Here is a 72,089-nt window from a genome sequence, read left to right as displayed (position 1 = left end):
ATAAAACTATGTTACCTTTATTTATTTATTTTCATAACACTTTTGAACTCATTTTTATTATATCTTTTCCATTAAAAAAATTAATTTCTTATTTTTGAGACTCAAACAACTTAATTTCTAAATTAAATTTTAAAATTTTAAAACTAAAAAAAAATGTAAAAATGTTATAATTTTTTTTAGAAACTAGTATTGAACTAATAAAAAAAATTAAATATATCCCATTACGTGTTTGGCTTGTCCAAAATTCAAAATTTCAATATTTTAGACCTATTAGGTACTACATAAATCCAATTTTCTAATATTTTTTTGGCTTGTTAGGCCTTTCTAAATCAAAATTTTTAATTTTTTTGGCCTCTTAGCTCTCCTTAAAATTGGTTCTTGACCATTCAAATTATAACACGCATATATACAAAAAAAAAAATTAAGCAAGTTCGAATTAGCAAAAAAAAAGATTCCCCAACGCACGTGTAAAATCGGCCCCCTCAACCGACTAATCCTATATTCGCCACTGCACGGGTTCCGTTGCACTCTCGGGCCTAAATTTATCCTAAAAAATGTGGTTTTCAGAAGCGCTCTGCCTAGATTTGGTGGTACTGCAATTACACCTCTAGACTTTCCTACCTTGGTTACTAGTAACGAAGATTACATGTCTTAGTTTTTGCTATTATGATATATAAGTCCGTATAAAATTCTATTTAGTTATCAAGATACGATTTGGTTTTTTTTATCAATGAGCGATCCGAGATTCACTGAGACACGGTGCTTATCATAATTTATGGGCGCTAAATTGATATTTTTTAAGTATTTCTAAATCGGGTTTCCTAATGATCAATGGATGCTCAAACCGCTCTAAAACCTCCTGAATCTGTCCTTGGGTTTTATTACATCACTTTAAGTTATTGTATAAAGAAAAGAGACAAAGAAGGGTTCCGCTGCACCCTCGATTGTTGGAGTTCTCCCCGAATGGAGTGATTTTAGACGGTCATTTTATGTACAGGGTTTGTTGCACCCTCAATCGTTAGAGTTCTCTGAAAGGAGTGATTTTAAATGGTCATTTGCTTAATTCCTTGTCTCTCGAGATATTTGTACTTCAAAAAGTCAGGAATAGGCAATTGAAGGCCTGAACAAAGTTTTAATCATTTCTCAACAATGCTGTTTTGTTCTAAACAAGACTAATATACATGCATCATCATCTTATTTCACCGATGTTTCTCAATTCTAGCCTAACACTGTTTGAAGTAAAACAAAAAATAAAAATACGAAAAGGAAAACCAAACGGATCAGAATAAATTGCTCGAGATTTGAATGTAAAGTTTAAAGGAAACTGCATATACATTAACAGTCCCTGAGATGCGATTTTCCACCGTTTTTGTCCACGTTCAACCTGCATACACACATCAAATTCCAAAAAATTATTAGTCCAAAAGCTAAATTGATCCATCAGTCTTCTAATCTGAGTAAGAACTCATTTTCATGTGATTTTTGGTGGATCAATTAGCCAAAATAAATAAGGTGAAGTTCAAATGTGTCTGTTTTGATGATATTTCGCTCAGAAACACTCAGAAACGTCTAAAAACTATAAAACAAGTGTGAAAAGTAAACAACAGTTACAAATGCATAAAAGTGCAAAAAAACACTTGCTTATTTGCCAAAAACTAATTAAAACTACCCTAAAAACCATACCAAAAGATTGGCTCAACAAAGGGTTCCGGTACCTTAATTTGGAATGCACGCTTTGTATAAATAAAGATGAAACTGAAGCCCATCTTTTTACTGTTTGCTGTTTTACTGGAGAAATTGGGCAGGTAGCGAGTTTAGTCGCCCCACAGCCCCGGAACATGCGGTTTGGGAGTTGGTTGCTTCGGGAGCTGGTATCACGTGTGCCTGAAATAGCAATCAGACTGTGTTACAGAATGAAGGCCATTTGGGAGTGTCGAAACCGAGTGGTCTGGCAGACGGACTGGTGGCTAGCAGTTGCCAGTTGGAAAATGGTTTTCGAGGGGTACCTAGATTGGGAGGCGTTTAGATGAGGCCCTTGCAAATCAAGACGTTCACGAGAAGTAGTGTCATCATGGTAGTCGCTTGCCCCGAGGTTCTTAAAGTGTAATATTGATGCTTCAATCTATGCAGCAGGGGAGCAGAGCAGTCTAGGGGCAGTAGTACGGGATGAAATGGGGTCTTTTTTTTTTATTTTCTAGCAACAGTCTGATCCAAGGTTTAAAGGACTCAAAGATAATTAAAGCCCTTGCGGTACGACTAGCATGCTTTGGTTGGTCTCTTAGAACTTTAGTCATATTGAATTCGAAACGGATGCGAAATTAGTAATGGACCACGTCGATAAATTTATCTGAGTTGGACACTTTGAGTCATTGTAGAAATATGCTTTGTCTAAATTCTAATTTAAAAATTTCTTTTATTCCTTGCGTAGCGAATGAGACTGCCGACCTAGTTGTTAGGCAAGCCAATTCCAATGCTAGCGATTTCTTTTATTAATGAGATGCCAATTTCTCTATTGGATTGCTAGGGATGTTAATTCCATGTTCAAAAAAAAATATATTTTCCTATCACTAACTTAAAGTATATAATTTTTATTTCCTACTAAACTTTATATATTATAGGCCTAAACCATACGCAGCCCCCTGAAATTGTCATTTTTAGTCATTTTGCCCCATGAACTTACGGGACAACCCATTTGCCCCTTCAACTATTTAAAAGTGGTATTAGCAACCCCCTGTTTTCATTATAACGGAAACAATTATGACATTTCTCATTGCAAGCACCAAGGTCATAATAAAAAGGTTGTGTACTATTAAAACAAACTGCAAATAAGGTTAGTATAGACAGTACACAAATTCTCTTGTAAAAATTGTATATATGGTTATGCACTATTGAAACATATGGCTGCACAAAACTAACCGAAAAACCGAAAAAACGATTTTCGAAACCGAAACCAAACCGAAAAATAGGTTAACCGTAAATGATGGACTAGTTTACGGTTTTTATTTTAAAAACCGATGGTTAACCGAAACCGAAAAATAAACCGATTATGTATTAGTACACATAAAACTAGTATAAATATATGTAGAAATTTAATTATCAATCTTTTTTTTTTTGGTAGAAAAGGAAAGAAAAACAAGCAAACAAGACAGCTCAACCCGGGATCAGTCTAGGAAAACTGACCCCCACAACATCCTCCAAGATCAAGGAAGAAATGAAGACCGGAGGAGAAGAAAAGGAAGAAAGGCCCAACAAACCAGAGTGCCCTTCCAAGGCAAGGCGGTCCGCGACGCGGTTCTGCTCCCTATAAATATGAGCGAACTTAATAGACTCAAAGGAGGACTCGATCCTTTTAATGCCTCTAATAATGTTTAAGCTAATCCGGCAAACAGACTTGCCCTCAGAAATTATCTTAACCGCTTCTTGGTTATCTGACTCAACCAAAAGCTTTTTCACCCCAAGGTCCTTTGCTAGCTTCAGGCCAGAGAAGACCCCCCAAAGCTCAGCAGAAAAGGAAGAACCAATACCTAAATTCTGATAGAAGCCAGAAACCCACCTGCCTCCATCATCTCTAAGGACCCCTCCTGCGGCGATTCTCCCTTCTCTCAAACAAGATCCATCAGTGTTGAGCTTGACCATACATTCGCTTGGCCTACACCAGCCTAAAAGATTGACTTCCTTCCTCTGAACCATCCTAGCTAAGGGATCTTCACCAAAACTCTCAACCATGGTCCTAATCTTTTTAGAAAAGAAATCAAGGACATTTGGCATAGAAACAATTTTTTCTCCAAAGATCTCCTCATTCCGCCACCTCCAAATCTGATGGCACACCATCACAAAGAGAAGAACACCTTGATTCCCAGGCAAAAGAATCATGTTAATACCATCAACAACCCAATCATTTTCAGGATGGGATAAAAAGGAATGGAGCACATCCCTAGGGAGAATTCTTCTCCAAACCTCTAAACTTTTCTCACAATCCCTGAGAGCATGGCACAACGTCTCCTCAAACCCTCTGCATCTGTCACAGGCTCCGGAGTCCACCAGGTGCCTCATTTTCCTATCCGAGTTGGTAAGCAACCTATTCCTAGCCCCAAGCCACAGGAAGCTCCTAATGCGGTATGGCACTTTTAAACCCCAAATCATCTTCCATACGCCAGGGGACAAAGAATCCAAGCCCTGATAGAACGCCTGATAAGCAGATTTACACGAATAGGCCCCATTGTTTGTCAGCGCCCAACAGTAACTATCCTTATCCTCACTATGATTACTAATGTGAACACCTCTGATAGACATGAGTGATTCCAGACTGAGATAAGAATCAAACTTATCCCAAATCCACTCACCCTCACAATTCACTACATCAGCAATCCTCTAGTCTTGAACATCCACCAGAGGCAAGGAAGTACAAACTTCCAATAAAGGCTTCTCACCAACCCAAATATCCTTCCAGAATCTGATGGACCTGCCATTACCCACATTCCACCCAATCCCAGAACAAAATTCTACAAACACTGCACTAATGCCTTTCTAAAGAAAGGAACAATTAACCACTCTTTCCTTAGGCCCCCCAAAGGAGCTGGACCCACAGGGCTGAAGGACACTGCCACATTCGCCACAGGAGTTTCATTAATAAGACTTTATTATTGTCTTTAACTTTCCTAATACCCAGACCTCCTAAATCTTTAGGCTGACAAACCTAACTCCAGGGCACAAGATGGATCTTTCTCCCCTCCTCAGCTTCCTCCCACAAGAACCTATGGTTAATTTTATCAAGGTCATTAAGCACATGATCCGGAAGATGACAAGCCTGCATAATGTGATTGGGAGTCGCACAATTAACCGATTGAATTAACGTAAGGCGGCCAGCGAGAGAGAGACTCTTGGCTTTCCACGTGGCACACTTCATATTAGCTTTATCCAAAGTATCTTTAAAAGACACTTTAGACACTCTCTCACTGTGGAGGGGAATGCACAGATACTTCCCGAGAGAGCCAGTCAGAGGAATACCCGACAGATCACTTAACCTTTTACAGACTCTCTGATTCATATTTTTAGAGCACATCATTCTAGTTTTAGCCACATTAAGTTTCTGACCAGAGGCCGAACAGAAACAATCAAGAATATCCACAGAATAATACTCAACTGCTCCTCATTACCTTTCAAAAAGATTAGGACATCATCTGCAAAGAATAAGTGAGTCACATGGGGACAGAAACTATTGATAGCCACAGGGTGGAAACTCTCATTATCAATAGCATCTTGAATCAGATGAGACAACCTCTCCATAGCAATAACGAAAAGGAAAGGGCTTATAGGGTCACCCTGACGGATACCCCGGCCTGGAGAAAATTCCTCCGACATATCCCCATTAATCATAACCTGAAAAACAGGAGAAGAGATACAAACCTTAATTAGCCTTCTCCAACTGTCAAGGATCCTAGCTCTTTCCAGACTCTCCATCAGGAAACTCCAGTTGATGCGATCATAAGCCTTCTCCAAATCCAACTTAAGAGCAACAATGTCTTTCTTCCCCTTCCTGATCTTTATAGTGTGGACCATCTCTTGGGCAATCACCATATTACCCATCATATGTCTACCAGGCATAAATCTTCCCTGATTCTGACAAATGATCTCAGGAAGAATGCAACGGATTTAATTATCAATCTATAAATATACATATTTGTATTTAATTTTTAAGTTAAAAATATCAAAATAAGTTAAAACTTATTTGTTTTGACAATTTTGTTAATGAAATTTGAAGTTACATATTTTTATTTAATATTTAAATAATTATATATTTATTTTAAAGTGAATAATTATAGATATAAAGTGATATTTGCTACGAAAACTCACTAATGGTTAACCGACCGAAATATAGATTAACCGACCGAAGTTTATATTAACCAAAATACGGTTAACCGAATTAAATGGACTGGTTAATGGTTTTTTAAGGAACTGGTTAACCGACCATGTGCACCCCTATTGAAACAAGCTGCAAATGAGGTTACATATATACAGGCTGGTTCCAATACTTCCATGAAAACTTGTACTAATGTTGGAATTTCATTTTGTTTCCGTTATAATGGAAATAGGGGGTTGCTAATACCACTTTTAAATAGTTGATGGGGCAAATAGGTCGTCCCGTAAGTTTAGGGAGTAAAATGATCAAAATTAACAAGTTCAGGGGGCTACATATGGTTTAGATCTATATTATAATAAACTAAAAAAGGAAAAAAATAGAAAAACGTGAAAAAGTAGAAAAAAACTACAAAAACGTGAAAACATGAATAGCTAAAAAAATCGAAAAAACTTGTAAAAAACACGAGATGTGAAAAATAGAAAAATGAAAGAAAAAACGCGAAAAAGGTAAAATATGGGAAAATAGAAAAGAAATGGTTAAAATGGAAAAAATTGAAACCAATAAAAAGGCGAAGAATGATAAAAAAAAAAACGTGAAAACGAAACGTTTTTCACTTTTCTTATTGTTTTTCATATTTTTTCGTTTTTTTTTTGTAGTTTTTCATGTCTTTACGATTTTCTGCATTTTCACGGTTTTGAACTGTTCTTTTATTTTAACGTCTTTTTATTTCTTCATTTTCGTGTTTTAACAATTTTTTTATGTATTCCACATTTTTTCAAATTTTCGTGTTTTTCATATTTTTTATTTATTTACTATTTTTCATCTCACTTTTTTAGCATTTTTACCATTCTTTCCGTATTTCATTTTTCCACGTTTTTCCTGCTTTTCACATTTGTAATTTTTTTTTTCCGTTTTTAATGGTTTTGTTATTATTTTTGTTTTCACAAATTATTAAATAAGATAAGAGGATTAACCCGATTAAATTTGTACCCAATCTATATTTATTATATAAGTTATAGTTGAAGAAAATGGTTAAGAAACTGTTTTGCCCATGCACCTCTTGATAGGTGTAAAACTTTTTTTTTTCACCTTCTTTATTTTTTCCTATTGACTAATATGGTATTTTCTATTGAGTTATTTTCTTAAGCAAATAAATATTAGAAAATGAGGACAATATTTTCCGGTAAACAAACGGTGTCTAAAACTATTGAAAAAATCAATTTGTTTCCATTGATAAATATACGGATAAGGTGCAAAAATATATCTAACATTACAGTCAGAAGGAATTTTACCCCAATGTCTAAAATGGTACTTACCCCTAACATTAGCAGCCAAGAGAAATTTTACTTCTGACGTTGGTAAGTTTGGTAAATTTCAGATATCATTATAAAATACAAATATTTTGCTACTTATTCTGTGTTAGTTACAGAACGGTTAGTTCTAAAAAAAACTTTCACATTTTTTTTTGTAATTTAGTAATAGAATTAGAGATGAATATTTTTAAATTCGACGAAATATTTAAAATTTTCTGTTCAATTCGTACAAAAAAAAAGTATAACTTTTTGATTTTTTATTTTATTTTTTCACGACTATTTATGTGTTTGTAATATGTTACTAATAAGTAATAAAATGACGCTTATGTAAATCGTAGATGATAAAAATTTGTGACTGAGATAACAATTTGATGTATTAGTTTTCAAAATTATCCAGTTTGCTAACGTTAAGGGTAAAATTACACTTAGTTGCTAATATTAGGATGACAATGTATGAAATGTATTCGACAATGTTGCCTTTAAATGGCGATTCGAAGCCATTGAAATTGTCTATGAATATTTATTCGACAATGTATGCCTTTAAATGGCAATTCGAAGCCATTGAAATTCACTCTGAGATTCAGGATGACAAGAGTGGATTACACCCCCGAGGGCATCATCGCTGATATACTGTCAAAGCTGCCTCCAAAATCTGTACTGCGGTTCAAAACAGCCAGCAAGACATGGTACTCTTTGATCTCTGATCCTCTATTCATCAATCTTCACTCTAAACAAGCATCTCAAAACCCTAAAATCCTACTCTCTACAACTGACTCTCATGTTCAAATATTAGACTATGAAAGAGAATCCTTTGATAATTCTTGTTTATCAGGTCTTATCAATGTTCAAGAGATATTATCTTTTAATCATGCTGAAATTATAGGTTCAAGCTACGGATTAGTTTGTATAGACACTGATTGTAGGGGGAAAGCTTTTCTATATGGAACCCATCCACCGGAGAGTCTAGAAAAATACCAAATTTGGATATGAACAGCGACACCTATTACTTTGATGGGTTCGGTTATGATTTGGTCACTAGTGATTTTAAGTTAGTTATATCGATAGATACATTCACATACAACATTTTCTCTCTGAAATCAAATTCATGGAAAAAAATTACATGCCCACTTGGTTCTGAATATTACCATTGTTATCTCCTGTCTTGGAATTCCCTTGTTTTAAACGGAATATTCCATTGGGTTGTGGTAACAAGTTCTAGCCATTGTGAAATTCCAGCTTTTGATGTAGCCAATGAGTCATTTGAGAAGCTGCAATTACCAGCAGACGTGTCATTGAGTTCCAAATCAATTGCAAGCCTATTCGAGCACAGGGGATTTCTTTGTGTTTCCTTTTCAAAGCCTGAAGCACGTCGTTTTAAGGAGAAGCAGATATGGATGAAGAAGGAATGTGGTGGCTGGATTCATTTGCTTACCATTAAGAATCCACCGTCGTGTTGGTTTCATCTATTGCCTTTTTTATGTGTTTCTACGAGGAATGAAGTCGCATGTCTTAGTGATCAAGAGTTTATCAGGTCCCGAAGAGAAAATAACAACTTGGATGAAATTCGTATAGAGACGTATGTGTATGGAGCAGTTTTGTATGTAGAGACTTTGGTTTAACCCAAAGCGGAGAATGGGCTGCAATTGCCCATAAAATGTAATAGACAAAGAAGCTGATACGTCTATATCAGATTTTTAAGATAAAGGGAAACTATTATACTTATCTCTTCATATTATATTTAACTATTTATTTTCTTTTATTTATATGAGGATTTGAAATGATCACTTCGAACTCGAAGAGGGTCGTTATATGAATTCCTATATTTTTTGCTCTGTTTACTGTAAGTATTTGATAATATCTTTTTTTTTTCTGTTAAATAAGTGCTTACAAATCTGATACATGCTCATAATTTACTGATTCACATCTTGAAGCTCTCCTGTTTTTCTGATTTTCATGTCGGAGTGGCACTGATGATGTTCCAGCAGTTTGTAGGAATTAATGGCATTCAGTTTTATGTTAGCGAAACCTTTTTATCAGCTAGTAAAACCTGTTTTTTGTCTTCATAACCGACTTCTTAGTCTCATCTTTTGATTTATTCTTGATCCAAGAATGAAACTTAATTGCAGGATGGCACAATTGGGACATACCTTATGCTTGTCTTCAGGTTTTTAACATGTCAACAATCGAAAAACCAGTTTTCGAGTTAACTTTTTCTTCTTTCGGTTGAAAACTGATGCATCTGAAACTGATTCAGGTTCCAATAACCATATTGGGAGAACAATTATTGGACAAATCTAGAAGAAAACCTCTAATATTCAGTATTTTTCATTTTATTATGGCTAGTTTCTTACACTTTCCAACTTTCTTATGGGCTGGAGTGCCTCAGGCAAATGCAACTCTCTCTGTTAACTACTTCCGATTCGCTAATAGATTTTTCCAATGAATAATGTCCTGTTGATTTCTTATGGGCTGGAGAGGCAGATATGGATGAAGAAGGATTATGGTGGTTGGATTCATTTGCTTACGGTCAAGCATCCACCATTGTTTTGGTGGCATTTGCCTTTTTTATGGGTTTCTATGAGGAATGAAGTCATATCTCATAGTGGTCAAGAGTTTATCAGGTCGCAAAGAAAAAATAACAACTTGGATGAAATTCGTATGCAAACATATGTGAATGTGTCAGGTTTGTATGTAGAGACTTTGGTTTCACCCGATGCGGAGAATGGGCTGCAACTGCCCATAAAATGTAAGAGACAAAGAAGTTGATATCAAATTTTTCAGATAAAGCGAGACAGAGAACTTTCAAAGAAAGTAACTATGCTTTTAATTATACTTATCTTTTTATATTATATTTAACTATTTATTTTCTTTTATTTATTTGAGGATTTGAAATTGTCGCTTGGAACTCGAAGGACTTGAAGAGGGTCGTTCTTGATATGAATTCCTCTATTTTTGCTCTGTTTGTTCTGTTTCATGATTAGAGTTTTCTCAATGTTAATTCCTATGATTTTCTGTTTGATGATTTTAATTTCTACTAATTTTTTTTTATTTTTTTTAAGTATTTTTAGAGCTTAACTCTGCAGAAGTTTTGTTGTTTTTAAACCAAATTTTAAAAAACATTTTTTGAACTCTATATAATAAGGTTTGAGATGAGAACAGATCCTAAAAATATTCCAGCAACGGATATGGATACGATTTCCACAATGCAAACATGTATATACAATAAGCTATATTAGATATTTGTAACTTTTGGATCTATTTATTAATATCTTCAAGTAGGGGGTGTGTATTGTTTAATAAAAGAGGTGTTTGTTTGTTTACTCCAATACTATTCATAATGTTGGATTTGGGTTCAGATGGGTATGAAGCAAATTAAGCACAGCTTCATGAAGCAAATTAAGCACAGCTGCATGTTTAAAATTTACTGTAAGTTTTTTTTACAGTGCTTTTTTTTTTTTTTAATTTGCGCAATGCGCTTACATTATAAAAAAGAAAGAAAAATTCCCACCAGACCCGGATGTGATTCGAACCCATGACCTCCCAAGGCATAGGTAAACTCTCAACCACTAGGCTAAAAGCTTCATAACTTACAAATCTGATAAATGCACATAACTTACTCATTCATCTTGAAGCTCTCCTGTTTTTCTGATTTTCATGTCGGTGTTCCAGAAGTTTCTAAGTATAATGGTGTGATAATTGGTGCAGATCTTCCCTATAAATATAAAGGGAGTAGCTGGAGTGCCTCAGGTAAATGCAACTCTCTCTCTTAACTACTTCCACAACAAGTAAAAGTTTCAGCTCCCACTGCTGATTTACAAATAATAAATAACTTTTAATTATCTGTAACTTTTAATAATTATATTTCATCCATTCTTATTTATATGCCCTTTAGTTTCTGATTGGAACCACTATAGAATTCATTAGATTCATAAAAATAATTGAATTATTTACTCTTGACAAAGTTAGAGCAATCTTGACAGCTGATATGTATTAATTGCTTGTTGTTCATAGTTTTGTAAATTATGTATTGGTTCATCTTAAGTCTACTGTTGAATTGCAATAATGTGATTATATTTCATAAACTTTTAATTATCTGATAACTTTTAATAATTAGTTATAGGTTAAACTACTCCATCCATTCTTTTCTATATGTCCTTTAGTTTTTTTTTTTATTGGAACCACTATAAAATTCATTAGATTCATAAAAATAATTAATTACATCCTGACTTTAGATAGAACAACTATGGAATTTTAGCATGGTTTTACATCCTGAATTTTACTCTGTGAAACTGTAGGCTAAAATATCTTTTAGGTCGAATAATCTCATGAATGTGCCACTGCATCTGGAATAGATTTCGCTCCTTGAAAGATGCAATTGTTTAATAGCTGACCATTGAGCTTGTCAATCCATTTCAGATTTTTTTTCTATATGCCTTTTTTTAATTTTTTTAATTTGCCTTATTAATGTTTGACATGGCAATTCTCTTTTTTTCAATGCCTTGTTAATGTTTTTGTGTTAGCTTATGTTTTTAGAGTGCTTATCATGAGTATATTTTATTTATTGAAAATTTTAATTTTATTTTTATAGGTAAGGATTGCAGAAAGGTGGTGTTATGGAGCAGAAAATGTTGAGGAAATACTCGTCATGATCGTGGACATGTTGTTGGTAGGATGGGAACTATTAAGAAAGCGAAAAGGAGTATGGAGTCTGCTGCTATAGCTGGTAGAAAACAACATTTATGATGAGGCACTTGATTCAATCAAAGGTGAAGTTAGGGAGGAAGTTAAAGAAGAAATGTGGATGCAAAGGTTGAGGCTATTGAACCTGTTTCTGTTTGTTGTTGCTGATGGGAAGTAGATATTAGTTGTTTTTTCTACTAAAAGTAGTTGTTTGAAATTTTACCAAACACTTTGTTATCTCCTTCTAGAATTAAAAATGACAAAAAGTAGTTTCGAGAAATAGAAACAAACGGACACTTAATCTAAATGTGGAGGACCTTGATTCTCTCTATACCACACACCCTTGATTCAGATGCACATTGATGAAGCAAGAATGATTTACCAAATTAAAACGTTGCGTATGGATGCTACATTATATTGCTCTGGGTTATCAAATAATTGCTTTTATTGGAACTAATATAACTTTTTCGCTAATTAATCTTGCTGGCTTAATTATTTCAATAAATTGATTAACTCAGTTTTGGTCAGCTTGGCCGAACTTAGCGTAAGACAGCTTTAGTCAGAAACTGACTAAGACTGTTTTACTTGAGAGTTGGGAATTGACACTCGCGTGGTCAGTTTCCAACTCAGCTTCTAACAATTTATATGCTAAGTAAATTTACCAATCAACACAAGTACATAAATATATTTCAGAGAGTTAGAAATTACTTAGTATCACTTATCCTGGTTCGGCCTCCACCCTAAACCATTCCTATGGGTATGAATAAACTGAATTGTATAGAGTGAAATGTATGAAAACATAGAAGAAAATGTGTTATATTGTTATTAGTAAGTCTATTTCTAATAAATGTATTTAAAATCATGAAATCTAATAAATGAGACTTGAATTAACACAGAAAATATCTATATAGACATGATCATCAAACCACGAATGATGAAAATCTTTCAATTCCGTCATTTATAAACAGTATATTTCTAACCCAAATGGAGGTGAATTATTACCGGCCTGCTTTTGGGCAACTAGTTCTTGCTCTTGAATTCCATAATTTTGCAGTCCTGGTAAATCCCAGAAGCGAAAGCAGCAGCTTGTGAATTTAAAGAGATTATTCAGTAACGACAACGATTTTTCACTATAAATACAGGCAACGATGTTATGAACCAAAAGCAAGAATATTTAAGTTCACAAATGCAGTGATTTGTCAGGTAAAGGCAATGCTTCTTTTAATCTAATGTGACAGGTTCTATCATACTGTAAGGCTTTTTAAAAGAACAGGACAACAATTTTTAATTTAAGTAGCACGTGCAAGGTTACAAATGGAACAGCGATGGAAAGTAACGCAACGTGTTATTAGCAAAGGCAACACTTTCTTTCGAATGCAACAAAATTTTCCAATAAAAGCAATGATTTGATAACCCAGAGCAATATAATGTAGCATCCATATGCAACGTTTTAATATGGTAAATCGTTCTTGCTTCATCAATGTGCATCTGAATCAAAGGTCTGTGGTATAGAGAGAATCAAGGTCCTCCACATTTAGATTAAGTGCCCGTATGTTTCTATTTTTCAAAACTACTTTTTGTCATTTTTAATTCTAGAAGGAGATAAAAAGTGTTTGGTAAAATTTCAAACAACTACTTTTAGTAGAAAAAACAACTACTATCTACTATCTATCAGCAACAGCAAACAGTTAAAGCAAACAGACCCTAAATGTTAGGTTCAATAGCCTCAACCTTTGCATCCACATTCCAAGTTTAACATTCATGCTCTTTTCCATTTCTTCTTTAACTTCCTCTCTAACTTCAGCTTTGATTGAATCCATTGCTTGATCATAAATGTTGTTTTGTACCGGCCATAGCAGCAGACTCCGTACTCCCTTTTGCTTTCTTAATAGTTCCCATCCTACCAAAAAACATATCCACGACCATGACGTATAGAAAAGAATGGATGGAGTAGTTTCACCTCTTACTAATTATTAAAAGTTATCAGATAATTAAAAATTTATGGAATATAATCACATTATTGCAATTCAACAATAGACTTAAGATGAACCAATACATAATTTGCAAAATTATGAACAACAAGCAATTAATGCATATCAGCTGTCAAGATTGCTCTAACTTTGTCAAGAGTAAATAATCAATGAACAGATCTTCCTCTCTCAAGACTGCAACTTCAAACAAATTCCTGAGTTACAAATATCACTTGCAACAGAAAACAATGTAAAAATACTGTTAAGCTAGTCCTTTTGTACATAAGAGAGTCCTTCTGTGCTCAAAATATTAAGGTCGATGAAAATGTAGAATTATTTAAAAGAAATCTGATGATCTTCTTCTTTATTCTTCTGTTTTAGTTCTTTAATATATCACCAGATTCAGTGACATCTAATATCAGAGTCAAATGTCAGAACAGTTGTTGCAACTTTTTGAGTTGCAGCAGCATTTGACATTGAACTCTATAATTCAATCAACATGCTTTTTGCTTTTGAACCGGTGTTTTGGACATCGGTTTTATACGAAGTCTGATACTGGAGTGAAGAGCATTAGATCCGGGAAAAAATTTAACAGGACATATATTTGTAAATCAGCAGTGGGGGCTGAAACTTTTACTTATTGTAGTAGTAGTTAAGAGAGTTGCATTTACCTGAGGCACTCCAACTACACCCTTTATATTTATAGAGAAGATCTGCAGCAATTATCACATCATTATACTTAGAAATATCTAATATAGCTTATTGTTTATACTTGTTTGGATTGTGGAAATCGTCCGTTGTCGGAATACTTTTTAATATCTGTTCTCATCCCAAACCTTATTATATAGAGTTCAAAAAATGTTTCTTAAGATTTTGTTTTAAAAACCACAACACTTCTATGATGACAGAACGAAAAAAAAACCTAGTTATACACAAACAAAAAGTTACTAACAGAACAAACAGAGTAAAATAGAAGAATTCATCAAACAGAAATTCATAGGAATTAATATTGAGAAAATTCTAATCATCAAACAGAACAAACAATGCAAAAATAGAGAAATTCATATCAAGAACTGACCCTCTTCCAACTAATAATTTCAAATCCTCATATAAATAAAAGAACATAAATAGTTAAATATAATATAAAAAGATAAGTATAACTAAAAGCATAGTTACTTTCTTTGAAAGTTCTCTGTCTCGCTTTATCTGAAAAATCTGATATCAACTTCTTTATCTCTTACATTTTATGGGCAGTTGCAGCCATTGGGTGAAACCAAAGTCTCTACATACAAAACTGCCATATTCACATGAGTTTGCATACGAATTTCATCCAAGTTGTTATTTTCTCTTCGCGACCTTATAAACTCTTGACCACTACGAGATATGACTTCATTCCTCATAGAAACCCATAAAAAATGCAAATGCCACCAAAACAATGGTGGATGCTTGACCGTAAGCAAATGAATCCAACCACCATAATCCTTCTTTATCCATATCTGCCTCTCCTTAAAAAGTTGTGCTTCAGGCTTTGAAATGGAAACACAAAGACATCCTCTGTGCTCGAATAGGCTTGCAATTGCAAATGATTTGGAATTCAATGACACGTCTACGGGTAATTGCAGCTTCTCAAATGTCTCATTGGCTACATCAAAAGCTAGAATGATAGAGGCAGAATACCGTAGCCAATCCAAAGATAAGATAAAGTCCAAGCTTTCTTAGTTACCTTTGGACTGGAAGCTGGATCATACGAACCAGCAATGGCCTTAAGCTTTCTCTTCTCTCCAGAACTCTCGGACTGATCATATTGCTGCAAGAAAGCAAGCTTAGGAATGAATCGGGTCTATGTCCGCTTGGAAGATTTCGTTTTGCTATTCGGCGAACCATACCCCTAGGAGATCCGGCTGCCTCTAGAACTTGTTTCCACAACCCAATGGAATATTCCATTTAAAACAAGGGAATCCCAAGACAGGAGATTACAACGGTAATATTCAGAACCAATAGGGCATGTAATTGTTTTACATGAATTTGATTTCAGAGAGAAAATGGTGTATATGAATGTATCCAGCGATATAACTAACTTAAAATCACTAGTGACCAAATCATAACCGAACCCATAAAGTTATTAAGTTATTAAGTTATTAAGTGTTAGGTTTATCCAAAATTCAAAATTTTAATATTTTTGTTCATTAGACAGGCCTTAAATCCAAATTTCTATTTTCTTTTCGTTTAGGTCCTTCTTAAATCCAAATTATTAAATTTTTTAACTGGTAGGCCATTTCAAATCAAAATTTTTAATTTTTTTTTACCTGTTCGGCCCTCCCTAAATCCAATTTTTTTACATGTTAAGAATCTTAAACAAAATTTAGCTTAATTTTGAGAAATTGTACATTAATACTTAAAAATTGGTTATTGACAACTGAAATTATAATATGCATATATATAAAAAAAATTGAAAACGTTCGATTTAGCAAAAAAATATTTTTTACGAACGCACGTGTAAAATCAGCCCCTAAATTGCTCCTGGCTGCTAACGTTGGGTATAAAATTATACCATTTCAGATGTTAGGGTTAAAATTTCTTTTTACTGTCAATGTTAGATGCATTTTTGTACCTTATATATATATTTATCAATGGAGGATAGAACAATTTGATTTTTCACTAATTTTAGACACCGTTTATTTACCGGAAAATATTGTCCTCAGTGCAATATTTGTTTGCTTAAGAAAATAAATCAATAGAAAATACTTCATCCGTTTCATATTACATGTCTTTTTAGAGAGTTGTATAGAAATTAAGGATATTAGAAAAAAAAACATTGTTGCCCATTATTTATTGATTCTAATATTTTATTTATTCTATAATAAGTCCATTATTCTAATTAATTTTCGTAAACTCACGTTTTATAACAGCAAAAAAAATGACTTAACGTGTACTAATCATATAAAATGACATGTAATATGAAACAAAAAATAATCTCTAGAAAGACATGTAATATGAATCGGAGGAAGTACCATATTAGTCAATAGGAAAAAATAAAGAAGGTGAAAAAAAAATGTTTTACACCTATCAACATGTATAAGGTAAAATATTTTCCTAAATATTTTCTTCAACTATAACTCATATGACAAATAGGTTGGGTGCCGACTTAATCAAGTTGACTCACTTATCCTATTTAATAATTCGTTAAAAAACACAAAACCAATGGCAAAACCATTAAAAACGAAAAAAAAACAATACAATTGTGAAAAGCTAGAAAAATGTGAAAAAATGAAATATGAAAAGAATGGTAAAAACACTAAAAAACGTGAGATGCAAAATAGTAAAAAACGAAAAAATTTGGAAAAATGTGGAAGGCATAAATAATCGGTAAAACGTGAAAACCGAGAAACAAAAAGACGTTAAGATAGAAAAATTGTTTAAAACTGTGAAGATGATGCATAAAACCATAACAACATGAATAACAAAAACATGAACAAAAAAACATAAAAAACAATAAGAAACATGAAATAGAGAAAAATGAAAAACGTTTTGTTTTCACATTTTTTTATTATTTTTCCTCGCTTTATCAGTTTCATTTTTTGTGGTATTCATTTTTTTTTCATTTTGACCATTTTTCTATTTTCCCCTATTTCACCTTTTTCACTTTTTTCTTTCATTTTTCTATTTTTCACATCTCATCGTTTTTATTGGTTTTCACGAGTTTTTCCGAGTGTTTTAACTATTCATTTTTTCATGTTTTTGTAGTTTTTTCTATTTTTTCACGTTTTTCTTTTTTTTTTCTTTTTTTTATAATATATAAAATTTAGTTGGAAATAAAAATTATAATAGAAAAATATTTTCTATGATATAATCAAATACCATACAATATTTTTTGATTTTGTAGCCAAACACTGAAAATAATTCTAACAAAAAAAATTGTATTAATATTTTCTAAAGGTGGAGCAAAAATACATCTAGTTTCTAAAATATTGCGATTGACTCTTAATGTTGGCAATCAAAAGAATTTTTGCTCCTAATATTGACAAATTAGGGGGGTGTTTGGGTGCTCCTTTTCGTGCTTCTGTTTGTCTTTTCAGTTCGAAATGGAGAGTTTGGTTAGTGACATTCATGTTTGCCTTTTACACTTGAAAAGCAGCATTAGATGTTTGGTTAGTGACCTTTTGTTTGTTTTTTACACCTGAAAAGCAGCCTTTTATAAAAGCAGAGAATCTCTGCTTTTTGGAAAAGCAGTTTTTTCCAACAGCAAATAGAAAACCGTAAGAGCAAACAGCAACTAGCAACAGCAAACTGTAACAGCAAACAGCAACAGAAAACAGTAGATAAAACAAACGGGCCCTATATCAATATTTTGACAAATTAGTTCGGAATTTACAAATATGTGAGATCTTATTTTGAATTTTATTAGTAGGAAAGTTATCAATAACTAATTATTTTGAAGAATATTGAAAGAGGGTGAAAGCTTTTGCTTTTTAAAGAAATTTACGTAGAAATTCATTTTAAAAAAATTATCTAAAATGATATTAAGTAATAATTTGAATTTGATCAAACTAAGTAAATCATTATTTATACCAATGTTATCAGAACCGGACCGGACATCAAACCGGATTGGTGACTGGGTCACAGGTCACTTGGTCGGACCGGATGGCTCGGATTGGTCAAACCGGATGATGTAATAAATAAATAAATAATATTTATATATATAATTAATTTAAAATTATTTTTATAAAGTATATGTATCCAAAACAAATTATAAACAATTTTGGTTTGTTATTCTTTGTCAACTTGAGACTTAAATATATAACGGATAAATAGAATTTAGAATAACTTGAAATATGTAAACGTATTCTATGACATGCGATCTTTTTAATGGTATATTATAAACTCAAAACGGAGAAGTGATGAATGAGAAATTGATGCTTAAAGTGAACCACTTGAAATGCTTTAGAAGAAGATAAAAATAAACTAAGCATTCTTATCCCACATAGGAAAGAAATGAGAATATTAACTAGTTTATAAGTAAATGGTCTTGAAAAGCCTTTAAGTAATTACTAGGAGAAAGGCTCTCTCACGCGCAAGTGGTGCAATCAATTAAATGTCGGGTTAGGTGCGCGCCCGCAAGACGTGGGCGACGCGGATACCGCACTGTAATTAGGGTTCCTTAACTTGACCACTTTTGCTAATTTTCAAAGTCCATTTTTTATTTTTTATTTGGGAAAATTACACAGAAATTCATCTTTTAAAAACTATTTACAATTATATCAAGTCATAATTTTGGATTATGTCAAACTAGTAAAATCAATACTTTTAATATATTTTACAGATTAGAATTTATAAATTAGAAATCTAGAATATATTTTCTAGAGTTTATGATACATGAATTGGAATCTACAATTTTTAAATCATACTGTAAAATCATAATATATAGAGAATAACGACATATTAAGAATTAAGTTTAGTAATATGACTTAGTTGTAATTTTGTACTTAATTATGATATTCATGTATTTGACCCTTTTTATTTCCTAATATAGATTAGTTTGTAAAAGCCCACATTTAAATCCAGCCCGCCCAAAATTCTTTGCTGCCCGCCTAATTTTCAGCACCCCAAAGCCAAAATTAGAATTCTACCCGCCTAAAAAATTTTCCTGCCCGCCTAATTCCACAGACCCGGGGTCACACCGGTTCTCGGGCCGACCGTCGGGTCCCGGTTCATCCCCGGGTCACTCTGTTATTTGAGCTTTCAAATAAACGGATAGGCTCGGACCGGTTTCATGGCCGGTTCCCGGTTCGACCGGTCGGTCCGGTCCGAGCCTGACAACATTGATTTAGACTAATTAAGGTTGGTTTGAGTGGTTAAGGACCGTAAATCGCTTAAACTAGATCTCGAGTTCAAGTCCTAGCGAGACGCATAAAGCTTTAATTAGGAGAGGATCACCTAAAGGGTATCTGGCGAACAAAAAATTGAGCAAGTTCGATTTAGGAAAAAACAAAAATTTATGAACGCACGTGTAAAATCGGCCCCCCCAACCCAGTAATCATGTATTCGTCATTGTCTGTATTTTGTACAATTTTAGATGTTAGGGGTAAAATTACATGTGGTTGTATGTTGGATACATTTTTGTACCTTCTATGTATATTTATCAATGGAGGATAAAACAATTTGATTTTTCAATAATTTTAGAAACCGTTTGTTTACCAAAAAATAGTGTCCTCATTTTCTAATATTTGTTTGTTTAAGAAAATAAATCAATAGAAAATACCATATTAGTCGATAGGAAAAAATAAAGGTGAAAAAAAATGTTTTACACCAATCAACATGTATAAGGTAAAACATTATCCTACATATTTTCTTCAACTATAACTCATATAATAAATAGGTTGGGTGCCGATTTAACCGAGTTAACCCACTTATCCTGTTTAATAATTTGTTAAAAAAATTAAAAAAAAAAACAATGTCAAAACCATTAAAAACAAAAAAAAAAACATTACAAATATGAAAAGCATGAAAAATGAAATACGAAAAGACAGGTAAAAACACTAAAAAAACGTGAGATGCAAAATAGTAAAAAACGAAAAAAATTTGAAAAAATGTGGAAGGCATAAAAAATCGGTAAAACGTGAAAACTGAGAAATAAAAAGACGTTAGGATAGAAAAATTGTTTAAAACTATGAAAATGCATAAAACCATAAAAACGTGAAGAACAATAATAAAAAAATGAACGAAAAAAACGTTAAAAACAATAAGATAGGGAAAAATGAAAAACGGTTTTTTTATTATTAGTCTTCGCCTTTTTATCGATTTCATTTTGCATGGTATTCATTTTTTTTCATTTTAACCATTTTTTCTATTTTCCCATATTTCACCTTTTTCGCTTTTTTCTATTTTTCACATCTCGTCGTTTTTATTGTTTTTCACGAGTTTTTCCGAGTGTTTTAACTATTCATGTTTTCATGGTTTGGTAGTTTTTTTCTATTTTTTCACGTTTTTTTTATTTTTTTCTATAAAATTTAGTTGGAAATTAGTTCTAAATTAAAAGATATGTCAAATTTTATTTTGATTTTTTATTAGTAGGAAAGTTATCAATAACTAATTATTTTGAAAAACGGTGAAAGATGGTCAAAACTAGACAAATTTACATAGAAATTCATTTTAAAAAAATTATCTAAAATTATCTTAAGTAATAATTTGAATTATATCAAACTAAGTAAATCATTATTTAGACCAATTAAGATCGGTTTGAGTGGTTAAAGGCCGCAAATCGCTTAAACTAGATCTCGAGTTCAAGTCCTGGTGAGACGCGGAAAGCTTTAATTGGGAGAGGATCACCTAAAGGGTGTTTGGCGAGCATCGACCCGAGAAATCGGATAAACTATTAAAAAAACTAAATCATTATTTTTAATATATTTTAAGGACCAGTGTATATAAATTAGGAGTCTATGATATATTTGTTAGAATTTAGAATTTATGAATTGAAGTCTAGAATTTTTAAATTAGAATAATATTTGCTATATATATAGAAAATTGTGACATATTAATAATTGATTTTGATATTATAATCTAATTGTAATTTTATAATTTATATAAGGGTTAAGGTGCAAAAATACCTCGAACGTTTTAGGTCAGGAGCAATTTTACCCCTAACGTTGGAAGGCAAGAGCAATTTTATCTCTAACATTGATAAATTGGATCAATTTGAGAAATAATTCATCAAATTGTCTTCTCAGTCATAAATCTTGTCATCGAAACTTCACACGTGCATCATTTTATCAGTAACAAATCACAAACATATGTTGAGATGTGAAAAAAATAAAAAATAAAAAAATATATACTATCTTTTTTGTATGAATTAGACAAAAAAAATTCAAAAAATTCATCGAAATTATAAATATTAATCTCCAATTCTATTATTAAATTATAAAAATATAAAATCTTTTTTTAGAACGAATTGTTGTTCAATTGGTGCAGAATAATGAACAAAAATATATGTGTTTTATAATAGTGTCTAAAATTGATCCAATTTATCAACTTTAGGGGTAAAATTGCTCTTAGCTTCCAACGTTAGAGGTAAAATTGCACCATTTTAAACGTTAAGGGTAAAGTTACTCCTGACCCAAAACGCTAGAGGTATATTTGCACCTTAACCCTTTATATAAAAAGTCCAATTTAATATTTTAATTTCTAAACAAATTTGTAGAAATGGATCCGGCCTGAACCACATGTAAAATGCAAGACCAAACTCAGTATTTTGAGATTGGGCTTGGGCCAAACCGGTATACTAGCTCCCCATTAGCAGGTATATTGAAAACCAGTCTATACCATATGTATCCTCATTTAAGTTACGGTTAAAACTCCTCATCTCTCTAAGACGATACGTGTAATAGCAACCGAATCTGAAATCTCTTCCCACAAATTCAAAATGCATTGTCAATTAAGCTACGACCCCGTAGCTACTATACTAGATGCATTGTCATTATACTACATGATTCTTTTTTCCAAATTTTCACTTAAAAAATTATGAAATATAAACATATTATTATTATATAATTTGCAAAACTATGTACAACAAGTAATTAATACAAGAGTAAAGAATGAATGAACATCTTGCTTTGTCATGACTGCAACTCCAAAAAAAAGTTCCAAGCATTAATTAGCAGTATTTATAACGTCATATAGTCCTGAATTTCTTCCAGGGTTTTTCCTTTGGTTTCTGGCACGAACTTTGCCACAAATAGAATACTCAATAATGAGAATCCCGAGTACAAGAAGAATGTACCTGAAATACTCAAAATATTACAAACGTAATCTAGGTTTTTTTCTTTGAATAATGCTCGTGTTTAGATTGACAGAGTGTGTACGAAAATTGGTGTTCGAAATACGTATCCGTTTCAAAAGCAAAGAACTCGCTGTTTCAAACGCTAGTGTCATAATAATTGCTGCAACTTACTCAGTTGCAGCAACATCTGACACTGAATCCGGTAATTGGATCACCGGGTTCTTTTGCTTCCGAAACTGGTACTTTGGACACTGGTTTTTTAGACACTCTAACAACCAAAAGAATTCGGTGTTGCAGCATCTGACATTGAACCTGGTAATTGAATCATCAGGTTCTTTTGCTTCTGAAACCTTTTATATACACTCTAACAACCAAAAGAATTCGGTGTTGCGGCAAATTTTTCAGTTACAACTGTAATGATCTGGTTCGGAGTGGGTGGCACTGATGTAGAAGACCTGAGCACAGAGTGGCCCTAATGAATGGCTATGCGCACGTGAATGAACTGAATTCCACATTAGAAATGGAGAGAGAGTGATAGAGGCTTAAGGTGTGTATTCAATTCATGTAGATGCGTTCTAAAGTCGTGAGACCCAAAGTGTTAGATTTGAGTTAAATCGGACAATATCTACATGTTATTGGATCACAACATCAGGTTCTTTTGCTTTCAAATCCAGTGTTTTGGACACTGGCCTTATATGCACTCGGACAACCCAGGGAGGAGCTTTAGGTTCGGAATTTTTTTAAACCCGACCTTATGGAAGGAAATTCCTAACAAAAACCATTATTCTGTGGAAAAATCCGATAATGAATTGGAGATATATTTGTAAATCAGCAATGGAAGCTGAAACTTTTACTTCCTACGAAAGTAGTTTTAAAGAAAGTTGCAATTACCTGAGGCGCTCCAGCCCATAAGAAAGTTGAAAGTGTAAGAAACTAGCCATGCACCTACCCAGTTCACAAGTGTCACCAAGCTTCCAGCTACTCCCTTTATATTTATAGGGAAGATCTGCAGCATTTATCACATCATTCTGCTTTGAATCCTGAATGAATTGGATGGTAATTAAGTATTATATCTTGCTAGATTAGTTTATGTTTAATTACCTCAGACATTATTAACCATGGAACTGCTCCCATTCCCATTGAAAATCCTGCTATGTATATCTGATGACAAACAAGCAAATTAAAAATAAAAGAGAGAGAGCGATTTAGTACCCGTTTGGTTCTCCGTGTTGTAGCTTCTTTTTGTTGTTTTACTCCAAACAGTGTTTGTTTAGGATTAATAAACAGTTGCTGATAGCTATTTGGCGGATTAATCAACTAAAATCTACCAGCAACAGTGAAAATATAGATCGAAGTTAATTGTCGAAGATAAATTTACCAGCACTCCTGAAACAGCCATTATAGGTACCAACCCAGGTAACAAACTGTTTGCCTGGTATGTAAAAACATCATAAATGGAAATTAGTACTTAAGGCCTGAAATCCAGATAGAGTGTGCAAAATTATGCACTAATTAATCACCTTGAGAAAGAACGAAACTCCGGTCAAGAAGCTGCCTAGGAATGTCCCAGCTGCAGAAACCTTCACTCGCATAGGCGAAACAATATATTTAGAAATGATTTGAGAACTTAATTTGCAGAATAAGAAGTTATGTGTATGAATACCATTATTAGAGGTTTTCTTCCAGATTTGTCCAATAATAATGCTCCAAATATGGTTATTGGAACCTGAATCAGTTTTAGATGCATCAGTTTTCATCCGAAAGACGAAAAAATTAACTCGAAAAATGTTTTTTTTTTAATAGTTTGACATGTTAAAAACCTGAACTAAAGCATAAGCTATTGTCCCCATTGTGCCAGAAGAAAGTCCTGCAAATAAGTTTCATTGTTGGATCAAGAATAAATCAACAGGCGAGATTAAGAACTCGGGTATGAAGACGTAAAATGGGTTTTACCGGCTGATACAAAGGTTTCACTAACATAAAACTGAATGCCATTGATTCCTACAAACTGCTGGAACACCATCAGTGCCACTCCAACCTGAAAATCAGAAAACAGGAGAGTTTCAAGATGAATGCACATCATCGAATCTCTCGAAATGGTAATGATCTACTTACGAACACAAAGCGAATGTACTGCCTTTGAAACAAATCGAGAAATCTAGTTTCAGGCTCAGAGCCAAGGGTTTCAATGTTGAGCTGTTGAAAACCAGAAAGTAAACAGTCACCAAAATACATGATCTATGTTTAATCAGATGCTTCGTAAGTTAGTTCGAAACAAGTACTTGGATTTCATTGGCTTCACGAGTAACATCAGCATCTTTCCCGCGAAGTTTCTGCAATGAAGCTAGGAATTCCTTTTCTTGGCCAACTTTCATCTGAACAAGAGAATGTTTAATCTCATCTCGTAGTACAACGTGGGATATCTAACAAGTATATTTTCTTACCAGCCATCTGGGAGACTCTGGAACAAAAAACAGACCAGCAAGCAGCAAAATGCACGGACTAATAGCTTTAAAATCAAAACCAGCAGTCAGTGTTTTGGAATTTTAAAGCATTCAACTTGAAATCAACAACAAAACAATGCAGAATCAAAGTTGACCTGTTAGAGCTAGCGCTCGCCATGAAATGATACTTCCTATCAAGAAAGAAGCAGATCCTCCAATTACAATCATGAGCTGCAGAACAAATAGAATACCCGGGATCAAAGAGCAAAACTTTTATGCATAGTAATAGTTCTATTATTTCTTACCTGATTCAATGTGGTAAGCCTTCCGCGCAGATTCTTCGGCGCTATTTCTGCTATGAATACCGGAACCTGTTTTCATTTTCAAATAACTAACATTAAAGTTTACAAGAGTAAGAAAAATTAGAAAAAAAACTAGCATATGGTCATAATGGAATTACCACAAAGGAGAAAACTCCAATACCAAAACCAGTTAAAAACCTTCCCACATCAAGCCACAAATAATTCTGAAACAATGCCATTACTTATTAAGTAAAGATACACATATTTGCAAGGAAATCTCAAGAATCAAATGGCGGATACGAACATACTTTAGAGAAGAAAACAGCTAGCCATCCGGAGATGCAAATTATGGACGAAAATCTCATTGCCTGGTTGTTAAGTGAATCATATGAAGCAAACTGGAGTTTAGTAAAAATTATGGCTTGGAATTGGAAACAGAAGTTACCCCTTTTCGACCGAAATAGTCAGTGATCGGACCACTTGTGATAGCACCGAGCATTGCACCAATTGTTAGTATAGAACCGAACATGGAGTACTGCAATCCGAACAGAAATTTAATCTATCTGCAACTTAAGAAAATGTACCCTGCAGCTGGAAAAAGAAGAGAAGAGATGAAACCTGAGCTGTAGTTAGATTAAGACTTTCCATGATTGCAGCTTGAGTGGGTGCTGAGTAGCCCACCTGTGGAAAAACATGACTTAAACCAGCAAGAGTATGTAATAAAATGAACCTGAAATTGAGAATGAACAACTTACACAAATTCCAAATTGAAAGGATCCACAAATAGCAACTAGTGAACTAAGAAGAACCATCCCAAGTGATCCATTCTCCTCGAGGTCATCACTCACATCCTCCTCCTTTGTTTCTATATTTTCTTGAGCTAAAACAATGAAAGATCAAAAGAGTTGTAATTAAATTAAGCACTGCTTTTTGGATGAAAATAAGACAAATTAAATAGTATGTACATCTAAACAAAACTAAACAAACTCTATAGTAGCAAAGAAATTAGCAAGAATTAATCGGCAAAAGGATTGGAATTCCGGATGGAGCTAAGCTATCATTGACATTGTAATGACCCGATACTGAGGGGGGTGTGCCAGGGCGGAAAGTGTGAACAAAGGTTTGTGCATTGGGATAGGTTTATGTATCCAAGCAATTGACACTAAATTGCAAATTTGAGTGATATTCTCCCCATAGAAAATTGTGAGGTTTTGGTAGTACTTGGGTTTAGGGATTTTGAGTATTATTTTCTTCAATCTTTTGTACCACTTCCAATCTTCACCCCGAGCCACACATAAATCACAGTATTATCGATTTATTTAACCAAATTAAATATTTGATTCCGCCACGGGGTTTTTTCCAAACATAAGGAATGGGACTAGGGAAGTACAAAATATCTACAAAGTATTAAGTCAAACTGTTTCAATTAGTATCAAAGCGAATTTCCACAATCCACCACTGTTTCAATTGGTATTAAAGCAGAGTTTCCACAATCCACCTGTGTTGGTGAGCCTGTAAAACTCAACCTGAGCAACCTTAAACGATGAATATGATCTCATATGAATAAATTGAATCTCATGTAGAAAATGTAAAACAGACTCAGAGTGACATGTATGGAAACATAGATTGAAATGTGTTATAGTAGTAAGTCTATTTCTAATAAATGTAGATGTGTTTAAAATCGTAAAACCTAACCGATGAGACTTGGATCAAAAATATCCACGAGCATTGCATATAACCAAACATTAATGATGAAAATCTTTCAATTCCGCCATTAATAAACAGTACATTTCTAACCCAAATGGAGGTGAACTTAGTACCTGCCTGCTTTTGGGCAACTACTTGTTCTTGCTCTTGAATTCCATAATTTTGCAGCCCTGGTAAATCCGAGAAGGGAAACAGAAGCAGCTTGTGAATTTAAAGAGAGCGGGTTCCTTGTGATTTTGCTAATTTGACCGTTATTTTTGAAATGGAATAGTTGGCGGTTTTGGCGATGATTTGTCAGAGGTTGAGTTTGAAGGAAAGACGAAGAAGTGAGAGAAGCCGCTGCCATATCCGGTGCCGTTTTGCTCCACAAGAAGGGAAAGAAGCAGAGCAGAAGAAAACTTGGAAGAATGGAAGAATAGAAGAACCAAAATGTCAGCTTTTGAAGTTGATGGACCACTTTTTTCTGTGGTAGAGCAGGAACATTTTCTTGCTCTGATTGGATGAAAAAAAGTTAAATTACTTGGCAGAATATCTGTGTAACAAGTTCTAACTCTTAACATGTAGGAGTAATATTTTGGAAAAAGTTCCGCTCCAAGGGGAGAAAAAAGAAACTTCCATCTCTCGGTCTGTAATCTCACCTTTGCTAAATGAGTAAGCTACACTGATTTCATAAATATGTGAGATAATTTTTAATGTTTGAGATATCTCTTAGGATGAGTTAGGCTTTTATTTATATGGTATTAGAATTCTCACCTTTTATTGTACTTTTGGATGAGTTAGACTTTTATTTACATGGTAAATATATATCAGAGACATGGTTTAATGTTGGGACTCCCACTGATATTGGCGTCACGCAATATATGAATGGATGTGAGGGGATTTATTAGATATCTCACGTTGCTAAATGAAAAAGCTATATAACTCCTTAAATATGTAAGACAATTCTTAAAGCTACCCCCTGTTTGTTTATCTATTACATGGAGGATAAAGCTGCTATTCAACTTGGTAAATTTGATTAAACTAACATTATTAGCAACTTCCTTTCTAAATTTGATTATCCTGTTGTTTTTTGAAAGAAATTAAATTATAAGGTTTGGTTATGTGGGACCGGTGGCGAACACATGTAAAGTATTGGAGTTGGGTGAGGTGGCGCATGTAAACAAAAGGTAGCACGTGGCTGACAAGTTGGTTTGTGGCCTAAAGAGCCAACTTTTCTATCCTTTGTGATTGTATTGTATTACCCAACAATACTATTGCTTTCCTAAGAAATGTTTGGCCCAAAACAAAACACTTGCTGCTCTAACTTGGATGATTAAAATCCCAAACAATGAGGAACAACAACACACAAACAAGGTAAAATTAATAAAATAGCAAAATATTACCTTACAAATATATGATAAGAGAATGCATATTTGTATTGTTTTTCTGTAAATGATGGAGAAATTGATTCAAGGTTTCTATATTGGGGGTTGGGAAAATTACACAGAAATTCAGCTTTTCAAAACTATTTACAACTACATTAAATCATAATTTTGTATTATGTCAAACTAGTAAATTTAGTACTTTTAATATATTTTAAGGATTAGGATTTATAAATTAGGTGTCTATAATATATTTTTTAGGGTTTAGAATTTATAAATTGGGTTCAGAATTTTTAAATTAGGATGTAAAATGATACTTTATTTGTAATATATAGAAAATAATGACATATTAAGAATTAAATTTGATAATATGATTTAGTTGTAATTTTGTAGTTAATTATGATATTCATGTAATTGACCCTTTAACAAATACTAAAGAATGCATAATTCTAAATAAACATAAATTAATGAAAAAAAAAATACATGATTTCAGCACTTTTTACACAATTAACAATATTTCAGCACACAATATTAATTCTTTCACAATAAACAATACATCTACAAACTATAAACCAGATAAGCAGTAAATTACATGGAGAAAATTACACATGATTAAACCTTAAAAACTATTCTAATACATCAAGCATTTGACTAATAAATATGCAGTGGAAAGTGCTACTACTAGCTCGCTATCAGGATGATATTGATTATCACATTCTAACGGACCACCACCGTCACCACCAGCTGTGAAACTGTGAGAGTTGCTTTTGTGTGTCTAGTCACTAGTGGGGAACACTTATAAGCACCGGCGAATACAGGATTACTCGGTTGGAGGACCGATTTTACACATCGTGTGTAAAAAAATTTGATAAATCGGTGTCTAATAGAAAAAATTCGGATTTAGTGAGAGCCTAATAAGTGAAAAAATTAGAAATTTAGATTTAAGAAAGGCGTAAAAGGCCAAAAAAAAGTAGAAATTTGGATTTAATGAAGGTCTAACAGGCAAAAAAAAAAATAGAAATTTAGGCCCAAAAAATTAGCAATTTGGATTTAGAGATGACTTAACGGTACCTTGGCCAATTTTGGGTACTAATATAGCACCTGAGCTAAATTTCTTGGAAACAGAGGAACCGTAATCACCATAACCTTAAATTTTGTGGAGACAAATGGGCCGAAACTACTTATGACCATGGTGGTTCCGGCGGCCGGAGGGGCCCGGCCCCCAGGTCCCCCTGTCTCCGCCCCTGCTTGTAAGTAGAATAGTTTCTTTTGCCAATCTTTAATGAACTTTTAATCCGTTTATATTATGTTAGGTTTGTGTAATGTATTCATGTAATTTTACTATCTCTATCATATATAATATGTAAAAATATGAAAGGCAAGAATCATGTTCATCGGTGATAATTGTAATTTGATTAGGTAACATGTAAAAACCTAAGAAAATATAATAATAATCTTAAAATATTCGTATCAGAAAAATTAACACGTCAACCTTAATCCAATCCAAAAAATTTGGATTCCATTTTGTATCATTCCAAAAAAGAACTATTACTCGTTAATAAAACACTGAACCACTAATCCGTGTTAGGTATGTATCCTATTGTCGATTCGTGTACACAATTGCTTTACGAGGCCTTTCAAACGCTCCGTCGAAACAGTGTCAATGTCTTGAAGATGTTAATCTAATTTAGCAGAGCAGTAACAAGAAGATTGAAAAATGCTTCTCCATTGATTGTTTGAATGAAGGTTACAATTCTATAACCCGGCTTTTACATATATAGATATGGATAACGCACAAACTCGTATAGTTTGTTACAAGATGAGGAACCATTTGGCCCTATAACATCAAATTTCTATGGAATGAAGCAAAGCAGCAGATTGATTGCAGCTGCAACTTCTGGCCTTGTGAATCAAAATTTCTTCTCTCTAAACAAAGAATTATATTTTCAGCCATTAACTGAAACATTCTAACTTTCTATGAATTAATAGAATCCTGAATTTCTTCCAGGGTTTTCCCCTTTGTTTCTGGCACATACTTGGCCACAAATACAATACTCAACAATGAAAATCCTGAGTACAAAAAGAATGTTCCTGCAAAACAACATCAATTTCGGGGTTTGTTTGGTTCGGCTGTTAATGTTTGTTGTTACTGATAGTCCGTAGAGTTGAAAAAGAAGTCAATTTACCTGAAGAACTCCAACTAATTAGGAAGTTGAATGTGTAAGAAACTAGCCAAGCACCTATCCAGTTGACAAGCACCACCAGACTTCCAGCAACTCCCTTTATGTTCAAAGGAAGAATCTGACCCAAAAACGACACGAATATTTAGATTACATTTTAGAATCCTACATTTTCCAGTGCTTGATTCTGTAAATTCTTCAGAATGTTTTGTTTACCTCTGACATAATCAACCATGGAACTGCTCCCATTCCAATTGAGAATCCTGATATGAAGATCTGTTTCATAAGGGGGAAAAAACCATTAAGTTCTGCAAAAACATTCATGAAATTGCAGTAGTGATATTAATTTAGCTAAATTTACCAGAACTCCTGAAACAGCCATTATAGGTACCAATCCAAGCAATAAACTTTGTGCCTGCTCCATAAAAAGATCACAGAAAAAATGATTAGCAGACAGAAGATTGCAAAATAAGCATTAAGAAGTAATTAATAGTTTAATTAGTTGAATCACCTTGAGCAAGAAAGAAAGTCCAGTCAGGAAGCAACCAAGGAATGTCCCTGCTGCAGAAATCTTCACTTATGCATAACAAAATTTAGTAATGATCTCAAAATTTCTTTCAAAGAAACAAAGGTTAAATTACATTTATCGCACCCGAGCTACTAATATCATGGTCCCTAAACTTCATTTTATGACATAAAAATCCATTAACTTCACATTATTGTAACATTAACGTCCAAATAAACAAACATCCATTAAAAAGTTAACGAAATGTAGTTTAAGGACCATAATGTTAGTAGCACTACAGTTCAAGGGACATCGACGTATTTTAACCGAGAAAGTAATATATATACCATAATTAGTGGCTTTCTTCCAGATTTGTCCATTAGCAATGCTCCAACTACTGTTATTGGAACCTGAACACAAGCATAAGCTATGGTTCCAATTGTGCCAGAGGAAAGTCCTGAAAAATTAACAAATTAGACTAAGAACTAATTACAAAATGAAAGCAAAAAACACAGAGGAAACATTGATTTTCACCAGCTGATACAAAAGTTTGGCTGACATAAAATTGAATTCCATTGATTCCACAGATTTGTTGGAATATCATTATTGCCACTCCAATCTGCAAATCAAACCAAAGTTTGTAACATATCAATAAACAGAAAAAACCACCACATATACATTAAACATTGGATTTTTATCAAGTTACTTACGAATACGAAACGAATGTATTGCTTTTGGAACAAATCGAGAAATCTAGCTTTCGGAAGGGCTTGAAGGTTATGAAGATAAACCTGTCAAGAAACAGAACAAGTCAGTTTCTAAGACATGTACTAGGATGTAAGTCGTTATCACTTGCTGATGATGATGTTGAGCAACAAGTCAGCGTAATTGTAAGTCAACCCGTCAGCAAGAGTAAAATCAAGAAGTCGGAATGCTGAGTTATCAAGTCAGCATGGTACTGAGGTGATAATACAGGTCAACATGGTCTTGCTGTGTTACCACTGGTCAGTAGGTCTTGCTGAGTTTGTACATTTTTGAGTAAGGATATTTTGGGTATTTTCACAACTTTGTAAAGGCTATAAAAGGTCTGGGTTGGGAAGTAGTTTCATACGAAGAGAGATTCTTAGACTAAGTCATAAGTGTACACTGTGATAATCTGAATTGGGGATTGGGAAAACACGAGAGTTTCTGGAAAAGGAGAAACTGTTTCAATCTTGTTGTAATCTCCATTGATTAGTGAAGTTGCTGGATGTAGGCAGTTAAGCCGAACCAGGGTAAATTCTGTGTGTATTCTTTTGATTGTTGTTTCAAGATTCAATCTGTGATCTTTGTGTACTTTGTTTCTCTGTGTGGTTGATTGATCGTTCGAAGCGTAGTTCAACATAGGACTATATTAGATTGATTCTCTTAAGTTAGTTCAAGAGGAGTACTCGGATTTCGTCTGCTTCACGAGTAACATCAGCATCTTTTCCACGGAGTTTCTGCAATGCAACTTGGAATTCTTTATCTCTGCCAACTTTCGCCTGCATAACAAAATTGTTTGTTAGTCATATTTCCTTATCATTTTGCAAGACTCGCCCTCGAATCAAACGGCGAAGTGAGAACTATGGCAGGTATAACAGGTTCTTACTAGCCATCTAGGAGACTCCGGGACGAAGAACAAGCCAGCAAAGAGGACTATGCAAGGAACAACGCCTATTAGAGCTAGTGTTCTCCAAGATATGACACTTCCTAACAAGAGTGAAGCAGATGATCCAGTAACAATTAGGAGCTGCACAGTAGAAAAAGGTTTCTGATTATGAGAATTCACTAAATTGAGGCATGTTTATCTGTAATAGTTGCTTGGTTTTTCTTACCTGATTCAATGTGGTAAGGCCACCGCGAAGGTTCTTCGGGGCAATTTCTGCTATGAATATTGGTATCTGTTGTTTTTTTTTCCATTAGCATCAGAATATTCTGAGAATATATCATCAAATAATGCTAAATGTAGTTTCTTAAAAAATTACCACAAAAGAGAAAACTCCAATGCCAAATCCAGTGAAAAATCTACCCATGTCAAGTGACAAATATCCCTGAATCATAGCCATTGCCAAGAATTTCATCAATAAATTTCAGGCTTTTGGGTCAAAAAAACACACAAAAAAAATGAATTTTTGGGTAAAATACATCCATTGCCCTGAACTATAGTGCCACTTACATTATAACCTTAAGGTACCAAAATAGGTCAGGTTTTTAAGGAAGTTTCAATTTAGGCTACTCGTACAAAATAGCACTAATGTAAGACTAAGAGTACCAATAGAACTTAACTGAATAACACGAATAGTGTGTCATGTTTTGTTATTCAGGCCTAAATTTGTAGTATTTTGCAAACGTTAAAGCTACATTGGTGCTATTTTGTACGTGGAGCCTAAATGGATACTTCCCAAAAAACCTTTGGCCATTTCGTGGAGACTTTTATGTCATGAAATGAAATTTAGGGGGGCCTAATGTAATTAGTGTCATAGTTGAGGAGCCAAGGATGTATTTTACCCAAGAATGAAAGAATAGAAAACAACACATACTGTAGAGAAAAACACAGCAATCCAGCCTGTAATGCAAAACCCAGCTGACATTCTCATTGCCTGCTTATACAACCAAATCATACATATCAATTGAATTGAAAAGGTCATCATTTTTACTGCTTAAAACAGAAAGTAAAACATACCCCTTTCCGGCCAAGGTAATCTGAAATCCGGCCACTTGTAATAGCACCAAACATTGCCCCAATTGTCAATATAGACCCAAACATTGAGTACTGCAATTAAATTGAACAGAACCAGAAACTCAGAAAATGTAAAACCTCAATTGGAAAAGAAAGCAGAAAGAAAATCATTAGACTAACCTGGGCTGTTGTGAGATTAAGATCTTCCATGATTGATGATTGAGTGGGTGCTGAATACCCCACCTGCCAAAACAATAGCTTAAGCTAAAAAAAAAACCCAACCTTTACCTTGTTCACTATTTACTTATCTGTGTTTGTGTGCTTGTTTTCTGTTCCCCACAACAAGAAACATAGAAAAAAGGAAAACCCATTTAGTAAATCACCAACTTTTCTTAAATCAAGAACCAAAAAACTCATTTTTATTAGTCCAAAATAGGTTTATACGAATATAAACCCTAACATTTTAGAAGCAATTTCAAATTCCATATTAACAATAGATCCAACAAAACCTGTTCAATGTTAGCACTAGTAATTGGAGCTCAATTTGCATCTCAATTTGCATAGAAATAGGACCAAATGAATGAAAAATGAGCTTCTAATGAACCTTCATCTATACAAAACAGTAGCATTGACATGACATGACTTTGCACCAGACACGGGGATAGAGATAAAAAAAAACTGAGATGAGTTATCACATGTTTGTTTTAGAGATAGGTTAGGGAGATAAGAGCGAGATATGAGTCGTATCCCTCAAATCCTATACCCAGTGGCGAATACAGAACTGCTCGGTTGGGGGGCCAATTTAACACCAAACCGAGCCGCCCAAATACGGATGACTTGAGGCAGCCCAAAGCGCCTCAAGTCTAGCACCCCCAACCTTAAACAATGGAGACAGGGGAGCCGGAAACCACCCCTACTCAGGGTGGTTCCGGCGGCCCGAGGGGGCCGGGCACCCCAGCCCCCTGTCTCCGCCCTGCCTATACCCAAGAGGGGGGTGGAATAAGCTCATGCGAATTTAATAGGATGGAAAAGTTCATCTCATGTCTCAAATTAATGTTATGTAGTTTAAATAAGATTAAAATAGTAAAATATATTATTTTATCCTATACATATCTCACTTACCAAACATTTTATCATATTTTTATCTTTATCGCAATCATTTATTCTTATTCTTATCTCAACCTTTATCCTTGTCTCTATACCAATAGAATACTAAATGGCTGTTTGGTATGCCAAATTAGTCCTATGGTTTTACAGATTTATAGACGGGTAAATATGATATTTTTCGTTACAAACGAAATCTGTGATTTGAGTATATTATAAGCCAAATTTGATAAGGTCAATGAAAAAATGAAAATTTCTCAAATCACTATAATGAAAAATATCACATTTATCCATCTATAAATCCCTAAAACTATAGAATATCTATTTGTAATTAACACCACCAATTACAGTAATGAAAACCAAAGGCAGAAACACAAATGCATAGGCATAGAGTATAGGAGGGTGGAGAAGAGAGAACTTACACAAATCCCAAATTGAAAAGAACCAGAAACAGCAACAAATGTGCTAAGAAGAACCATAGAAATGGATCCATTTTTGTCAAAATCACAACTTTCTTTATAAGAAACAAGTTTCTCATCATCACCCTGAATTAATGGAGATTCCAAGTCTTCAAGACTGTTAAAATCTTCTCGTTCAACATCTTTCTGTTGCCTGATTGTCATAATTTCTGCCGCCGGAGAGAAAGAAAGACAGAAACTTGCAAGTAAAAGGACTTGTTTTTGGGGTTTGGGTGAGAAAATATGGAAGAAAAAGTGGGGGTATTTATATGCATGCGCAAAAATATTTGAACCCATAACAGTATTAAGATATTTATTACTTAATTAAACTATCTTATTTTAAAAAGAAAATCGTCCATGATTGGGAAATTTTTAGCAGCATGTGAGGGTAAAGCTGTCACTGACGTGGCGGTGATCATGAATTTTCAATTTAACCCTTTTATATTTTATTTTCTGACATCAGAACTTTATAGCCGCATTTGGTTTCTATCGACTAATTTTTTTCTAATTTCACGATCCAATGGACGTTTTTAGGTGTTACTTTCCCGTTGAGAGTTGTCTGCTACTCCATTTCTTGGATTAATCATTTTTCCATACTATTTTGGATAACAGTATTTTTTTTTTTTTTTGACCCTAATGATCATGTAAATTTAACTATTCATCAGCATACATCTAATAGTGAATGACCAAATTCACCGTGATCATTAGGATCCATATGAACAATACTGTTTGGATAAATATTTTTTATCAAATTAATAATATAAGAATCGAATTAGTTATTTTGTTGGATAAAATTTACTAATTATATATTAATTGAGTAATTATATCGTGTTTTATGATAAGTGGATCTTACAAAAATTGGAAAAAAGGATTATAGTAATATGTTATTTGTAGTTGATATTAATGTATAAAAGTATCTTCAAGAGATTTTTAGTGTCTGTTTGTTTTCATTTTTCGAAACTGCTTTTTGCATTTAAATATCAAACAGGAGATAGAAAGTGTTTGGTAAAATTCTAAAACAACTGTTTTTTTCAGAAAAAACAACTAACAGAGACAGCAAATAGCGAACAGGAACAACTGAAACAAACGGACTCTTAGTCAACTCTCTAAAAATAATATAAACAATTGACTATTAGTGATTTGATGAGTAACTAATAAATATCATCTCCAATAATATTTCTAATATTCACTCCTTATTATTGTTTTATCATTAAAATTATTAAGTATTGCTATATATAGCAATAGTGAGAGGAGAGAGACTCATCAATAATAAAATTATTAATAAAAAATGAAATAATGAGTGGACTATGTGCAGGGAGAGACTTCACAATAATAGAAATGATGAGATGACTATTAGTGATTTGAGGAGTCAAAGAGACTCTTCGAGTTGGTTTTTAACTTTTCATCTCTCCTTAAATTATGCTCTAAGTGGTGATAACCTAAGGAATATTCCATGGAACATCTTTTACACGTGCATCAATGTCACTCTTCACATCCAGAAGATTCACAGAACCGTCTGATCGAGAGAAAGGAATATTCTCTAAAGATGTGAACGACACCCTTCAGCCACATGGAAGAATTCTTACCATCCATCCTATTAACTGTATGGTTAAGAAAGAGCAACCATTGGATCAAGATAAACGATTTTGCGCAAAGGATAGAGTGCACCGCTGAAACTTCAAAAGTCCAAAGACCTCAGACCCATTGAAACTAGAACATCTGGCAGCACACTTGCTACATGGCATGATGCACCACCTGACGGCGTTACAGTCTAAGTTTACTAGAGCTAATCGAAGGCTAACACGTGTCTGATGGCTCATTAGAATGCATTTCTAAAATGATGAAGATTACCCTTGGCAGCCACTATAAATAAATAAAAACGTATATGATTTATATGAGGTAGGTAACACATCAAATGTCACTACTTTGGTTATCTTCAACCTTTGTTCCACTTTTGTTAACTTAAGCATCGGAGCGGATCGCTAGATGTCGGCTTCTCTCTAACCAATTGTTATTCTAAAAGACTATTCAGATACAGCGATATGAGAGGTGGCAAGTGGAAGTAACAAATGTTTGTTACTTCCATTATTGATGCTCATAGTGTTTCTTCCATAAAAATTTCAAATGTATAGAATTTTGACTTCTCATAAATGAAAAAAATAATAATAAGCAGACTAAAATATTATCGGTTAAGATTATTTTGAATGGGTTTAAAGTTAATAAGTTAGAAACTTTGAGTTTGAATGTTAATATTCGCAGTAAACTTAAAAGGTATTTAACAAATCTGAGATAGGTTCAACGAATTAAGAATAGAAAAAAATCTTAAAAAGTAAAACTAATGGAAGATGTATAGTAGTAATTTATGTGGTTCGAATCGTGTAAACCTAAGATCAGATAGAAATAAGGTCAGGAGGGCGGAGTTTTGCTAACCCGCTCTAATGCCTAAGTCAGCTTTGTGGGAAGATATAAAGATAATCACAATAGTAAATTAAAGCTAAAATATAATCTTAATGAATGAAGTAGTGTAACTTGGGGAATCCTTTGCTCAATTTATACTATAAGAGGTGGTTATAAGTTTTAGAGTGTGTCGTGTTGCTTGTCACATGTTGATAGATGAACATGTGCTCGTAGATCGGGGTTAAATATTCCTCAAGCCTATTTGGTCTATGATCCACGTGATTGGGCATGATTGTTGTAACAGGCTGATCCTTGATAGGGGGCTATGGAGGCTTCCCGAGCCAAGACCATAAGACCAAGTCATGCCAAGAATAGATTCTTTGTGACGACTCCATGTATCCTTTTTCCCAACTAGTGGTACGGGCCTCATAAGTGCAACATGGTTTGTTTATATTTGTCTGATATCAGGTGTCTAGTTGGGTCAATTTCATTATTCATTAGGATGGCGAAGCTCTACTTCGGGAAACATCGTACTTATTAATTCCTATTGGGATCAAAAGGGTGCCCAAGCTTTTATTAGAAGGAGATTGATCTTGAAATTTTGGGGATTTTTTAGAATTGAAGGCTGATAAGGAGGTTATACAGGATCATGTTGATTGATTTTCCATCGTTTTGTCTACTCTAGATTATAGTTGTGTCAAAGCGCATTTATCTGTGTTTGAGCGTCTTTCGAGTTTACAATAATTTGTCTCTGCTATCCATGTCAAGAAGTTAATAATCTTTGATCATTACTTGTTAGTAATGATGATGGTCGTCACTTCATTTTTCATCTTTGCAATATAAAAGGGAGAAAGGGTTTGGTAAGTTTGTTTTACATTTCACTAATTTCCTTTTTGCTCTTCTTCTTTTTCTAACGATTTTTATTTGAACGTAAGTACTCTTTGGTCTTGCTTTTTATTCTTCAGTTCTTTCATTTTTAGTTACGATTCTCAAGAAACAAAACCTTAATAAACCTTCAAAGGCCGATAAATCTTCTAGCAAGAAAGCGGCAAACAAGGCGTCTATGAAGAAAGTTTACCCACTGGTTGAGGAGCAGCCCTCTTTATTGATTGCAGAAAAATTGTAGTCTTTCGTATCTAGTCGTCCTAATTTGCAAATGATGGATGTTCATCTTCCCTCCGTTTCATGTATCGCGATGGCTATTTGGGTACTTTTGCCCAACATGTATAGTTGGGACTATGATTTCCTATGATTGGCAGCGTGGTGGATATTTTGAGGGAATTTTCTCTTTGCCCTTCCTAGATTTCTCCCAATTCTTGGGTGAAACTTTTGTCTTAATGAAGATTACTCATGATTTGGGGATTGAATTGAATGGGGCTATCTTTCTCCGCATCTAGAAGCCCATACTGAGGTCTATAGATGACCTTATTTTTTGGAAGATGCACAGGGAACATACCACTTTTCTGGCAAAGAAGAAAGACATCTTTAAAGGCTTTAAGATGAAGTGGTTATTTGTTGGTTCGAATGAGAAGGATGCGGATATTATGTTTCTAGCAGCTTCTCTTAATGTGGATTGGAATCCAACCCTTGAAAAGCCCGATGACTGGATGAGGAGAGGGAGCTAACTGAGGCGTGGAAGGGAGATGTGGAGTAGCTTATAGGTTTTAATCTTGAATGGAATTCTGCACACATGGTTGAGATGCTTTAAGAGCCATTCCTTGTGTTCTGAAAGGCCCATATGAGATATTTTATGCTACTGACATAGATGGGCATGTCAGACATCTCCAAGGTGAATTTTTAGTTTTCATCTTTTTTTTTTTTTGCATTGCAGATCTTTAACATATCTAAACCGGATACTTATATTTGTATGTTAATGAAAAGAAAAGTTATAAGATTTTTGCCTATAATAATAAAAAAAATTGGCACGAATTTAATATAGGGTTAATTTCAAACAAACTCCATATAGTTACAATGATTTGCAGATGAAAAAATATGTTTTTTGTTGTCAAAACGAGGATTGTGCTTGTCGATATTTGCAAATCAAGGACTTTTTTATTGACATTGCCAAATTTTTCCGTTAAGAGCATTTTAAATGCAAGCACCCTTTAAAGTTGCTAGAACTTAAAACATCAACATAAAATATATTATTTTATCTTCTCTCTCATCTACATCACTTTTGGCAACCTTTTAAAAAAACGCTCTAATGCTAAGTGATATAGTATGAAATATAAGAATGGGCTTAGACATACAAGCTCATGTCCACTATTTCATATATTTGGCCAGCCCATCCAGTGATGAAGGGACTTTCTAGAAATAAGAATGAGGAAAGAGCTTCGGATTCTAAATTACACGCTCAATTCACTCTATTGTAAAAATATAGCCTCCGGACCAATCACGAAGTGACACGTGTATGAAGGTACAAATACAAATGTCTATAAATAGCAGCACGAAAATAAGGAAGATAGGTACACAATTCTATCAACTTCTTATTACTACATTCCTTCTAAATTACGTATTCTCTATACTGATTTAGGAATTGGAGAGGGTTCACCGATCACCGGCTCCCTATATGACGGTTTTTCTTCATTTCAGGTTATCAAAAGTTCGTTATCAATAAAAGAAGATATTCCAAAGATGATGATGATGATGATGATGATGATGATGATTAGTCTTAACCTGGAAACTTCAACTAAACGAATTGCAGATTTGGATTTCAATCTCCTCCTACTCCAACTGCTCTGGTAAGAGAAGACACAAGTGATAACAACAGATGGAATGATTGAAGAGAAAACACAAATAATTAAATTAAAGTAAGAGGGTCACAAGATGAACTGGTGAAGAATTGAAATGCAAGCTTCCGGAAGTTTACAGAGAAGATATCGATAGTTTTAGGTTTTCTGTAGAGAGAAAGGGAAAAGTGAAAGAAGAGAGAGAACATCGTAAAGAGAGAGAGAAAGGAGAAAAGGGGTGAAATGGTAATTTTGAGATTTGGGCACGCTTTAAATTTTTGGTACTTTTTGCCCCTCTCGCAAAAGTTAGAAAACTTCAGATTTTTGTTTACTCACAACAGTAGCATTGCAATTTAATAAGTGTCGTCTGAAAAAGATAGGCATTTTGGGTTAAAATTAGGTTTTTTTGGGGATGGCAGACGTGTGTTATCGTAAGACCACATGTAATTTGAGGTTGTTTGCACATAAACTTTCAGATGACATAAATTTAATATAATGTCATATGAAAACAAATGTCTGTCATATATCTTGTGTCATGTGAAAGGAAAAATGGCATAGTGGTTACCGATTTTTTGGTTCGATTTCGGTTTTCCAGTTTGTTTTGTGTAGCCTTATTTTCTTGCGTTTTATCGCACCTCATCTTGCACTATTCTGTGCTTAATCTATGTTGATGACACTCTAATGATGGGCTTATCTCAATTGGCCTTAGATTCCCTAGTGTCATAGCTCCATACATTCTTTGCGATTAAAAATCTTGTTCGACTAAGTTATTTTCTCACTGTAGAGGTTGTCCTCGGACTTATTTTTATGTCAATGCAAATAAATTGATGACATGTTGAATCGAACACCTATGACTGGCTGCAAGGGAATTTCCACTCTCATGTGCATCAAGGGACATTTTGTGTTGTGCATCGGAGAGCCTCGTTCCAACCCCACTCAACATCTCATGGTTCTGAGAAGCTTGCATTATCTTTCTTTGACTCGCCCAAATATTTCATTTCTATTAACAAATTGGCACGGTTCATTCATACACTAACTATCGTCCATCGGCAAGGAGTCAAACAACTATCGCGAACATACCGAATTCACTTATTTATATATTCACCATTTTAAAAATATATGGAATTACAAAATTTGTTTGGAATAATACAATTATTATATATTAAACTGAAATTATATTTAATTTTGAAGAAGAACTCAAACCCCCAAAAAAATCTGAAGAGTTATTGGATGTCCAATGGATAAAAAGCTGGCTGCTTTTTGATGCGGCTTCTCGCGAAACCTCACTAAGGGATAAGTGTACCCCGTCGTTATCAAGTAATAAATTTCTGGTTTAAGTCCAGGTTATCGTCCACAGGATTTATTTCTGCAAGTATCAAGCTACTCGATCTCGGATGTTATCTAGGCTTAGGGGGTTTTGAGTTTGGTTTTGTTAAATTAATCTACTCCTAGGTTGAATTGTGCTAATCCTAGCTAAATTATCTAATTCTAACTAAGTTATCTAATTCTAGCTAAGTTATTATAAGCCTAACTAAATTACTCTACCCCTAATTGATCTTTCATTAATGAAACTATTCGAAGGAACATGGAATTATCGATAATAATTAAGATAGATTATCAAGTCTATTGAGTAAAACCTAATCCAAGTCACTTGTATTCAAGGCGATTAACCCTACTTACCCTCCTGAGGTTCCTAGCGCGTGATTCCCTAAGGCCGAAACTAGGTCTAAGGCTCAGTAAATTGGCGCTTAATCAACTAAGAGGTCGTCAATCTCCTAGGCTCTGACTAGGTCAGATTCAGCTCGCAATATGTGCCTACTAGATTTTGGGGCTTTTGAATGAGTTAAACCAATTGAATAAAGCGTAAGACAAGAATTAGACAATAAACATAGAACAAAACAAGAGCTAAATTATTATTAAAGACGAGATGATTGTCACAAGATACAATAAGACAAGTTCGGCAACTGTATCAAAGAGTACAAACATAGAAAGATGAAAGAAGATACAAAAATCCCTTTCAGGGAACCTGTTTACTCTGCAGCCGGCGACTTGATCTTAAGGACGGACCTTGATAATTCCTCGGTAGAAAGCTTTGAAGGAGCTTCAATGGAGTTTGAGGAAGATGGAGAAGATGGAGAGGAATTATAAGGGGAAAGCTTAAATAATTTACAAAAACGAAAGATAATGAATTACAATTGAAAAACCCTATTTATAGACGCGTCTCGAGCCTCGTTTTGACCTATTTTCGTGTTCTAGTTGGTGTAGGAAGACGTGGGGTCGAATGTGGCTTCGTGGGGGCGGAATTGGTCTTTTTGACCAATTCCCGCAAGTCTGCTCGCCGAGCAGAATTGCGACGAGCAGCCCCTGCTCGCTGAGCAGGCGCCTGGTGGCCTGCTCGGCGAGCAGAAATGGCCCGGGGGGCCCTGCTCGCCGAGCGTTTTCGCCCGAAGCGCACTCGATCCGTGCCGGATGACTTCCAAACCCTTTTTCGTCCGAACTTACACCTGCACACGCATAAAAACTCCAGAAAACATTAGTCCAAAAGCCGAATTGATCCGTCAATCGCTTATTTTGAGCAAACGCTTCATTTGGTGCGACTTTTGTCGGACCAATTAGCTTCAAAAGATAACGGAATTCTAATATGCGTGTTATTTCGGCCGTATTTGCCTAAATTGATCACAAAACGAGCCTAAACGACGAAAAGTAAATAGAATGCTTCCAATTTCTAACTAACTCACACAAAAGCATTTAAATGCGAGAATTGCTCGCTTATTAGCCAAATAAACCTAAAAACCGTTCTAAAACCGTACCCAAAGATAGGGGTTTTTGACCCCTATCAAACCTCCTCTCACTTAAAACTTTACTTGTCCCCAAGTAAACTAAAAAACTAAACCCGCCATCACAAGCAAGCTAGAAAACTTCCCAGTTTGACTAGGTGTTTGACACAATTTCGAGCATCTGTAATTACATGCATTCAGAAATACAAAGTAGAGACACGATATCCAAAAGCCGCATTTCAATTACAATAGGTCATAGTTTTAAGTAAAAGGACACATGTTCAATTGAACGAGCTTGAGGGGATTGCTAAGTAAAACACCTCACCATAGGTAGTTCACTCATTCACACAATTTTGGTGGCTAAAGTGTTTACTCTCGGCTTATATTCTTGCTTAGGATTACGTTGATTTTGAACGTTCATCCGAGTTCCTCTACTATGCTATATGACTCCGATGATATCAAAAACAGCCTCTAATTGGGGTTGTAATGTGGTTAGAGGGTTAAAGGTACAACAAAGGTTAAGTGTTCTAGCGCTACAACAACAAAGTTTAAATGGCTTTAGCAAATATGAAGTGATTGAGCTTTTTATTCGTCCCTTATTGTTTTCTTTTTGGGATGTTTTCTTTGAGACGTTTTTTATTTTTCTAAGAACTGGGGAATGGAGTTCTTCCCTTTTGTTCGTCTCTTTTCTTTTCTTTTTCTTTTTCTGTTTTTCTTCTTTTTTTTTTCTTTTGGAATAGTGATGCTCATTCACTTCTTAGCCTTTTGGTTTGCTACTATAATGCCATAAACAACGATAAAGCGCTAGAGAAAAACAAAGGCTCAATTTGAGCTTTGCAAAAACAAAGGTTAAGTAGCGAACCAAGTTGTGGTTCGCAAAAACGGGTTAGAACGAAAGAAAAATCTACAAACTACAAAAATGTCGGCTCAAAGGGGCTTCCTAGAGTGGATGAAAAAGAAAAACAAGGTAAAGAAAAGGTTAATTCTAATGAGGCTGATTCATCGTTTATCATCTCAAATCATTGCATGTAGGTTCAACACAGTATTAGGTGCAAAATCTGTAATCTTCCACAAGTCAAAGCATTCACACAAAAATGTCAAGAAAAAGAGTTTTTTGATGTTTGCTCTTAGGCTCAAATTCAGCTCACAATTCTTTGGGTTTCAATTTGTGTTTACTAGTTTTCCCCAAACTCAAGTTTAATATCACATGCCTTCAATTCTTAAGTTATCTACCTAAGTAATGATTTTAGCATTTCTTCAAAAGTAGGGTCTAAATGCAAACTGTAGCTCATGCTTTTACAGATACAAGAGTTGTGTCCTACGCCTAAACTAGTTGTCATGCAATTTTAGATTCGGTTTTCAGCCCTTAAAGACAAATAACGAAGTTTAGATTCGAAGGAGGTTCACGGTTTTAGGTCCTAAACATGCAAAAACATAATAAAACGCCAAAACGCAAACCTAAACTAGACACGACGCAACAAAAATTTAAAAATTTATACAATTTTTGTAAGTTTGTCTACCCCTCCTCCTCACACTTAAAATATGCAATAAGTTTCAACATTGCATTATAGATCAAGAAATACGGGTGTAAAAAGTTAGGGTGGAGAAGACAACTTACTGATCGGCCGGGGGGTAAGGCCAAGGCATGTTGTAGCGCTCGCAGTAATCAGCCACTACGTATTCAAGACCCGAAAGCCTTCGGTCCATATTCTGCTCAAAGTTGGTGAACCGTTGGTCCATCTGTTGAACAGTGTTAAAAGTCCGAAGGTTAAGATCCCGCATTTCTGCCATCATGGTGTTGATGGCTTGGAACTGGGCCTTCGTCCCCGACGCTTGGTGTTCCCTTTGGTCTCCTGCCGTTGCAGGTTCTTCTTCCTCAGGTTCTTTATCCCTTCTCTGTTGTGGAACTCGTGCTCTTTTTCTTCCTCCTCCGCTGGAGCTCGCTCCTCTAGTTGGGTTCCTGTCTAAAACTTCTTGAAAAGTAGATTTCCCCAAAAACTTGGAGTTTAGCAGAGTAGGATAAATAGCAATTTCGGGATTATCTAAGTTCTTGAATTGGCTCTCAAGCAGGTTGGTCACTAGATGCCCAAGGCCTAGGGAACCACGTTTTCTACTTGTTTGGCTCGAGAAGCCTTCAAACACGGCCTTGACAGTGTCCACGGGTTTGTGGTTGGCCACACACCATAATATGAGCAATTCCGTCTTTGAGACTTTATTGCTCTCGTTTTTGCCCAACAAGTTATGGGCCACAAACTTGTGGACGAGATTGAGAAGCGGGTCTCGGAGAGCGCCCGGGCTAGCAGTCTGGGAGTTAAAGCTTGATATGCCTGTGAGTTGCTCCCAAGCTATATCTTTTGTTAGAGGCAATTCAAAGTCTGAGATTGCCTCTGGGTGATTATAAACCCCCATTAAGGCTGCTAGTGTGGTAGCATCAATGCGGTAAGGTTTACCGTTTAACCTAAAGGAATGCTTCCCATCGCCCAAGGGTAGCTCCTTTTTCCAAGTTGTCAAGAATTCTATGGTGAAATTGTGATAAACCGGAGTCTGGGTTGTGGCTAGTCTATACCAGCCGTGGAATTTGAGGAGTTCATTGAAATCCTTCTTTAGACCTAGACTCGATAAATAGGTTTGATCGACAATTATATGTGTAGCAAGGTCTTGCTTGGAAAACCTATCATACAAAAGACCCTCACGCTCATCAATAAGGCCAAAGGGTGGATCATACTTAGCTTGGAGGCTTTCATCGAACTCGACCTCCGATTCGGCTTCGTTCTCGACGACGATCTTAGCTTTTCCTTTCCGACCCATATTTCCTGAGGAATAGACCAAAAATGGGAGAGTTAGAAAATATTCTCAAGCTTCAACATAAACCCCCAATAAATCATTCATAGGCATAATCATAGCTTTAGGCACTTAGGGACTAAATCATAGGCATTTGGTCTTCTAAGTGTTTTACCCGAAATTCACAAAATTCATGCAAAATTGGAGATACCCAATGACTAAAACACAAAAAGAATGCAATTCCCAACCTTTTTGACAAGTTTCTAACTATAGATTGAATAGTTGAACTTTGAGCTTAAATGGGGATTTTGCCCAAATTGAGCAATTTCTCCAAATATTCACAAATTAGGAATAAAAATCACACCCAAACTATAGATTAATCATTATGTTAACATAAATTGCAAGGAAATCAAGAATTTAGAAGCAAACAAGACATTAATTTGAGAAAATGGGAAAAAAACCCAAAACTTAGGTTTTCCTTAAATCTCAAAAATAATCACCCTAAGCTAAAATCTAGGCCTATAAACATGTTAGAAATCAAAAAAAAAGTAAAGATTCATACCTTATATCTTGAATTCGGGTTAGAATGAAGGATTTGGGGGGTTAGGTTTTGAAGAAGCAAAAGAGAAGGAGAAGAAAAATGGTGGAATAAAAAGAAAAGAAAGAAGAGAGAAGGAAAGAAGAAGGTGGGGAAAGGGATGATGAGTCATCCCCCCCCCCTTTTTTTTTTCTTTTCTTATTCTTTTCCTTTTTCCATCTCTTTTTTTTTTTTGGCTCGGGATTTTTTTAAAATCCCGAACAGCCCTTGTCGGCTGAGCTGGCTGGCTCGGCCGACCAACCCGGTGAGTTGGGCAGTGCCCAACTCGCCTAGGCTGGGCGAATTTTTTTTTTTTTATAGAGTACGGGGGAAACAAAGTTTGACAGTTAAAACAAACAAGATCAAAATTCAATTAACCAAAATAACAAAAGGAAATAAGAGCAAAATAAAAGAAGAGAAAAGAAAATTGCAGAATCAAATTGTTCAAACTTTGGATTAAAACCGAGGAGAACCCGATTTCTCCCCCTTACTCAATCCTTTCTCAGGATCTTTGGATTCTTCTCCGTTGTGCTCGGGAGAGAACCCTGTGGCCTTTCCTGCCTGTCCCTATTAATCTGAGCCACCTGATTGCTCAAGTCCTTGCAGAAGGCTTCGTTGTTGGCAAGCCTAGCTGAGATCTCCTTCAGAAGGGTGATCACTTCGTCAGATTCCTTAGGGTGTTGCACTGGCCCTTGATTATGCTGTTGGTATGGGGGCATGCCAAGCCCCTCCTCTCTATGCTCTTGAACAAATCCGTTAGGAGGTCGAAGCACATTCTGGTTTGAATTCCCGTAAGAAAGGTTCGGGTGCTGAGGCCTCCTGTAGTTGCCATTGTTGTTGTAGGAGTTGTAGTTGTTGGGGTTACCGTTGTTGTAATTCTGATTGTACCGCGGCTGTCCCCCAACGTAATTCACCATCTCCACCCCATCTCCAGCGAAAGGGCTACCTGCTTGACAATCCTTACCATTGTGGTCGCCGCCACAGTGCACACAGGTAGGAGGTCGGCTAAGTGTAGCCAACAGTACATCCATCTTCCTACTCAAATCTGCAACAACTGGATTCTGCTCTTGTTCTTCCACAGCAAATACCCGCTGCCTAGTGGGGCCGGCGAGCTTCTGTTCTTGCCACTGCACACTCTTTCTGGCCAGCTCATTGATCATGTCATATGCCTCTCCTGCTGTCTTCCTAAACAAATCTCCACCCGCTGTGGAGTCAACAATGGCTCTGTTGGTGGGTGTCAGTCCGTGATAGAAGACGCTCACTAACTGATGCTTGGGTATGTCATGATGAGGGCACATGCGCAGCATTTTCCTGAATCGAGTCCAAGATGTGTGGAGCGCCTCATGTTCAGGTTGGTGGAAGGATGTGATCTCACCCCTGAGCATTGCTGTTTTCGAGGGAGGGAAGTAGTAGGACAAGAACTCCTTCTCCAACCCTGCCCATGTTGTGATTGAACCAGGCTCCAGTGTTCTCAGCCATTCCAAAGCTTGCCCTGTCAAAGAGAATGGGAAAAGTTTCAGCCTAGCAGCATTTTGGGGGACCCCGTTGGTCCTTGCAGTGTCTGCGCACATTAGGAAGCGATCCAGATGATCATTCGGGCTTTCATGTGCTTCTCCTCCAAACAATCCAGTCTGTTGGATCAAGTGAATTATACCAGACTTGATTTCGTATGTGTTTGCCGGAATGTTTGGAGCAGCAATGCCTGACAGATGCTGATATCGGTGGGGTGCCAGGATCTCACTCATCAGATGAGTGTCGCTCTCTGGTCCGGTGTTCTCATTGTTCCGTTCATTGTCAGTCATCTTGACGGGCTCGATAGGCTCGATGATCTCGTCTTGCTTCAGCTTTCCGATCTGTTTGCTCCTGCGAAGAGTACGTTCAAGTTCAGGGTTAAGAGGGACAACCGGTATTTTTGCTGATCTCGTAGGCATACGCTGAGAAAAGATAAATACAGAAATAAATGAAAGCTGAAAGAAAATCATACAAATCATACAGTTTTGTACAAGTATAAGAATGGTACTGATAAACATATACAGACACGTATAGGTGAAGTTGATAGCTACATATTCGTACAAACAAATATATACAAGTGTAAGTATAAATAAGGATGGCTATCATAAATGAATATATATAAATAAGTGTATACAAACAAATATAATCGGTATAGGTATGTAGTACAAAGAATCATGATTATAAACAAGTATATATGATATTAACAAGGAAAGTATTCACAAAGAATGCCTAAACTAACAAGTTGACCTTTGGTTCGATATTGCAGAAGAAATAAATCCCCGGCAACGGCGCCAAAAACTTGATGCGGCTTCTCGCGAAACCTCACTAAGGGATAAGTGTACCCCGTCGTTATCAAGTAATAAATTTCTGGTTTAAGTCCAGGTTATCGTCCACAGGATTTATTTCTGCAAGTATCAAGCTACTCGATCTCGGATGTTATCTAGGCTTAGGGGGTTTTGAGTTTGGTTTTGTTAAATTAATCTACTCCTAGGTTGAATTGTGCTAATCCTAGCTAAATTATCTAATTCTAACTAAGTTATCTAATTCTAGCTAAGTTATTATAAGCCTAACTAAATTACTCTACCCCTAATTGATCTTTCATTAATGAAACTATTCGAAGGAACATGGAATGATCGATAATAATTAAGATAGATTATCAAGTCTATTGAGTAAAACCTAATCCAAGTCACTTGTATTCAAGGCGATTAACCCTACTTACCCTCCTGAGGTTCCTAGCGCGTGATTCCCTAAGGCCGAAACTAGGTCTAAGGCTCAGTAAATTGGCGCTTAATCAACTAAGAGGTCGTCAATCTCCTAGGCTCTGACTAGGTCAGATTCAGCTCGCAATATGTGCCTACTAGATTTTGGGGCTTTTGAATGAGTTAAACCAATTGAATAAAGCGTAAGACAAGAATTAGACAATAAACATAGAACAAAACAAGAGCTAAATTATTATTAAAGACGAGATGATTGTCACAAGATACAATAAGACAAGTTCGGCAACTGTATCAAAGAGTACAAACATAGAAAGGTGAAAGAAGATACAAAAATCCCTTTCAGGGAACCTGTTTACTCTGCAGCCGGCGACTTGATCTTAAGGACGGACCTTGATAATTCCTCGGTAGAAAGCTTTGAAGGAGCTTCAATGGAGTTTGAGGAAGATGGAGAAGATGGAGAGGAATTATAAGGGGAAAGCTTAAATAATTTACAAAAACGAAAGATAATGAATTACAATTGAAAAACCCTATTTATAGACGCGTCTCGGGCCTCGTTTTGACCTATTTTCGTGTTCTAGTTGGTGTAGGAAGACGTGGGGTCGAATGTGGCTTCGTGGGGGCAGAATTGGTCTTTTTGACCAATTCCCGCAAGTCTGCTCGCCGAGCAGAATTGCGACGAGCAGTCCCTGCTCGCCGAGCAGGCGCCTGGTGGCCTGCTCGGCGAGCAGGCATAGCCTGCTCGGTGAGCAGAAATGGCCCGGGGGGCCCTGCTCGCCGAGCGTTTTCGCCCGAAGCGCGCTCGATCCGTGCCGGATGACTTCCAAACCCTTTTTCGTCCGAACTTACACCTGCACACGCATAAAAACTCCAGAAAACATTAGTCCAAAAGCCGAATTGATCCGTCAATCGCTTATTTTGAGCAAACGCTTCGTTTGGTGCGACTTTTGACGGACCAATTAGCTTCAAAAGATAACGGAATTCTAATATGCGTGTTATTTCGGCCGCATTTGCCTAAATTGATCACAAAACGAGCCTAAACGACGAAAAGTAAATAGAATGCTTCCAATTTCTACCTAACTCACATAAAAGCATTTAAATGCGAGAATTGCTCGCTTATTAGCCAAATAAACATAAAAACCGTCCTAAAACCGTACCCAAAGATAGGGGTTTTTGACCCCTATCACTTTCGCAAGTGACATAATATACGGTTGCTATATCCACAAATTTCTTTGTGTGTGGCATATAAATACTTTTGGTATGACGTTTTTTACTTATGTGATGAGATTATCTCTGATTTTTTAGCCTTTCTTTTATTATTTATTTAATTTTATATTGCAAACTTCTTTTTATTCTACAAAATAATTTCAAGAGTACATATGCACTTTATATTAATTAAAATAAACTACAACTAAACTCAATTTTTCTTTTGCCATTTATATATAGTATAATAATTACGATAAAACTAAAAAATTAATTTTGACGAACAAAATTATACTTAAGCGCATATTAATGTTCATAATAATGGAAATATCGAAGATCTAAAATATAATTTCATGGACATATTATACATTTTACATTGTTAAATGCGTATGACAAATTATTTAATCAATTAAATTTGAACTATATATTATTAAAGAAGGTATATATATATATATAAGTAGAATTTTTTTTTTGATGTAAGTGCTTATATAAGTAAACGACGTCGTTTTATGCAGTAGGAATTAAAAAAAAAAAGATGGAAAGGGCAAAAATGCCCTTTGCCCTTCCATCCACAAAGGCGATAGTAAATCTGATAGTTAGGGAAAAATTCCCTAAACACCCACCAAGTTTTATAAATTCATATTCACCTAATCTTTTTCTTTTCTACTCCCACTCAATTCAAGTAAGTTTTTTATTTCTATTATTTATTTTATTTTTGTGAGTTCTAAATTAGGGATTTCTAATTTAGGGTTTTTATTTCTAATATATTGTTTGCTTATTTAGAGATTCTAATTAATTTAGGGCTTTAAAATTTAGAGATTTCTAATTTAGGGTTTAAGTTAGGTATTTCTATTTTAGGGATTTTTTTTGAAAGATTTCTAATATGTTGTTTAGTTAGGAATTTCTAATTTAAGAATTCGCAATTGATAATGTGATATTTAGGAGTTTTAATTAAATTGATGATATTTAGGTATTGTAATGGAATTGATAATGCGATAAATTTTAGCGTTTTTTTTATTGAATTGACAATACGATATATTTTAGGGGTTTTAATTTAATCGAAGATATTCAATTAAATGTTATAAAATTAAATAAATTGTTAGTGAATATTGAACATATTGAAAAAAAAAATTCTTGAAACGTTATATGAAAAAAATTTCTACATAGAGTGGAGCCCCGGTATTGGGTCCTGGCTCCGCCATTGATTGTATTAAACAAAAGAAAAATAAACATCAATGAGGAAGTCCTTTAGAAAGATAATTATGATGTAATTGCAATCTTTCCTACGATTTGCACAATAATTGCGTTATGGGTACGTATTATCAGCATTTTCACGCAACTACTATTAAATGTGAATTATTTCATTAAAAAAAATGTCAATTATTTCTATATATTAATGATAAATTATTTGTTCATAAAAAAATGATAAATTATTTATATTTATACGACTCAAAAATATACATGCAAAACACGTGTGCAACTTTTGTTTATAAGTATATTACTATATTAATTAAAGTGTGTATTAAACTATTAATCTCATATATACATTGACTTTATGCAAGGGTTTAAAATTTCCATGATTTTACATTTTGAAAGATCAAATTACATGCATATGTATTACCCCAAGTATTAACAAGTTATATGATCTATTGTTTCCTTTTTGAATGAAGAGCTTCAAGTATTAAAAAGTTTTGTGTTCTATTTTACTACTGATAACATCGAGATATTATCCTGAGGACCAAAAGGGATATTCACCTCAAAGTACGCCACGTAGTGATCCCCAAGGGGAAGCTGGCTGGCGGATCTCCACGGATCAGCTCCAAGAGATCCGCTGGCGGACCTATAAGGCGAATCTCTCAATTCGCCTCTATAACGGCTGGCCGTCGACTCGGCCATAAAAGATCATTAATGAGTTATTAATTAGCTAAACCGCCAGGTTAAGAATAACTCGTAACCGCCATTAATGAAGCATTAAATGGAGACTTTCTAGTTACCTGAAGGTTACAACTTCCCAGCTATATATAGCCCGATCCCCTAGGCTATCGAGGTACACATTCTTACAACCTTTGTCAATTCAGTTTGTTTCCTTGAATCATCTTACTGACTTTGGCATCAGAGCTTCCCCCCGTCGAACCCAACGACGCCCCCCACAGGGACGGACGTTGACCAGAATTTCGCTACCTGTTATCAATTGGTGCGGTGAGCGTGGAATCCTTGACCAAACAAAGGGTTTTTCGTTCACACTAAAAAACTATGACAAACGGAGATCAAAATCCCTCCTTAAGGATTGAAACACCATTAGTTACACCATCTAATGCTGGCCGCACTGATTCTACTACTCCTGCAACGCACGTCGAAAATAGTATGCCTCCAGATGCTTTCATCAGTATGTGTGCCCAAGCAATTGGAGAACGGTTTGGAACCGAGACAAGGAATCGCCTGCGGTCATTTATGACCCTCCCTCCACACTGGAGCATGGCGTCCACATCGGCCGTATCATCTTTGCCTTTGTTAAGCTTTGGACCGGGCGCCCAAAGTTCTTCATTCCTCCAAGCTCACAACACGGATTCTATGATAACCACCACCACCACCACCTTCGGGAATTGTTGGACACATCCCGTTAGGAAGCCAAGGAGGGGGAAACGGGCCGGCTCCCCCTAGCGGAGGAGGCGGAGGTGGAGGTGGCGGAGGAGGAGGAGGAGGTAGAGGAGGAGGTGGCGGACGCGGTAATAGGGGAGGGCGTTCGCCATCAGATCCTTCGTCTGATTCAAGTTCTTCTTCTTCTTCTCCAAGCAGGTCGCCACGAAGAGGTCGTCCCGGGGCGGATCCAGAAAATTTTGATGATAGAGTTAGGGCCTTGGTGCTCCGTATGAATGAAGAAAATGCTAGGCATAACCCGTTCGCCAATAGGGATTCGCCTTTCGCAGCTTGGATTGAGGCGGAGGAAACAGACAGAGCTTTTAAAATTCCCAATCTTGCAATATACACAGGAAATGACAATCCAGAAGCTCACGTTAGAAAGTATCGAATACTGCTTAGACTCAACCGTGCCACTGAGCCCGTGCTTTGCAAAATGTTTGTTACCACGCTGGGGGGCCCAGCCTATTTGTGGTTTCAATCTTTACCTCCGGGTTCGATAAACAGCTTTGATCAATTAAGCAGGGAATTTTGTGCTAAATTCGCCGGCTGTATTCCTCCAGTGGTGAAATCGGGGAAGCTTTTTGAATTAAAGCAAAAGGCGAATGAGTCCCTTCGGGAGTATGTGGACACTTTCAACCAGTTGTGCATACAAATTGTTGATGTGGATATCTCCATAGCTGTGGAATGTTTCGTAAGAAACACCACTTGTAAGAGTTTGCAGGAAGATCTCATTCGAAAGAAACCCACCAGCATGGCAGAGTTAATGGAGTGTTGTAAGGATTTCATAGAGGTGGATGACATTCACCGAGGTTCGCCATCATCGCCGAAGAGGGACAAGGGCGAATCTCGTCCCCGAGATAGAGACAGAGACAAGCGTCAAGACTCTTCCTCCAGAAACAGGCGAAGAGATTCTAAGAACAAATCAACGTTTATCACCTCTTTCACACCTCTCAATGCTTCTAAAAGTGAAGTCCTTATGTGGATCGAGAACAGTCAACACAAACGGAGCATTTCATACCCCGAACCAAAGGGGGGGGGAGTACACCAATAATGGTAAAAATCCTAAAAACTATTGTAAATATCACAGGAAAAATGGCCATGACACTGATGCATGTTGGGAGTTAGCTCGAGAAATCGAGCGTCTCATTGAGAGGGGCAAATTGGATCGGTTCATCCAAACTGAAAGCAAGAAAGGAGATGGTGATAGATCCAAGGAGGACCTAAAGAAAAAAGGAAAGGGTACCATCAATGTCATAGCAGGCGGACCTGGATACCAGCCAATGCTAAAAAAGGCAAGGACTGCCGCCCTCGACAGGACGTCGTTAAATCGCCCCTTTTCCGATGCAGGTCCTGAGATACCACCCCACGCAGATGCACTGGTCGTCACTATGATGGTGGAAGGCTGGGAGATGAAAAGGGTAATGATTGATACTGGGAGTTCATGCAATGTCATCACCAGAGGAGCTTTCGCCAAACTCATGATTGATCCTGTTCAAGTAGAGCCAACCATGGTCGATATCTTGGGAGTGACAGGACATACTATTCAAACAAAAGGCCAAGTTACTTTGGACTGTGAGCTTACAGACGATGATCAAGTTTGGAGGGGAGATTTAGAATTTTCGATCTTGGATGGTCAGTTAGCTTACAATATCATCCTCGGACGGCCTTTTATCTCCGAAGTTGCATCTCTTATCTCCATTCGCCACTTAACACTTTACATTCCCACGGCCAAGGGAGGTGTAATGATCAAAAGTTGCCAAAAGGTTGCCCAAGAGACGTATTCGGCATCACTAATGATTCGCCCTCAATCTAAGGAGGAAGATGAAGAGGAACGTGTCACGATGGCCTTGGGCGAGACCGAAATGTACCTTATGGCGGATGAAAGCAGGTGCGAATGGCTAAAGGGCTCAAAGGTGAAATTAAAAATGCAATCACCAAAGTGCTCCGTGAGGCGGAAGATGTCTTCGCATGGAAGGATGAAATTCTCCCAGGAATCAGTCCAGACGTGATCACTCACAAGCTCAACATTCATAAGGATGCAGTTCCTGTGGCTCAGAAATGGAGAAATCATGGCCCGGAAAGGCAGAAGGTGATAGAGGAAGAGGTCGCCAAGCTCCAGAAGGTGGATGCCATTGAGGAGGTGCTTTACACTCAGTGGTTGGCGAACGTCATTTTGGTAAAACAAGCTGGCGGATCATACCGCATGTGCATTGACTTTACAGATCTCAATAAAGCTTGCCCCAAAGACAACTATCCTTTGCCATGTATTGATATGCTTGTAGATGGAACTGCCGGTCATGCAATGTACTCCTTTACTGATGTGAAGTCAAGTTATCATCAGATCCCTATGGAGCCCTCAGATAGAATCAAGACCTCATTCGTAACACACCAAGCCACTTATTGTTTCAAAGTTATGCCCTTTGGGCTTAAGAACGCAGGTGCAACTTATTAGAGGATGATGAACAAGATATTCGCAGATAGTAAAGGGGGTAACTATTCTGTCTATGTAGATGATATGATCATCAAAAGTACGACCATATAAAAGCATGCGGATGATATAAAGGAGGTATTGGACGTACTCTGACGCCACAACATTAAGTTAAACCCAAAGAAGTGTACTTTCGGGGCAACATATGGAAAATTCTTAGGGTTCATGATCAGCGAAAAAGGAGTTAGCCCAAATCCTGACAAAGTTAAGGCAGTTCTGGAAATGCAATCACCGCGGAATATCAGAGAAGTACAACGCCTTAACGGGTGTATCATAGCCTTGGGCAGATTTATCTCTTGTTCAGCCCGCAGATGCCAGCCCTTTTACGAGGTCATTAAGAAGCAAAAAGCATTCGAGTGGAATGAGGATTGTGAAAGAGCCTTCGAAGGAATCAAGCGGTTCCTCACGGAGCCACCCATGATGAGTCGACCTTTGAAGGGAGAAGACCTCTACATGTATGTATCGGTTACGGACAAAGCCGTATGCACGGTCATGATACGAGAAGAGGACGGCCAGCAGTTTCCGATTTATTATGTGAGCAAGGTTCTGAAAGACGCCGAAACCAGGTATTCAAAGCTTGATAAAATGGCACTGGCTGTTGTAACCACGGCAATCCGCCTTAGGCCATATTTTCAGGCGCATACTGTAGTGGTTCGAACAAATATACCAATGAGAAAGGTGTTGCAGAAACCAGACACTTCGGGAAGGCTGATGGAATGGGCAATCCGCCTGGGCGAATTTGATGTGAGGTATGAAAGCAGGTCAGCTTTAAAGAGTCAGGTCCTGGCGGACTTCGTGAATGAATTCACTGATGAAGGGATAGATCATCCCAAGCCCCCGATAGAGGAATGGTCGATGTACACCGACGGTGCCTCTTCGGCGGATGGAGCTGGCGTAGGCGTTGTGATCAAGGGTCCCCAATACATAAAATTACGATACGCAGCAAAATTAAATTTCCATGCTACTAATAATGCTGCTGAATATGAAGCTCTGATATTGGGATTACGCCTACTCAAAGAAATCACTCAGGAGCGGATCGTGATCTATAGCGACTCTAAACTAATGGTCAACCAAGTAATCAAGAATTACGAGGTAAAAGACGAGGTTCTGGCCAAATACGTAGCGGAAGTCAAAAAGTTGTTGGACCACCTTGAAGCTAAGGAAACTAAATGGGAACTGATTCATGTACCGAGGGAATCAAACATAGAGGCAAATCATTTGGCCAAAATGGCCTCTTGTGAGGAGAACTGGACGGATCCGGATTGTCCCTTCGAAGTTAAAATAGCTCCAGCATTCGCCTCAGAGGAAGTTTCTCTACTCACAACAGTGGAAGATGATTGGAGATCAGTCATCCGCCAATATCTGTTGAATGGAACCTTACCTAAGGACAAAGAAGAGGCAAGGCGGATAGTTAGGAGAGCGGCTTATTTCTCCGTGATCAATGACTGCCTTTACAGAAAGTCCTTTAGTCATCCTTGGTTGAAGTGCATTCTACCGGAAGAAGGACAACAAATCCTCAAGGAGCTACATGAGGGATCATGTGGGGCACATGAAGCATCCGCCGCCATCTTAAAAAAGTCCAGCTTAGCAGGTTTCTACTGGCCCACGGCTGAATTGGATGCCCAAAAATTGGTAGAATCTTGTCACAATTGTCAGATTCATGCGAATGAATCACATACTGCCAAACACATTCAGAAGCCAATCATAAAAGGACGTCCATTCGCCCTCTGGGGAATAGACATTGTCGGCCCATTTCCTCCGACTCGCTGGCAGAGAAGGTACGTGGTAGTGGCAGTGGACCATTTCACCAAATGGGTAGAAGCCGAAGCTGTTTCCTCCATTACTGCAGAACGAATGGTGGAATTCGTCAAAGACAACATCGTAGGAAGATACGGTGTTCCACATACCATCATCACCGATAATGGAACACAGTTCAACTGTGGCGAATTCAAGGCTTTCTGTGAAGGGTTGGGCATCCTGAACAGATTCGCCTCCGTTTATTATCCCCAGTCCAATGGAATGACTGGAGTTACTAATCGGACGATCGTGAAGGGGATAAAGAAGAGATTGGGAGAGCATGATAAAAAGTGGGCGGATCAGCTGACAAGTGTTTTATGGGCTTATCGTACCACCCCGAGGACGGCTACGAGGGAAACACCATTCGCCCTTTCTCATGGCGTTGAAGCCGTTATTCCAGTCGAAATACAGGTCCCCAGTGATCGAGTGGCCTTTTATTGTGAAGAGGACAACGGCAAACGGCTAAGAGAGCATCTAGATCAGATAGAAGATCGTAGGGACCAATCCTATGTGCGCATGGCGGTATATAAACAGCGGATTGCAGCTTACCATGATAAAAATGCCAAGCTTGTGGATCTAAATGTGGGAGATCTTGTACTCCGTAAAGCTGATAAAGTCCAATCTCGAGAAGGCAAGGGCAAGTTAGGGCTCAACTGGATGGGTCCATATCAGATAGTGGACAAGATTGGATCTGCCACATTTAAAATTCAAGACATGGAGGGCAATACATTGCCACGCACATGGAACCTCCAAAATCTCCGCAAGTATTTTGTCAGAAAATGAAGTGTACACACGGTCTTGAGTACTCTTTTTCCTTTAATAAGATTTTTTCCCATGTGGTTTTTTCTTATTAAAGGCTTTAACGAGGCTCACCTATAAGACCTGCTTGCTGTAATAAGGCATTTCTCCCATTAATAAACATCATTTGTTCTATTATCTATATTCTTTTTATCGTTTATTGCAGCAATATCAATATTCCAGCCTGAAAAAGAAGGGGGGCACCCAACGCTCTCCACATTTACAATGTATCGCTATCTTATAGCTACGTTCTTTTCGCCTTAAAGACATAAGAGAATCAATCTTATGGGCGGATCCGTCTCTAAGCGGATCCCAATCTCCAATAGAGTTAAAACGATCCTTGGACGCAAGGTCGTTACACTCTCTTATCCTTCCCAGAGAAGGATTCACAAGTCCTACGGGCGGATCACTTCACCTCAAAGATAGGTAGCAAATTGATCCCCTGGGCAGCTTTACTTCCTCTAGAAGGAATAGAACAGCTTCTAACCTTCACAAAGGTTCATACAATGGAATATGGCTGGCCACCTACTCCAAATCCTAGATGCCTATATATTTCCTTACGCAAACGTAAAGGTAAAATAACATAGCTTCCATAAAGGATCAAAACAAATTGTACTTAAAAATGTTTTTACAATGTCACAAATAAAAACAAGCTAAGCAACAATAGGAGCATCCTCCTTTGCGCTTTCTTCACCCACAGAGCTTGCTTGGGGATCCTCCTTCTCCACATCCGCAGACACACCATCAGGAGATACCTCCTTATCCACCGAAGATGTGGGACCAAGGGGAAGAGCCTGATCAGGAATTGGTCCTGCATCCGCCTTGAGGGGCACTTCTTCAAGCTCATCCGCCAAGACCGTAGTAGAGGGTTTGGTTTCTTCCACAGGCCCCTTCATCCATCTTCAAACGTAATCACGGAGGTACTCCTTAGCGTCTGACATTTTATTGAACTTCACCAAATCTTCTGGTTCGGGGACGGCGAATTGCGGATCGGTGAAGTTAGTCTCAGGATGCGCCAAGGAGAAGTACGCCATAAGCATCTCGCCATAATAAAAGGCTTGTTCACCCGCCATGTATTCAGCTTCTCCAAGGGCGTCTTCATGGCTTTTGGCATCAGACACAATATTTGCCTTTAACCTCTTAATTTCCTCATCCCTGAGAACTAGGGCGGCTGTGGCGGAAGCAAGGTTGGCATTCGCGGAAGCAAGACCTGCATTAACAGAAGCGATAGTGGAATTGGCTTCCATTATCTCTTTCTCTAGCCTCTCAATCAAAAGGCGAAAAGGATTAAGGAACTAATATTTTTCTGCATCCTTTCTAAAGAAACTCACCGAAAGGAGCTCCGTCTTCCCCTTTTGGGCATGAATTGAACCAGGAATCTGGCTATAGTTCCTTTGCACTTCACCCACCTGACCCAAGGCCTCATCCAAATCGTTTAGAATGGATTCATTCTCGAAAGAACCTTGGGCTCCAAATTTGGCGGACCAGTATCCACCGATATCGGGCTTCGCCGTCTACACCAACGTTCTAGGGTCAGAACTCAAGTCCAAAACTTAATGAACAAATAAAGATCAAAGGTAACCTACCTGTGCAATCTCCCCATCAGGCTTGGCGGACCTCAGGGCATCCGCCATAAGCTTAAGACCTCCAGTGGTGTTAGGCTTCCTCCTCTTTAGCGGCGGCTCAACCACTGTTTCTGCAGGACGTTTTCCAGTATCCGCTTGAGGATTCGCCGCTTGATCTTTCTTGTGTGCTTCAGCCTCCAGAAACTTCTTACGCTTCTCTGCAAGAGCGTGATTGGCCTTAGATAAACCCCTGCCAAGGAAAACATTAAAGTAATCAAAGTTCACGAAGAAATGAAAGGTACCTTGGTCAAATTGCGTAATCTTTGAGTAAATGAATTGATCCCCTTCCCGGCGAATCAATGGAATATCACTCATCATGAAAGCTAAGGCATCCGCCTTGATCTGCTTCATGAGCTTCGCCACCTTCTCATCACTGTCCGTTAAAATTCGCATATCGCCCGCCATATGCAACGGCCTGGGATTCCAAAATAAAGGAAAACCCAGTGGTTCGCCATCTTTTATCTTCACGTAGAAGAATCTCTCATCCCAGCAATGAACATTGGACATTTTGTCACTAAAGGGCGAATACACTCCGAATTTGGCGAACGAAAGATAGGATTCGGACTTCCGTTTTGATGGTTTGTGAAAAGCTCTAAAGATACGACCCGTATATACTACTCCTAAATTTGAGGCGAGGTAGCAGTCTAAAGCGATATCCAACCAGCAGTTGGGATGTAGCTGGCTAACCGTGATGTCAAAGTAGGAGAGGATGTCCGCCATCATCTTTGGAAGAGGAAGTCGGAATCCTCTCTCCACGTGACTACAGTATACTGTAAGGAAACCGCTAGGCGGACATGAAGGACGTTGATGAGATGCGGCAAGCTGAGTTTCATAGTTCTTGATCCAGGGGAAGCGATTCTCCAGATCCACTAGATCCGCGGCGCTCATACGAGACGGAGTAGACTCCGCTCGGGGATTCTTTTTCTTAGGAGGAATTGAAGAAGAGGCCATTGTCCCCGGAAACCACCTAGATGCACCGGCCGGAACGGCGCCGGAGACAGAAGGAAAAAGAGTCGGGTTCCTAGTGGAACGAGTTTGATAATGATTACGCGTCGAGTTACTAAACCCAGCTAAATCAGAGTTAATCGTGCCCTCGGAAGAAGAAGAGAGTTTTCTCCTTCCTGGGACAGTGTGTCCACTACACGTGTCGATCGTCCAATGGCATTGAACAGTGTGCTCATTAATGCAAGTGTTTATGACGGCGCGCGGAAGTCCAAAAGCCCTAAAGGACTTTAAGGGCATTTTGGGGGGGCTTCTGATAACATCGAGATATTATCCTGAGGACCAAAAGGGATATTCACCTCAAAGTACGCCACGTAGTGATCCCCAAGGGGAAGCTGGCTGGCAAATCTCCACGGATCAGCTCCAAGAGATCCGCTGGCGGACCTATAAGGCGAATCTCTCCATTCGCCTCTATAACGGCTGGCCGCGACTCGGCCATAAAAGATCATTAATGAGTTATTAATTAGCTAAACCGCCAGGTTAAGAATAACTCGTAACCGCCATTAATGAAGCATTAAATGGAGACTTTCTAGTTACCTGAAGGTTACAACTTCCCAGCTATATATAGCCCGATCCCCTAGGCTATCGAGGTACACATTCTTACAACCTTTGTCAATTCAGTTTGTTTCCTTGAATCATCTTACTGACTTTGGCATCGGAGTTTCCCCCCGTCAAACCCAACGACGCCCCCCACAGGGACGGACGTTGACCAGAATTTCGCTACCTGTTATCAACTACCAGATAGCAAAACTACATATTATAGAATATGTATAAACACAATTGCATGCGGCTATGCAACGGGCTTTAGATCAAGAATTTCTTAATTCTCAGTCTATTCAGTGTTTCGTGTTTAGCCGTGAACAAAGATGGACCGATGTTGAGGAGTCTAAGCGGAAGTTGGTGGAGGATTAGTCCCTTCTAATTGTTGTTGCAATATGGGCTATTGAAGAACAAGGCTATCGCCATTTAAACTTGTTTCAGACTCTCTTTCTGTGGGCTCTTTGCCAGAGGTACCCTGATGCCGACTTCATATAAGCTTAATAGAATAAAAATGAATTTCTATATCTTGATTTGAATTTACTCTATTTATACTGATGTTAAGCTGTAGAAAACAGTAATGAATTGTGGAGTAAGGTGGGTCACGTGTCTCATGTTGGTAGGAGGGAGTGTGGCCAGATATTGGGATCTGATATCCATCAATGTCACTTGACCCATGATTCTCGGGATCGGCCGTGATTATGGTAAGAGTGGATTCTTGACTGGGTTTAGCGAGACTTCCTGAGTCAAGCTTCCTAGTATGCAACCGTTTTCTTTAGCTGAGGAGAAGTTATGTATTCTCTATCTTTGAGAGTAAGTTTGGGCTCATGTGTCGCCACATGACACTCTTATATTTGTTTGATATCAGTTGTGATTTGTTACGTATGAGTGATAAAATGGTGAACATATGAAGTGCAGGTGACACGATTTATGAATGAGAAGATCGTTTGATGTCAAATTGATCCAATTTGCCATTATTAGGGTTTAAATTTGCTCTTTACTGCAAACATTACAAATAAATTCTCTCTTTACTAGCAACATTAGATATAAAATTGTAATATTTTAAATGTTAAATGTAAAATTGCTCATTGTTATTAATGTTAGGGATATTTTTGCACCACATCCCAACTTTTAATGTCTTCATGGTCGCATTATCATGTTAGAAGGTATTTGTATATATTAATTTTTTTTATTAATTTTCCGATTACTCGGTTTAAGGCCCGTCAATCACCATTTAGATGTATCTTCTTTCAATTAAAAGTTTCTACATATATTAGGACTCGAACGCAAGATCACTAGCTTAAGCTATTTGTATATATTAATTAACTAATTAATGAGATTATACTAAATTATGTATACTTTTTTTGGTAAATAAAAGTATAGATAAGAATAGGTCTGTCCATTTTCAAAGTTAAGGCAAACCACAAATCTCGATGAGGATTTACAGTGAAATTTACTAATTAATGAGATTATACTGAATTGCGTATACTAAACATATAAGATAGAGTCCAATTTGTATGAAAATATCATTATTGTTTTAATATATTTTTATCCCAAAAGACAGCTAATAAAACATTGGAACCAAATGTTAGTGGCCCAAAAAGACCCAGAACCGTTATATAATAGTTTAGATATTTACAGTTAAATTTCAGATTAATATCTGAATTACTCAGAAAAATAAAAAAATTCCAATAAAAAAGAAATTGGATGAAGATATAAGAAAAAAGAGGTGGGAATGAGTCAGCAAGCAGTGTTTTATTTGTTAAAAAATCTGGAAAAACCAGAAATATAATATTTCTTATACAACTTTCACTTGTCTTCTTCCACTTCTGACTCAGATCCAACGCACACCCCCTATCTATATTTCCACATTTTATTTCTGTTTTACAAATTAGGACCTAAATCTTAGTAGGGGTGAACACAAAAACCCAAAAAACCGAAAAATCGAAAAACCAAACCGAAATCAAACCGAAAATAAAGTTAACCGAAACTGATAGACTAGTGTACGGTTTTTAATTTTAAAAATAATGGTTAATGGTTACGGTTACGGTTTCTTTATTCCAAAAACCGCGGTTAACCGAAACCGACCGTATCTTAATTAAATATTAAAAAAATATAAAAATAAATTTATTTATATGGATAAACAATTCTTTAGTCCATATAGTTTTTCATAAGTCATTAATCAATCCACTATTTAATTATAAGGTCTATAAATTTTTTCACTTTTAATGGTTTAGTCCTATCAAATATTAACATCAAATGAGATGAAAATATGTAAATAACTCTCAGTTAATTTGTTGCCGCCTCTCTAATTTCAGTTTATGCGGCTTTTTTTTTTCTTTTATGTTTTTGGATGTAGAAACAATAATAAAATTTTATTACTTGTTTTCCAAAACTTTATAGCCATAAGTTTTATTATGGGCATTTTTGCCTTTTTTTTATCCGTTTAATTGTTCTTTAATACATTTTTAGACGAAGATTTGATATAGGGACTAAACAATTTAACGGAATCAAAATTGAGGGATCATAAGGCACGTACATCTCCCTCTCTGCACTGCAGTTAATCTCTTCAACTCATCATTGACCCGCCGTTTCCCTCATGATAAAAATTAGAATTCTTTTATTATTTTTATTTTTATTTACTAATGGTTAGAAAACGAAATAAAAGGTTAACCAATCGTAATAATTGGTTAACCGATTAGTGATTAACCGAATTTAATGGACTAGTGTATGGTTAGTGTTTTTTAAAAAACCGATTAAATGGTTAACCGATCGAATTAACCTTAATAGACTGATTAACCGACCACATGCATTCATTTTATTTTATTTTATTGTATAAATATCTTAATTAATTTTCAAAATATATAAGGAAATTCCACCGTCTCTTTATGTTTATGACATTAGTCTCTTTATGTTTATTTTTCCAATTATTAGTATAGAATCATCGCAAAATATTTATAAACATGTTACTTCCTATCATCACTAACTATTTTAGTTCTTGAAGTGAATTATCTATTCCGATTCTGACCGCTATGAAACGATAATCTACTTATCTTTATTACTTGTGCATCTAGTAAATTTGTTAGTGTCACCCTTCTTTTAGAGTAACACTGGCATTTTCAAGAAACTCAAATTCAATGGGAAATGCTACAATTGCAATAAGATGAGTCAAAGTCATCTGATCACCGGCTGCGAACAAATGTCAAACCAAATGAATTCTGAAAAACAAGTGAAGTTGTAGAATGTCTTATATGTGACTGATATTTGGAAAAACCTGGTTTCTAGTATCCTCTTAAGCGCTCATCAGTTTAAGATGATTTTTGCAGTTGAAAATGTTGTTTTGTGTAAAGGTCGTGGAATGTATGTGGGAAACAGAAAGATATCCAATGACATGTGAAGATTTAATGCAATTTCTTGTAAGTCTGGAATAATGAATATAAAAAAAACAAAAAAACAAAAAAACAAATGATGGGTTTAATACATCCCTAGTGCCACGAATTTATCCAAAAAAATCAATTGTCTCCATATACTTTTAAAATATTTAATTTACAATCTAAACTTGTTTAAAGTGACATATTAACCCTCTAAAATTTACGTTGAGTAATGAGAGATTTTGGAAAAGTTAAAATGTGAACACTTTAAGCAAGTTCAGTGGGCTTATAGATCACTTGAAGAAAGTTTAGGAAGCTAATAAGTACATTTCAGAGAGTCAATTAGTCATTCTAAGCAAGTAGTAAATAGAACACGAGGCAGTTAATTTTTTTGGACAAGTACAAAGGACTAAAGATGTATTAAGCGAAAATAATATTTCTTTTGTTTATATCATGGGTTAAAGCGTTATTTAGCCTCTGACCTATCCAAAAATTTATCATTTGGTCTCTGATATATTATTTAGTCACGTTTGGCCCCTGATATATCCCAATTGGTGAAATTCCACCTAATTTTGATGGAGACTTGATAAAACTGTTATCCCTCAAAGACGTGATGATATTTTGACACCTGAACTTGACATGTGATATTGCTTTAAAGTTTTTTCCTACATTATATGGAAATAATTAATTAGATTAAAAATTAAAAAATTTAAAAAAACAAATCCTAAACTAATATCTATCAAGTTCAAGTGTCAAAATATCATTACTTATCAATAAGATAACGATTTCGTTAAGTTCTTATACAAATTAGATGGAATTTCATTAATTGTGATAAATTAGGAGACCAAATGTGACCAAATAATAAGTCAGTGGTCAAATGCTAAAATTTTGGATAGGTCAAGACCAAATAAGGCTTTAAGCCTTATATCATTGAGTTATTTAATTTATGGCATAATAGACTTGGACTTGTTAGTTGTGATACTTTGCGTAGATTAATTAATTTGGAGCATATACTTTCATCCTAAATTGATTATACACATAAATGTAAAATTTGTGTAAAGTCAAAATTAACAAGGTCTTCATTCCATAAAGTGGAAAGCAATAAAGAACCACTTGATCTGATACATAGTGATGTTTGTGACTAAAAGTTTATACAAACGAGATGAGGTAATACATATTTTCTTATTTTCATTGACGGTAGCACAAGGGATTGCTATGTATAGTTGCTTAAACCAAAGACAAAGCGTTAGAGAACTTTGTTCTCTATAAGAAAGAAGTAGAAAACCAACTTAATAGAAAGATTAAGTTGGTAAGAAGCGATCATGATGATGAATACGTTGAACCATTTGACGAGTTTTTCTCCCAACATAGAATTGTTCACAATGTAACACTACCTTATTCTCCTCAATTGAACGGAGTAGCAGAGAGTAAAAATGGTACCTTAAAGGAAATTATGAATGTCATGGTAAACAATTATGGTTGCCACAAAAATGGTAAAAATGGTACCTAAAAGGAAATTACAACGAATTGGCTCGACCTTTTCCCACATGCAAAAGTATTGTGTATCATGGTAAGTCTCGAATAATTACCCCTTGGAACTGAATACTACTAGGATGTTTTGCAGGGAGGCGACAGAGATGCTTTTGGGTTGAAAACAGATGGTTTCAAGAGATGGCTTTTAAGGAAGCAACGTATGATGTTAGGGACAGATCCTCGAGAAACGAGGTGTGTTCTCGACTGGGGGATAATGTGATGGCCTTGGAGCAATGGGATTGTAACTAGAACTATCGTTTTCCATCTTGTATTAGACAATGCAAGTACAATCTGTTGTTGATTTTCAGTAATGGGGGAACCACTAATTCGGATCAGATAGTGGATGTTAAAAGTGAACTTAAATCGATTCTTCTTTAAGAGGAAGATTATTAGAAGCAACGGGCTAAAAACGTGTGGCTACGAGATGGTGACAAAAACACTAAAAACTTTCATAAAATAGCTTCGGCTTGGAGGGTTAGGAATCAAATCTTGTGACTGGATAAGGGCGATGGATCTTGGTCAGGGACACCGGATGTTATATCCTAGGTTTCAAGATCTATTTGCTGATAGTGACATCAGCCACATGCCCGAGCGAGTTTTCTTGCCTCTATGTGTCTCGTCGGAGATGAATGTGGTGCTCTTAGCTCCTTTCCATACTAATGAATTTCCTGATGCGGTGTTTTATATGCATCATGATAAGTCCATATGGCCAAATGGTCTCAACCCAATGTTCTATCAAAAGTTCTGGCCTAAGATTGGGCATGATATCCCGAGTAACTATTGTGAGTGGATCCAAACTGGTACTTTCCCTACTCATCTTTTTTAATACCAATGTGGTTCTCACTCCTAAGTTCAATACTCCTTTTTTTATGAAAGAACTTCATCTTATCTATTTGTGCAATTTCATTTATAAAACTTTGGCTAAGGTATTGGCTAATAGATTGAAACTTATCATTAATGAGATTATATATGATGACCAGTCTGCGTTTGCCCTAGGTTGCTCTATTACTGACAATGTTATAGTTGCCTTTGAATTGATGATACATAATATGAAGAGGCGTATTAAGGGCCAAAAAGGTGATGTGTCTTTTAAAATTGATATTAGTAAGGCGTATGATCATATTAAGTGGTCCTACCTTAGGTCCGTTATGGAAAGGTTATGGTTTCATCCCCATTTTATTGACTGGATTATGCTTTGTGTCACCTTGTTAAGTATCATATTCAAGTTAATAACAAAGAAGTGGGCCCCATTATGCTGGCAAGAGGCTTTTGACAAGGGGACCCCTTGTCTCCCTATCTGCTTATTCTGAAGGAAGCTAAGCTGGGTGGAAAAATTCATGGTTGTAAGGCAAGTAGATATGCACGTCGTGTTTCCCACCTATTATTTACTAATGATATCTTCTTTTTCTTCAAAGCCACTCGAGAATAATGTAAGGAGATGAAGGATATCTTGATGCATTATGAACTTATCTCAGGTCAATCTGTTAATCTGCAAAAGTTTGGGGTTATATTTAGTACAAATGTCCCTATGGCGACCCATGAAACTATCAATCGTATTTTAGAGGTTAGTGCTCCTCTAGATAAAAGGGGTTCCCTCGCTGATTGGTAGGAAGAAAATGAGTGTTTTCAGCTGTATCAAAGATAGAATGTGGCAGAGGTTGTTCAACTAGGATGGGAATATGCTTTCTCAAGCGGGTAAGGAAGTTTTTCTCAAATCTATAGCTCAAGCCACCCTTCGTTTTGTATGAGTATTTTCCTCCTCCTTTTGTCACTTTGTTCTGAGCTCTAATGGATGATGAACTCATTTTGGTGGTGTTCAAAAGGCAATAAACGAAGAATTCATTAGGTTTCTTGGGATATAGTGTGTCTATATAAGGAGAATGGGGGCTTAGGGTTTCATCATTTTGAATCCTTTAATCTTGCCTTACTCGGTAAACAAGCTTGGAATCTAGCTTCTAATCATATTGCTCTGGCTTGTAAGGTACTCAAAGTTAAATATTTCCATAATGGGAATTTTTAGACGGCTAACTTGGGTAATAACCCTAGCCTATTATGGCGGAGCATATTTGAATCTATAGATATTATTGTGAAGGGTAGTAGGTGGAGAGTGGGAAGCGATAGTTCATTGAACGTTTGGCATTACCCTTGGATCCCTAATGATAATATAGTTTTCGGCCTAGTTTGGATGTTGATGATCGTTGGGATGGTCTAATGGTGGAGGATCTGAAATCTAAAATGGGTAACTCATGGAACGTTCCTTTAGTTAAAAGTATTTTCAATGCCCGTGATGTTGTGGATGTTTTGTCAATCCCATCTTGTAATGATGAGGTGGATGATAGGCTGGTTTGGCATTTTAAGAGGAAGTGGCATTATTCAATACGGTTCGGCCACCAGTTGACATTTGGGCAATAATTTGGGGAGAGTGTGTTGGATTCTGCGGGCGAATGGAGAGCAGTCTGGGCTCTTAGTTTGCCACCCAAAATCAAAAACTTAATTTGGCGAGCTTGTAATGACTTCCTCCCTAATCGCGACAAGTTGTCTCTTAAAGGTATTAATACCCCCCCCCCCCCCCCCCAAATACTTGTGTTATTTGTGGAACTATTGGCGGACATAACATGCACGTATTTATTGATTATGGGTTTGTGAAGGACTGTTGGAGAGCTATTGGTCAGGACCCTGGGCCTGCTCTTGTCAGTGGTATTGTACATTGGGTCGTTTCTATGTTTTGGGATGTGCTGCTAGGAAGTAACTAGGAGTTATATTGTGTAGTTATATGGAATGTGTGGACAACAGCCTGCTTTGGCAAAACCATCCCATGTCGGCTGGCGTTTCGACACAGCATGGCATTGAGTTTTTACATGAGTTTCAACGGTGTAATCTGGTTTTACTATTGGAGGTAATCAGGTTGGGCGGAGCATGGCTTGTCGCCGGTGTGTGCTGAAGGTAGGCTGGGTTAAGACTAACATGGACGGTGCTATTGGCTGCATGAACAAAAAGGCTAGTCCGGCCTCGTGTGCAGAGACTCCATTGGTCGTGTTATCGGGTGCAGAACGATGGTAATATCAAGTAATTGGTCTCCTCTTATCGGCAATGATTTCTTGAATGTGCAGATAGAGATGGATGCAAAAGGGAGTCATGGATAGATAGTTTTCATTCAAATGTCTTAGATGTATCGAAGCTTGGAACGGTTTTAGCGACTTGTCGGAACCTTGCTCGCCATTTTATGGGCTTTTACTTCTCTTTCATACCACGCTCAGTTAATAAAGTTACAGATGCTCTAATTAATAATTAGAGCATCTCCAGGAGCCTCTTAATTTGGCTCTTAAGTTAAAATTTGAGGAGGAAGTTAAAAATCAGTTCCAACATCCTTTTAATGGCTCCTCAAATCACTAAGAGTTTCCACATCCTCTCTATTAATGGAGAGCTTCTCTCCACGTCTTAGTGTCTCCTAAATTTATTTTTTACTAATAATTTGTTATTAAGGAGTCTCTCTCTTTTCACTATTGGGAAATATAACAATCATTAATAATTTTAACTGTAAAATAATAAATAAAAAGTAAATATAAACGGTATTGTTGGAGATGATATATCTTAATCACTCTTAAATCATTAAAAATCAATTATTTATATTAATTTTAGAGAGTACACTAAGAGTCCGTTGGAGATGCTCTTAGCCCTTTATGTTGGAAATTTACTCAGTTTATTTTTCCTTTTGTTGTTTCTTATGTAAGTTTTGCTGCTTAATTAATGAAATATTCCTTTCAAAAAAATTAATAAATGTGAAATATAATCATTATAATAATTATGTTGACAAGTAGTTAGGCATGTCAATCATTTGATATTCAGCAACTCCTGTTAAAAAATAATCGCAAAAATCCAAACATTTGAATCTTCATGGACTGGCTTCCACCAATCGAAGTTTCACGCACATTGTATATGGTTCAATTAAACAAATATATATGTGTGTGGAAATTCAAAGATGTCAAGCCTTTTACTTCAACTTGAACTTCTGTCAAATATTTAAATCAATAGCATATTTTATCAGGAAATCAATAACATTTATAATATAAAAACTCCACTTGTTATATTAATTATATTTTTTATAATGTAGTGCATTATTTATAATTAAATATTTAGAACCTATTTAATTTAGTTAGTGTTATTTATTGTTGTTGTCGGTCTGTCTTTTTTTTTTTTTATGATAGTTATACATTTTAGTTTATTTAAAAAAAATGATCAACAATTAATAAACTACTAGCTTTCTAAACTTACTTGCTTATAAAATAGATTGATTTTCTAAACTTTACAAATGTCTCGTCAATTTTTTAAACTTGATTGTTTCGTATCACCAACTCTTTGAACTTGTTCATAAAAGTAGATTAGCTTCCTAAAGTTTATAAGTGTCTCACCAACTTCCTAAACTTACAAATTTGAGAGATTGAATTGATGAGAATTAAGAGTTAGTATTATGGTTTTTGTATTTAGTTATTACAGAATAAGCAATTTTATGGAATTGGTGAGATACTTATAAAGTTTAATCTATTTTTATGGATAAGTTCAGAGAGTTAATGATACGAAATAATCAAGTTTAAGAAGCCAGTGAGACATTTACAAAATTTAAAAAGACAATCTACTTTTATGACAAGTTAATTGGTTATGTATTAAACTATTATTTATTAATTCTAATTTACCATCTACTGTTTGGAATAAAATAATAAAAAAAATAGTAATTTTCTGTTTATTAATTAATTATATGTAAGCAATATTAATAATTAAAATTAAAATATTATCATTTTAATTTTTTTTTTAAAGATTATCATTTAATATGGATGAATATTGTAATTAGATTTATGATGGCTCCTAGTTGTCCCTATACATATATAGACTGATAATATTATTATAATTCATCAAATCGCAAAAATATATCATATATTTTATTTTATTTTTATGAGATATCATATATTATTTTCAAGATCTGAGTATGCATATGAGGCCAATGATTCAGTGACCTCTTTCATTACTATAATATAGATTGATTAATATTTATTTATTTTTTGGAACAAGGCATCCTGATGATAAGTATGGCCTTTTCAGATTTTGTTGATTGAATTTTTCTTTTTTCAATTTAATATATTGAGCCTTATTAATTACTTTCTCCATTTTTTTTATTATATAAATCATTCTATCAAAATAATTTTTTCTCTAAATATAAATAATTCTGAAATTTCAAGAATTTTTAATTTAATTTTCTGGTTTAAATATTAAATTTTTTTATGTTGGTACATGTATTTTTTAATATTCTAATGATTATTCCCCAATAATGATATGAGAGAGAATTTTTTTAATTAACCAATATATTTCTTAATTTGTGTGAAATATCCTAGAATGATTTATATAATGGAATGGTGGAAGTGTATTTGTATAAATTCATTGATTAACAAAATACTAAATACTAAACATGAATCTCAAACTTGCCTTAAAGATAAAATAAGTAACTGACTTTTCACTCAATACAGTAAAACCTTCCTAAATTTTTTTTTTGATAAGAGTAAAACCTTCCTAAATTAATATTCAATAAATTAATAATTTTTTTATAATAATAATTTTTCTGTTCCCGACTTGGACCAATTTAGTAAATTAATACTCAATAAATTAATATCTTTTTTTATGAAAATTGGAACGATATAGTCGCATGGTCCTGACATCCCAACCAGGTTGGCATCCCAGACACATGGACCATAAACCCGGAA

General features: G+C 35.9%; 2 protein-coding genes across 4 annotated transcripts; both read right to left on the bottom strand.

Annotated features, from left to right (window-relative positions):
* Window positions 1-22,335: 22,335 nt before the first annotated feature.
* Window positions 22,336-27,610, bottom strand: LOC136219870 (sugar transporter ERD6-like 16). Of its 2 annotated transcripts, none has more exons than XM_066007434.1 (19): window positions 27,167-27,610; window positions 26,098-26,222; window positions 25,961-26,023; window positions 25,788-25,877; window positions 25,651-25,710; window positions 25,501-25,566; window positions 25,346-25,411; window positions 25,196-25,271; window positions 25,041-25,105; window positions 24,879-24,971; window positions 24,712-24,792; window positions 24,550-24,634; window positions 24,417-24,463; window positions 24,260-24,322; window positions 24,117-24,176; window positions 23,975-24,028; window positions 23,698-23,757; window positions 23,488-23,602; window positions 22,336-22,596 (listed from the first exon to the last, which is right to left on the bottom strand). In XM_066007434.1, exons 1-19 carry the CDS (start codon window positions 27,393-27,395, stop codon window positions 22,481-22,483), a joined length of 1,614 nt encoding a protein of 537 aa, XP_065863506.1. In that variant the 5' UTR covers window positions 27,396-27,610; the 3' UTR covers window positions 22,336-22,480. The 2 variants fall into 2 exon arrangements, with proteins under 2 accessions (XP_065863506.1, XP_065863507.1); XM_066007435.1 differs by having other exon boundaries at window positions 27,163-27,300.
* Window positions 27,611-30,120: 2,510 nt separating this feature from the next.
* LOC136219871 (sugar transporter ERD6-like 16) lies at window positions 30,121-35,619 on the bottom strand. 2 transcript variants are annotated; one of them, XM_066007436.1, is made up of 16 exons: window positions 35,323-35,619; window positions 33,977-34,039; window positions 33,800-33,889; window positions 33,657-33,716; window positions 33,102-33,167; window positions 32,952-33,017; window positions 32,726-32,866; window positions 32,526-32,618; window positions 31,806-31,886; window positions 31,630-31,714; window positions 31,443-31,552; window positions 31,102-31,161; window positions 30,952-31,005; window positions 30,807-30,866; window positions 30,597-30,711; window positions 30,121-30,501 (listed from the first exon to the last, which is right to left on the bottom strand). In XM_066007436.1, exons 1-16 carry the CDS (start codon window positions 35,521-35,523, stop codon window positions 30,386-30,388), a joined length of 1,461 nt encoding a protein of 486 aa, XP_065863508.1. In that variant the 5' UTR covers window positions 35,524-35,619; the 3' UTR covers window positions 30,121-30,385. The 2 variants fall into 2 exon arrangements, with proteins under 2 accessions (XP_065863508.1, XP_065863509.1); XM_066007437.1 differs by having other exon boundaries at window positions 33,977-34,125; window positions 35,323-35,459.
* Window positions 35,620-72,089: the final 36,470 nt, after the last annotated feature.

Source organism: Euphorbia lathyris, chromosome 2 (assembly GCF_963576675.1).
Source record: "Euphorbia lathyris chromosome 2, ddEupLath1.1, whole genome shotgun sequence".
NCBI classification, from domain to species: Eukaryota; Viridiplantae; Streptophyta; class Magnoliopsida; order Malpighiales; family Euphorbiaceae; genus Euphorbia; species Euphorbia lathyris.
Note: the sequence above shows the minus strand (reverse complement) of the source record. Positions and strands in the feature narration are given on the sequence as shown.

Bases quoted from the DNA above. Each gene is read 5' to 3' on its own strand.
- LOC136219870 (XM_066007434.1), bottom strand. From the start codon at position 27,395: ATGGCAGCGGCTTCTCTCACTTCTTCGTCTTTCCTTCAAACTCAACCT. The intron at 25,711-25,787 runs GTAACTTCTGTT...CTTAACAACCAG, and splicing joins ACTATTTCGGTCGAAAAGGG to GCAATGAGATTTTCGTCCAT. The intron at 24,635-24,711 runs GTAAGTAGATCA...TCTGATTTTCAG, and splicing joins AGTACATTCGCTTTGTGTTC to GTTGGAGTGGCACTGATGGT.
- LOC136219871 (XM_066007436.1), bottom strand. From the start codon at position 35,523: ATGACAATCAGGCAACAGAAAGATGTTGAACGAGAAGATTTTAACAGT. The intron at 33,018-33,101 runs GTAATTTTTTAA...AAAAAACAACAG, and splicing joins TTGGAGTTTTCTCTTTTGTG to ATACCAATATTCATAGCAGA. The intron at 32,619-32,725 runs GTAAGAACCTGT...TTTGTTATGCAG, and splicing joins CGGAGTCTCCTAGATGGCTA to GCGAAAGTTGGCAGAGATAA.